Source organism: Coptis chinensis, chromosome 7 (genome assembly GCF_015680905.1).
Source record: "Coptis chinensis isolate HL-2020 chromosome 7, ASM1568090v1, whole genome shotgun sequence".
NCBI lineage: Eukaryota > Viridiplantae > Streptophyta > Magnoliopsida > Ranunculales > Ranunculaceae > Coptis > Coptis chinensis.
Window position 1 is genome coordinate 25,865,756 of NC_141462.1, and position 72,089 is coordinate 25,937,844.

At 38.1% G+C, this 72,089-nt stretch overlaps 4 protein-coding genes and 2 long non-coding RNA genes across 8 annotated transcripts in view; 2 read left to right on the top strand and 4 right to left on the bottom strand.

The window, feature by feature from the left end:
- Nucleotides 1-13,648: 13,648 nt before the first annotated feature.
- LOC147486820 (antimicrobial ginkbilobin-2-like protein) lies at nucleotides 13,649-14,743 on the bottom strand. Its single transcript, XM_086571315.1, has one exon. The coding sequence runs from the start codon at nucleotides 14,532-14,534 to the stop codon at nucleotides 13,785-13,787; it is 750 nt and encodes a 249-aa protein (XP_086427441.1). The 5' UTR covers nucleotides 14,535-14,743; the 3' UTR covers nucleotides 13,649-13,784.
- Nucleotides 14,744-23,748: 9,005 nt separating this feature from the next.
- On the bottom strand, nucleotides 23,749-24,312 carry LOC147486821 (uncharacterized). The gene is made up of 2 exons (XR_015202428.1): nucleotides 24,099-24,312; nucleotides 23,749-23,990 (listed from the first exon to the last, which is right to left on the bottom strand). It is a non-coding gene; the product is annotated as an uncharacterized LOC147486821 (long non-coding RNA).
- Nucleotides 24,313-25,789: 1,477 nt separating this feature from the next.
- Nucleotides 25,790-26,605, bottom strand: LOC147486822 (uncharacterized). The gene is made up of 4 exons (XR_015203282.1): nucleotides 26,480-26,605; nucleotides 26,341-26,410; nucleotides 26,175-26,254; nucleotides 25,790-25,850 (listed from the first exon to the last, which is right to left on the bottom strand). It is a non-coding gene; the product is annotated as an uncharacterized LOC147486822 (long non-coding RNA).
- Nucleotides 26,606-31,017: 4,412 nt separating this feature from the next.
- On the top strand, nucleotides 31,018-35,041 carry LOC147486823 (amino acid transporter AVT1G-like). Its single transcript, XM_086571121.1, has 11 exons — nucleotides 31,018-31,436; nucleotides 32,049-32,335; nucleotides 32,567-32,781; nucleotides 32,993-33,016; nucleotides 33,119-33,299; nucleotides 33,374-33,593; nucleotides 33,816-33,951; nucleotides 34,119-34,284; nucleotides 34,473-34,516; nucleotides 34,598-34,660; nucleotides 34,771-35,041. The coding sequence occupies exons 1-11, from the start codon at nucleotides 31,264-31,266 to the stop codon at nucleotides 34,864-34,866; spliced, it is 1,605 nt and encodes a 534-aa protein (XP_086427247.1). The 5' UTR covers nucleotides 31,018-31,263; the 3' UTR covers nucleotides 34,867-35,041.
- A 14,061-nt stretch (nucleotides 35,042-49,102) lies between these two features.
- LOC147486824 (uncharacterized) lies at nucleotides 49,103-49,585 on the bottom strand. Its single transcript, XM_086573860.1, has one exon. The coding sequence runs from the start codon at nucleotides 49,583-49,585 to the stop codon at nucleotides 49,103-49,105; it is 483 nt and encodes a 160-aa protein (XP_086429986.1).
- Nucleotides 49,586-69,254: 19,669 nt separating this feature from the next.
- Nucleotides 69,255-72,089, top strand: part of SDIR1 (RING/U-box superfamily protein) — a 5,050-nt gene continuing 2,215 nt past the window's right edge. The window contains exons 1-7 of one of the 3 annotated variants that reach the window (XM_086569962.1): nucleotides 69,255-69,515; nucleotides 70,326-70,499; nucleotides 70,614-70,668; nucleotides 70,755-70,807; nucleotides 70,922-71,150; nucleotides 71,252-71,366; nucleotides 71,506-71,554. In XM_086569962.1, coding sequence (XP_086426088.1) covers nucleotides 70,422-70,499; nucleotides 70,614-70,668; nucleotides 70,755-70,807; nucleotides 70,922-71,150; nucleotides 71,252-71,366; nucleotides 71,506-71,554 — 579 coding nt within the window. In that variant the 5' untranslated portion in view covers nucleotides 69,255-69,515; nucleotides 70,326-70,421. The remainder of the gene's footprint in view (nucleotides 69,516-70,325; nucleotides 70,500-70,613; nucleotides 70,669-70,754; nucleotides 70,808-70,921; nucleotides 71,151-71,251; nucleotides 71,367-71,505; nucleotides 71,555-72,089) is intronic. The other 2 variants (XM_086569963.1, XM_086569964.1) reach the window with 2 other exon arrangements.

Below are 72,089 nucleotides of genomic sequence, written 5' to 3' on the forward strand. Positions count from 1 at the left end.
CTTAACTCGGCAAAAACTTCTTCACGTTCATTTCTTGACCAATTATAAGGCATAACATCAGCTGCTAGATAATTTACAATGTCGGCATACCATGGTGCCGAAAAAATGGCATACTGAGATGCTCATCGGAAAAAAGTCCGGTATGGACTCAAAATCGATCGATCGTCGTTTGTAAGTCTAGATAAGTGGTCGGCAACTACGTTTTCGACCCCTCTTTTTGTCCTTTGTTTCTAATGTGAACTCTTGCGGAGAAGGATCCATCGGATTAATCTGCGCTTAGCATCCTTCTTTGCAAGAAGGTACTTAAAGAACTGCATGGTCCGTGTAAACTAAGGTTTTAGAACCAACCAAATAAGGACGAAACTTATCTAAAGCATAAATGGCGGCTAAGAATTCTTTTTCGGGTAGTTGAATAATTCCGTTGAGCATCGTTTAATGTTTTACTAGCATAATAAATAACAATGGACTTATTATCTAGTTTTTGTCTCAAAGATCGCACCAACCTGCATAGTCACTAGCATCACACATGAGTTCGAAAGGTTTAGACCAATCGGGAGGCTGTATAATTGGTGCGAGAGGTTAGGGCAGCTTTTAAAGTTTCAAAAGCCTGCTTCACGGTTAAAATTAAAATCAAAGATTGCATCTTTCAAAAGCAGATTAGTTAAAGGCCTAGCTATTTTTTTAGAAGTCTTTAATAAATCGCCTATAAAAACCCTCATAGCCTAGAAAGGCTCTAATATCACCGGACGGTCCGTGGTTTTAGGTAGAGTCGCTATCTTATCTAGTTTGGCCTTATCTACTTCGATGCCATCACTAGATACAATGTGACCTAATACTATGCCCTTTTTCACCATGAAATGACACTTTTCCCAGTTTAAAACGAGGCTCTTTTCTTCACACCGTGTCAAAACCTTAGACAAGTTAGACAAACAGTCTGTGAAGGAGTCTCCATAGATAGAAAAATCATCCATGAAAACTTCCATAAAGCGCTCTACCATGTCACTAAATATATGAAGCATACACCGCTGGAAGGTACCAAGAGCATTACAAAGGCCAAAAGGCATTCGTTTATAGGCATACGTTCCAAAGGGACATGTGAATGTAGTCTTTTCTTGGTCATCAATATCAATAATAATCTGAAAATAGCCTGAGTAGCCATCCAGAAAACAATAAAAAGCATGACCAGCTAGGCGTTCGAGCATTTAATCTATAAAAGGTAAAGGAAAGTGATCCTTTCGTGTCATAGCATTTAAACGTCTGTAATCAATACAGATCCTCCATTTCATAGGGCATTGTGTGACAACATAGTCACCCTTCCCATTTCGTACCATGGTAACTCCCGATTTCTTAGGGACTACATGAATGGGGCTTACCCATTCGCTATCAGAGATGGGGTATATGATATCCGCATCGAGTAATCGTAAGACTTCTTCCCTAACCACCTCTTTCATGGCTGGGTTCAAGCGACGTTGAGGTTCGCGAGAAGTCTTCGCGTTATCCTCCAAATGGATACGATGAGTGCAAATATTAGGGTCAATTCCCTTAATGTCGGCTAGGGACCAACCAATCGCAGACCGATGTTCCTTAATCACCCGGATTAAACTTGTCTTTTCATTCTTAGATAACAGAGAAGATATAATTACCGGATGACTACCATCCGGATCGAGTTGAATATATTTTAACTCTGGGGGAAGGGGTTTAAGCACTGGGGTGGAAGGAAAATCAATAGATGTTTCATCGGGGTCCTCATTTTGCATAATGAATACTTGCTTAGGTAGCAAGTCTTCATACTCAATATGTGGAGCAACCGAAGTGTCTACAATTGGGGTGGACTCAAGGATGGTGTTGACTTCCTCTAAGTAGGAGTCATTTACAAAATCTGACTTTCCAAAAGAAAGGAATTTGTACATATTATTTTCAGGAAACGTGTTGTTAAAATAATCTTGAGCTAAGCTCTCGATCATGCTAACCTCCCCATCTATAGACGAATTCGGTAACTTTTTCATCATTTAAAAACATTAACCTCAACTGTAAGATGGCCAAAAGATAAGGACATCTTACCATCGCGGCAATTTATAAGTGCGTTGGCAGTTGCTAAGAAGGGGTGTCCTAAGATGATCGGTACAGAGTCATTAGCGACTTCTGTATCGAGGATAACAAAATCAGCAGGATAGTAGAAATCCTGAACCTTAACAAGCACGTTTTCCACTACACCCTTAGGATACTTAATTGACCTGTCCGCTAATTGCAACGTTATTTTTGTAGGTTGCATTTCCTGTAGACCTATTTGTTTATACAAGTAATCACGGGGAGTAAGTTAACACTTCGCCCCGTGTCTAATAAAGCGGTCGTCGTGTAGGAATCTCCTAAGGTGCATTTTACAGTTGGACGACCAGGGTCCTTGTACTTAACAATTCTATTATTTTCGGATAAAGTTGGGAATTGTTCAGTTAAAAAGGCGTCTTTAGGTATGTTAGTCTTACGCCTAGTAGTGCACAACTCTTTAAGAAACTTAGCGTGGTTAGGGAGCTTTTAATAGCTTCGAGAAAAGGAAGGTTTATCGTTAGATTCTTGAAAACGTTCCTAATCTCCTCAAAGTTTGTATCCCTAGTTAGCATGGCTAACTTCTGAGGGAATGGTGGTTTTGTTCTATATTTAGCGTATGGCTCGACTTGATGTGTTACCTTGGCTTTACGTTTCTTAGGTTGTGGTTTAACCGGGTACCTCTACCGTGGTAGGCTCTTCAGTTTCTATTTCGGGTATCTAGTTCGATATCCGGTGTAGAGTATCTTGATGGGGTAACTATAGGCATAGTTACTTTGTTATCAACCACTCTTCCGTAACGGAGAGGTGGTGATGGCATTCAGTCACCTACTATTGTCGTTTCGCATACTAGTATTACCGTTTACCTCAAAGGTCGTGTTTGTTGTTTTAGGGTTTGGTATAGCTTGTCCCGAAACACGCTTTTGGTTGGGCTTTCTCTTGACTAACCTGTTGTATGCCCCGATTTATGGATTGTAAGATCTGTTGGTTTGATTGAGTCATTGATTGAAAAAGTTGTTGGGTAACCTGTATAAAGGCGTCTATACGATCCGGTTGTGTAGGTGTAGTAGTCACAAGTGGTGTGACTGGAACTATCTCACGTTGATTATTTATGGGTGGGTTTTGATAGTTACCATTGTTAACCTGAACGATACCTCTATTGGTATTATAACTATTATAATTACTCTGACCTTGTGCTACACCTTGTCGTGGTTGCGCTTGGTTGTTATAATTATTATAATTTCCTTGACCTTGTCCCTGTCCCTGTCCTTGCCTAGGTGGAGCTTGATTATAGTTGTTTGCTTGCCTAACATTTTGGTTATTAAACCCTGGAGGTGTAACTTGTTGATTGTTTCGCCAACTAAAGTTGGGATGTTTTCTCCATGGGGCATTAGGAATATGAAAGTTATTAATGGAGCAAACATTATCTTGCTTTACTTGTTGTTGTTCATAGGTGAGAGGACAATAGGAGTCAGGGTGCTCAGGACTCAAACAGAAATTACATGGGTTGGAGTTGACATTCATGACGGGAATAGGCTTTTGTTGAATAGAAATAGCCTCTACCTTTTTAGTTAAAGATTCGATTAAATTTTTAAGTTCTGGATCGGGTTTCATCTCAAACATACCGGCGGCCTTAACTGTTGAAGAAGAACTAGCGGGGGGATATCATTACTCCCCAATTGTTATTGCGTTTAGTTTGTTCTTCTAAAATTTGTAAGCCTCAGAGGCTCCTTTACTTAGAAACTACCCCTATTCATTATGTCAAGGACTTCTTTATGGTGATGTTGAAGTCCTTTGAAAAGGCACGAACTAACGTGTCTTTTGCTAGATTATGGTGTGGACACTCTATAAGCGGATCGGTGAAGCGATTCCAAGCCTCGAAAATGATTCATGAGGGTTCTCGGGAAGAAATGAATCTTGGAAAGCATCTCATCCGTCTTTAGGGGTGGGTAAAATGTTCCATAAATAGGCTGAACAAGTTTAGCCCACGAGTCCACGAGTTAGTTAGGCACTTGGGCGCTTAACCAAGACACTTGCCTTTATCGGCTAAGGTGAAGGGAAATACCCTCGTTTAATTTGTTCCGCACCAACCGTAGGGATGATGGAATGTTGTAAGGACTTGTTCAATCCCACTACATGTGTTGGTAAGGTTTTTCATGGCCTAAACCATGGAAAACGGGTAACAAATTAAATATGTTTGGGGATTCAAAATCCCCACCGGTCTGCTAGAACGATGCAAGATTTAGGGCTATCGCCAAAGCTTTGTAGAAGTCGGAGAGAGGAGTCTCTCTTTCTTCACCATTATGTCGGGTATGGTTGGTGGGATAGTAGTTAGAGGTGTAGTGATTGGTATACTCGATATGTTTGTTTGTTGACGGTTAATTACGTTCGGTGTTTTTCTCCCACCCGGACCTTAATCTCATGCAAGTCTAAGTCTAAACACGAAAACAATCCAAACAATCTTGATATATTAGTATGAACCTCTTACTTTGGAGATCACGAGGTATGGAAGAAAGGAATACCTGATAAGCGTCCTTGCTTCGCTTATGAATAAGCGTCTTGTTTACTGGCGTGTTCGTTAAAAATAACAAGTTAGAACACCGAAAAGTTAAAAAATCGAAGTTCAAACAAACTGTAGAAATCCGCAAAATTTTTGCTTAGGCGCAGCGCTTCGCATAGATAGCGGTGGTCGCTTTCGTGGTCCAATGAGTTAGAGGCGGTCGGCGCGGTTAGGGGCGGTCGCTACGTTGGTCCCAGTCCAGTGAGTTAGGGCGGTCGCGACTTCAAGGGGATGCGGCGCCATTGGTCCGATGAGTTAGAGCGCGAGTGCTCTCACTACGCCGATGATCAGCTCGGTGTAATTTCGACCGTGAATTTTTTCAACTTTGAAATGGACAACCACAGTATGAATCAAACAAGGGTGGGTGGGTTTAATGGGACTTAAAAATGACTAATTCTACTATGAAAACAATGCTAAAGTGCAACTAAGATGGCAGCGGCGCCATTTGATAAAACATAAAATCGACAGTCTTACCTACGAAATAAAGCGATGAAACTCTAAACGCAAGTAAAACTAAAACTATTTATGCGTCTATATTTATCAAAGTTCCTACTTTCAATTCTATCGAGATAGAGTGGAGTAACAAATTCGTTCCACTCCTAGTGCTCTAGCATGGAATTGTTTTCTAATCTAATTAATCGAGTCTTAAAGTCAATGAGAGCTTTTACTGAAGGTGTGTTATACTTCGATACCTATATGAAATTGATTGTGTGAATTTAACTACTGAATGCTATGGAAATATGATTGTTTTGAATCTAGATAAAGGATTAGAGGGAATTGAATCCACCTCGAATCCAACTTAATAACCTAACATAGACTCTTGTATCTCGATTCTCACGCTTCTTACGGCAAGAATTTCGAGTTCTAATCCCTAGTGTTCATGGCATTTCTACCAAATACTAACTAGCATGTGAGGTCGTCCACCCCCATTCTCATGGCTTAATCATGACCTTCTAGATTGGAATAGACTTTACAATGCTTCTACACTATACCACTAAGTTTTCATCAAGGCTTCATCAACCCCTCTAATGGAGGTTTTAGCCTTGAATCATTCCGCAATCATTCCCATATGAATCTAAACTAAACATATTATCAAGATTCGAAATTTACTAATATAAACTAAACAATGATTAAATTCTAATTAACAACTAAGAAATGGTAACCAACAATAATTAAAACTAGATCTAATAGATTGAAATAACACAATTCAAAATTGATAAAATAACTATTTTTATTTATCTAATTAATCAAGAACAATGATTCAAAGACTTAATCTATAACAAGAATTGAAAATAGAACTAAACTTAATTTAATTAATAAAACTAGATCTAGAATTTATCTATATTGTTTTAGGTCTAACTAGCTACCATTAACAAAGAGCTAAGCTTTGGTTTTTATATGTCCAGATCCAAAAATCGTGCATAGGCTTGGAGCCACGTTTTGGGCCAGAGAATCAGGCCCAAAACCCAATATTTTCAGTCCAAAAAGGCCTCTTCAGCTGCAGTTGGCTTCAACAGACTTTTTGTCCACTTCTGCTCCTCTGATTGGGTCAAGGCTTGGACCATTAGAAAGCTCTTTCCGAGCCGGTCGTTTTGACATAAGGTAGGCCCCATTCCGAGGTCTGAGTCCAAAGATACGGCCTTCGGAAGTTCTGCTGACTTGTGTGCTGTTTCTGCCCGTGTTGACTTTTCAGCTTTTGACCGGGCTTTAGGAAGGCTTTGTCTTCTTGAATCTAGGCCTTTAATCACGGAACTCCTTAGTAACCGACCTTTGCTCTTTTATCTCGCTAAAGTGGCACATTTCTGTACATAATGGACTTTGAAACCTGAAATACATAAAAACATGTAATCAGTGTTAACTCTTAATTATTACTCACATAATTGGTCTAAAAGTATGACTGTTACAGGGTTAAAACTACAATTTTGGGCTCTTATCAGTCGGCTAGATCGAGATGCAACACGTTCAGCCAAGACCAAACTTTTGTTGCCTCCTGTGAGAGCTCTTGAGAGAGATCGCGTGCTAGAGAGGGGTTGGTCAACATATCCAGCCACCGACCATCAAAGTTGATGCCGGTGGCTGGTCAGTAGGGACACTAGTGGCTGGTCAGGGGATCTTTTTGATCTGAAGTCAAATGCGCTAATCTACTCCTAGCCAAAGAATACTTGGGGGTTCCATTGCAGGCTTGCCAAAATTTTAGATGAAAGTAAAGTGCACTTGCGATATTGATACAAGACTTGCAATCTGCCCTAGCTTGATTTCTCGCCTAGACATAAAGCAAGCCCATTTACACTATATTGACTATAGCCAACTGAACTTAGTCCAAAACTAGTACGAGGAACTTTGATATTGAGTTTATTCAATAACATATTCAAGTTGCTACTATAAGAACAGTCTGAGGTGAAGTTGTGCGAGTTGGCACAAATATTAAGAATCGGGTCACCACCAATGATTCCATGCAAAAGAAGAGTGAAAGAGAGTAGATATATAGAGAGGAACTTAGTTCATTGAAAACATTGCTGAAAATAAGAGAGAAAGAGCTTTTGGTTTGCTTAGATTTATTTCTAAAGAAATGTTAATTAATTTGCTTATATAGAAGAGAAGATCGATAAATTGAATAGTTCTTAATTACTATGTCCTAGTACCCCTTCTATTGGCGTTGTTGAGCAAAACAAATAGCTAAATTATAATTGCATAGGTTTATTGGTCTGAACTTGGCAATATGATCTGGGTTGGCTATTTTTCGAATCAAAGTAATAAAGGTTTCATTTAGGAAAGGGTTTATGACACTAGTGAGGAAGAAATTCTTGATTGTGTTTGCAAGTTTCACCAATAAAGTCCCAACGGTGGTGATAAAAAATCCCCTGGAAGCCATTTGGCCCAGGGTCTTTTAATAGGTGTATTATATTTTCTTCTTGACATTCCATATTTCAACATCATTTGGGACACAAAGAGATGAAGTATACCATCATTATGTTGGGGTTTATACCAATACCAATCGATTCTCCCACTACATAGATAACTTGTATTTGAACACAATTCAACTCCAGACAAATTCTAAATATCAACTACAACCTAGAATAACATGCCCAACTCGCTAAACAACTATTAACAACAGAAAATAATGTAAAGCAGGATTAAACGCATACCACAACACAAAGATATACTGTGGTTCGGCCAATGGTGCCTACTTCCACAAGAGTTAGTTCTTTATAAAGTGGGAAGGAAGATTACAATCTCTCCTTTCAGTCTCTTACATTACTAGATCACTCTTATCTCTTTACAGGGTTATATCTCTGTAAAGGTTATCTCTCAATCTTGATAGCTTTCAAGATTGGGTTTTCTCTGACTTTTGTGCTGCCTCTCGTGTGTTTTCTGGGTGTTAGGTTTTGCCAAAAACTCTAACTCTTATTGCAAACTCGCGGTCTACAATTTCTTCTCAAAATAGACTTGGGCGAAGGTCGCGCCTCGGGCAAGACCAAGTCGAGTGCGGGTCGCGCTGAAGGTATTGGAAGTCTTCCACGGCATGGGTGCGGATCACGCCTTGGTCAAGGCCAATCTGAGCGCGGGTCGCGCTCAAACAGTTCCATGCAGAATAAACTCCTTTTCTCTCTCCTCATGTGAGGGATAAAGCCAACAATCTCCCCCTCCCGAACAGTGAGGGGGGCTACCTCCATGCAATTTCTAAATTAACAGGAGGAGTGTGCTGCCATTCCGGCAATAGCATAACAAACATCAAACTTACCTTTCGGTAAGACTTTGGTCATCATATCTGACCCGTTCTTGTCGGTATGGATATACTCGATACATAAATGCTTATCTTTGAGTACTTCTCTAATCCAATGATAACGCACGTGTATGTGCTTGGATCTAGAATGAAAACTCAGATTCTTGCTCAAATGGATGGCGCTCTTACTGTCACATAGAACTACAAATTATTTCTGCTTTAGCCCTAGTTCGTCGAAGAACCTCTTCATCCATAACAACTCTTTGTAACACTCAGTGGCTGCAATATACTCAGCTTCTGTAGTGGAGAGGGCAACACACTTTTGTAACTTTGATTGCAAAGAAACTGCTCCCCCTGCAAAAGTAACCAGATAACCGGAGGTGGACTTCATCGAGTCAACATCACCTGCCATGGCTACATTAGTGTAGCCTTCAAGTAAGGGCTTACTTCCACCAAAGCACAAACATGATTTGGAAGTGCCCTTGAGATATCTCAATATCTATTTAACACCTTTCCAATGCTCTTTCTCCGGATTTGATAGAAAATGGCTTACAACGCCCACGGCGAAAGCTATATCCGGTCTTGTACACACCATTGCGTATATCAAGCTGCCCACTACGAATGCATAAGGAATCTTTTCTATCTGACTCTGCTCATGCTCACCCTTTGGACACATCTCTTTGGTCATGCGGAACTGGCCACCAAGCGGACAACCGACCGCCCGGCTTGATCCATGTTGAATCTCTTCAACACCTTCTCAATGTAGCTTTCTTAAGAAAGCCACAACTTCCCACTCTTTCTGTCACGAGTGATCCGCATCCCAAGTATCTGCTTTGCTTGACCCAAATCCTTCATCTCGAAGGACTTACTCAAGTCTTTCTTCAGCTTGGATATCTTGTTGATGTTTGGGTCAACGATCAACATATCATCCACATACAGCAATAGCACTATGAAATCTCCATCTGGAAATCTCTGAACAAACATACAATGATCGGAAGCAGACTTCTTGTATCCTTGCTTCGCCATAAAGGAATCAAACTTTATATACCACTGTCTAGGTGCTTGCTTCAACCCATACAAGCTCTTTATCAGCTTGCATACTAGGTGCTCTCTGCCTTTGACCTCAAACCCTTCTTGCTGGTCCATGTAGACATCTTCTTCAAGGTCTCCATGAAGAAAAACTGTCTTAACATCTAGTTGCTCAACCTCTAGGTTCATACTTGCAGTCATACCCAATACCATCCGGATAGAAGTCATTTTTACTACAGGAGAGAAAATCTCATCAAAGTCAATCCCTTTCCTTTGACCGAATCCCTTCACAACAAGGCGAGTTTTGTGCTTTGGGTGAGGATTGTTCTCCTCATGCTTGACTTTGTATATCCACTTATTCTTGAGAATTTTTCGTCCTTGCGGTTTTTCAACTAACTCATAAGTGTGATTCTTATGCAAAGAATCCATCTCGTCATGCATGGCCTTCAACCACTTCTCCTTGTCTGTACCCTCAAGTGTCTTTTGATAGTACATATGTTCTCCACCATCCGATAGTAGCACGTACATATGTGGTGGATACCTGGTTGAAGCTAGTCTCTCTCTATCTGACCTCCTTGCCCCATCTGCTGGTGCCTCAGGAGGATGCACTTCTGCTTGCTCTGGTGGTGGTTCATGCATCTCATCTGCATCTTCTATACCAATAGGTTTTATCCCATCATGAGCAATAGGATTCTCATCATGAGCTTCAGGCTCATGGTTCTCTGCATTCTCAATGCCTTCTGCACGTTCCACTGTAAGAACTTCTGGTTCTGAATCAACAAGATCATTGGTGAACGCCTGTAGCTTCTCACCCTCCTCAAAGTCTGATATGGTTTGGTCTTCCAGGAACACAACATCTCAACTTCGGATTACCTTCTTGTTAATCGGATCATAGAGTTTGTAACCAAACTTTTCATCTCCATAATCCAAAAAAATGCACTGCTTGGCTTTATCATCAAGCTTGGATCTCTCATCCTTTGGAATATGCACAAATGTCCTGCACCCAAATACCATCAAGTATCTATAATCAACATCTCTGCCTGACCATACTCTCTCTGGATAGTCACTCTTCAGAGACTTTGACGGCGATAGGTTGATCACATGCACGGTTGTACGTATTACTTCTACCCAGTAGGTTTTAGGTAGCTTAGAGTGAGACAACATGCATCTCATCCTCTCTACAATGGTACGGTTCATTCTCTCTGCTATTCCATTTTGTTGCGATGTCTTGGGAACGGTCTGCTCATAATGAATCTCATGACTCTGGCAATACTCTTCAAACGGCCCTATGTACTCACCCCCATTATCTAAGCGAATACACTTCAACAACTTCCCAGTCTCTCTTTCCACCATGTTGTGGAATTTCATAGACACACCAAGTAGTTCATCTTTGGTCTTCAGACTATAGGCCCATATCTTTCTTGACGTATCATCAATGAATGTCAAGAAGTACAAAGCTCCTTGGTGGGACTTTACTCTCATAGGACCACATAAATCAGTGTGCACTAGTTCAAGGACATTGTCCTTTCTGTGAGACAGGAATCTTTGGAAAGACACCCTGTGTTGCTTTCCTATCAAATAGTGAGTACATGTATTTAAATGTGTACCTTTAATGTCTGGCAAGGCCTTTTGCTTAGCAAGAACTTCCATCCCTTTTCTGCCCATATGACACAGTCTCTTGTGCCACAGTTCGGAGGAAGCTTCTTCTTCTGCCGCATTCACTTCTGCTTTACACAAACTAGCCTGTGTTTTATAAAGAGAGCAAGTTTTCTTCCCTCTGGCTGCTACAATGGAACCTCTGCTCAGTTTCCATACCCCGTTACCAAACGAGTTTACAAAGCCATCGTCATCTAATTTCCCAGCCGAAATTAGGCTTAACTATATGTCAGAGACATGTCTTACATCCTTGAGTGTCAAGGTATAACCGACATTGGTTTCTACATGAACATCTCCAATGCCTATAATCTTCAAGACTCCACTATTGCCCATCTTTACCTCACCAAAATCACTAGATTTGTAGGTAGTGAAGAAACTCTTATGGGGTGTGACGAGGTAAGAAACACTTGTATCTACCACCCACTCTGTACCCTGGCCTGAAGTGCTCAAGCATAACTCGTCACCGTCTAACACAATTCCCACTTCACCTTCTGAAGCGATATATGTGGCGTCTCTACCGGTGGTGCTTTATTTTAACTCTAACTTGTCTTCATGTACGGTACTAGTCTTCTCATCCCTCTTCAATTATATGTATTCATACTTGAAGTGGCCATGGATACCACAATGATTGTATGGCAAGTCTTTCTTAGGAGGTCTGCTTGTGCTCCTAGATTTTCTTTTGTCATCACCTCTAGAATGAGGTGGTTTTCTACTTTTGCCTCTCTCTTGCTTTTCTGTAACAAGGATCTCTGAGTGACAGGAGCTATTTTGTGCGTCCTTTCTTGTCTTCTCATAAAGGTCTTCTAAAGTCTTCCACAGGCTGAAAGCTGTGGTCTCTTGGGATACAAGGTGGATTACATTGTTGTCAATCCGTTGTCTAATGCACCCAATCGCTTTTTCATCAAGCATATTCCAATCGGCATTGGATACTGTATCCGGTTTTACTCCCCTATTCTCAATGGGTTATGTCAGGTCCTCGTAATAGAGCAAGTCTTCCATCCTAGTTTTCCATATGGTGTAGTTACCTCTATTTAGATTTGTCATGCGAGTGTTCACGGAATGGTCCATTTCTACAAGTTATTTAAACTCAAATCTTCTCTCAGGCGTTTTGTCAAACACCTTCCGACCAAGATTTGGATAACACCCTAGGCTAATCTAACCAAGACTTTGATACCACTTGTTGGGGTTTATACCAATACCAATCAATTCCCCCACTACACAGATAACTTGTATTTGAACACAATTCAACTCCAAACAAATTCTAAATATCAACTACAGCCTATACTAACATGCCCAACTTACTAAACAACTATTAACAACAGAAAATAATGTAAAGCAAGATTAAACGCATACCACAACATAAAGATATATGGTTCGGCCAATGGTGCCTACTTCCACAAGAGCTAGTTTTTTATAAAGTGGGAAGGAAGATTACAATCTCTCCTTTCAGTCTCTCACCTTACTAGATCACTCTTATCTCTTTACAGGGTTGTATCTCTGTAAATGTTATCTCTCAATCTTGATAGCTTTCAAAATTGGGGTTTTTCTGACTTTTGTATTGCCTCTTGTGTGTTTTCTGGGTGTTAGGTTTTGCCAAAAACTCTAACTCTTATTGCAAACTCGCGGTCTACAATTTCTTCTCAAAATAGACTTGGGTGCGGGTTGCCTCGGGCAAGACCAAGTCGAGTGCGGGTCGCACTGAAGGTACTTGAAGTCTTCCACGACATGGGCGCGGGTCACGCCTTGGTCAAACCCAATCTGAGCGTGGGTTGCGCTTAAACATTTCCACGCAGAATGAACTCCTTTTCTCTCTCCTCATGTGAGGGATAAAACCAACACATCAAGCTGAAGCTCTTGCGAGTTAAAGAGATTGGAGAAAAAATTATTAATAATCTCTCCAATTTCTTTTCTGCCTTCTTTCCAATCCCCATTCCCAGGCTCCGACCCAAAATGATTTGGACTCATATTATTAATATTGTCATAGAGATAGTGGGCATTTCTAGACTTTCCCAAGCATCTTTTTAAGCACATGTCCATTTTCCCATAATCCCGGGATATAGCCCATGTTTTTGCTTGACTTATAGATTGTGGACTTTTAATACAGTGGTTATAGCATCTACAACGCTAACACGTGGATTTCATTATGATTTACAACAAATGAGTTACCAAATACTAGCCTCTTTGTATGTGTCTCCGCCACGTTAACAATCTCTGATTTTATTTTATTTTTCATTAATTTTTAGATGTGAAACTATCATTTTATCTTTGTAAAAGACAAAATAAAAAAATAGCATGAGCTGTAATATTTGTGTTTGGAAAGGGGCAAAATTGGAAAAAAAAAATAATAGCGTGATGAATTCACTGTTGAAGCCCTCGTTTTCTTTAAATGAGTTACCAAATATTTGATGAATGGTGTGGTATATATCTATAAATCTATATATCATATTCTTATTTGACTGCGGGTATTTTCGGTTTTGCAGCGGTCAGTAACTCGGTATCTAGATTGGTCATTTGGTACATGCTGAGATTTCCGTGTGATCTGACACATTTAAGTCGGCATCGAAACTTTGAACTAGGATTTTGAGAGATGTGGAATTTTAAGCAACGGTACGAATCATCACAACTTTCTAGAAGTAAAGAAAACATCATAACTTAGATTAACAAAATGTAAATAATGTGTATAAATATGTAGTCATCAGACATCATCAATTGATTGATGTACATTATTCATTTATTAATCTATAACAAAACAATCCAATGCAAACCCAAGTACTAAGACTTCACAAAGGGATACAACTCATATCTAAAGTTACAACTTCCACCAACAACCCTTCCTCCTCTTTTCCCATCACAGCAGCTTGGAAGTTCACTTATCACATCATCCAAACACTTCTTACACTGACTGTTGGACAGATCCCTGGTACACTGAACAAGACCATACAGTTTCTGAGAAGTGACATTCGTAGTTTTCTCTAGCTTTCCAAGACTTGTCTTACCGGTTGCAAACAACTTGGAACTTCCAGAAGCTTTATCGGATAGTTTGCTTAAGAACTTCTTTGTCTTTTGATTAAATGATTCAGTGTCGTTCACAGTTTGTACATTGAACAAGAAGAACTTATTCTGATAATCGATTGTTCCAAAGAAGTTAACATTTGAATATTTCAATAAACAATGATCATACCATATGATAGCTCCTTTGTCATTTGGACAACGTTGTTGAATCTCTGCACTTGCCGTATTGACACAAGACTTGCAATCTGCTCTAGATGTCTCGCCTCGACATAATGCAAGCCCGTTTACAGTATCTTGGCTATAGCCAACTGAACTTAGTCCAAAACCAGTAGGAGGAACTTTGATGTTGAGTTGATTCAACACAGTATTCAAGTTGCTGCTATAAGGACTACCTGAGGTGAAGTTGAGAGAGTTAAAACAAATACTTAAAAGCGGGTCGACACCAATGACACCATGCAGAAGAAGAGTGAAGGAGAGCAGATAGAGAGGACCTAAGTTCATTGAAGACATTGCTAAAGATCAGAGAGAAAGAGCTTTTCGTTTGCTTGGATTTACTTCAAATGAATGTGATCTGCTTATATAGAAGATAAAATTGAATATTTCCTACATAGCTTGTCCTAGTCCCCATTCTACTGGCGTGTGTTGAGCAAATCAACAAATAGTAGAGTTTGTTGCAGAAATCTTCAGGAACAAATTATTTGTTTGATTTGTTCGGTTAGTTGTGACGATATAGTAATCTAATAATTTGTTGATCCATTCAGTTATTATTTTAACACTGGAATCTAGTTTAGTTATTAATTAAAACTTTTAAAACAGGAAATTAAAAACGAGTCACATGCGTAGAACGTTGAATTATGCAATTGTCATGGAAGAGCTAATTCGTTGGTATAAACGTGGCCTCCCCCTCTGACTAACTCAGTCCTAAATCTAGAATGTCACCTGTATCAAGTTAATAGTTGGAGCCAAACTGCTGTCAGCTTAGCTTGAACAAAATGTACATGAGGTTGTGCGCGTAGACCATATGTAATACCTCTTTGCACGAATGCTCGCAACGGACACAAATGGTGATGATCAAATTTTATGGCAGGCTCGTCAAGTCAATCATGTTATTTTCACTCGAGAAAACTAATTTGAAATTGATTATTCTTCTGGAAGATCATATACTCATTAAACTCATAAATTTGGAAATGTCAGGTAACTCTGGTTACTATTAGAAAAGGAATATCCCTTGCGATGGGAAATGACCGTAACAACTAGCAACTAAGAAGTTGCAAAGGGATCGGAATTGGTGTTCAAGAAAACTATATTTAGAAAAGCTCGATCTTGAATATATGGACAAAATCTGTAATCCATAAAACCACAGAAGACAACAAAATATTTAGAAACAAAATTAGTACTTTTATGCTTTGTAGGCACTGGGCAATCTAAATCTTCCAATTGAAGGCCTGGCTTCATAGGTAAACCGGGAATAACAAAGTTACGTGAAAGTCCAAATAGCACTACTTTCAGATGTAAGAAAGGAAAAACAGGGACACATTTAGTCACGCAGATATGAGTTATAGACTTATAGCCACCTTTGCTTACTAGTTTACACAATTTCACCATAAAATAAAAATAAAAACTAGTTTACACAAAGATAACATCATCCCAAAGCACAAAATTAAGAGCATCAAAGTAAAAGGATATTCAACTTGATATGGCAAGATAGAGAAAAATTACATAACTACAAATATTAATTGTACACCTCTGTTACTATCAAAAAGAAAAACTAACCCACAGGATTTCATGTATGTCGGTCACCACCAGGAGATCCTAACCCAACAAGCTCGTCTGAGATCTTGTTTATATTTATATTTAGACAAAATCTCTTGTTTATATTTCATTTACTTATTATCTTTATAGCTTGTACTCAGAGTTTATTTTTTTATAATTCTCAACATATAGGTATTACTGAAATTCCTATCACCACCAAAAATTCGATATAATCGATATCTAAAAGTTGTCACTAAAAGGCTTTCATGATAATTATGGCTGTCAGAAAAGTCGTTGGCGAAGGTGGTGTCACAAATGCATCATTGAGGGGTTAAAATTATCACTACAGCCGTAGGCAATGCTTCCACATCCGCGACCCCTATGCGGCTGTTTGCAGCCATGACCCAGAATGACAACTAAGGTTTGTCAAAAATTCCAAAAGTTAGCGTGATGATCCAAAATTGTCGACTTAAACAAGATATTTCAATGGTTTAAAGTCATTAGAGTTGCCAACAACTAATTTCTCTTGCAAATACTGACAACTATCTCGACGACTCAAAATGGTCAATATAGCCAATTTTTTCCCAACGGCTTTAAATTCTTAGAATGGCCTACACTTATAAATTGTTGCAGAATGTGTCATTAATTCTCAACAATGACAAGCTTTTGCTATTGAAAACGGCATAAACCAATACTAAATCATAGTCGCCAAAGATTATAATATAAAAACAATTCGTACACCACAAAACCACCTCAAACAAAGTTCCATAACCAATACCCTTTTCTATTAAAAATCAATGTACATGACATAGAAGTACAAAACATTTACAATCTCTTATACTACACTACATAATGTTTAGCTCCCGAAATCAATGGATAACTGAAGAAATACAACAACACATTTACAACTAGACACCTGAGATATAGCAAAGCTTCAGCCTAGTAGATAGATTCATCACTGCATTATTTACTTGCAGCAGCTTCCGCTTTGCTCCTTCTCATCCTTTGACCTTTTTTAGCCCAATATCATTTGTTGCAACCAACTTGAACAGTATAATAAGTCAATTAAAGTTATTTCCAATCTGAGTTCACAATACACAAATATAAACACTTGAATACAAAAGAGTACATTTATAAAGCAAATATTGATATTTATTAGGATACCTTGCACCGAATTTTTACATGATACAAGTGAGAACAATATTGTATCCCTGGACACTTTTTAAATGTGAGGGATTCAGCCAATGAAATCCCACTAATAGTTGGGACAAAATCGATTAGCATTTCCCTGAAGCAAACTACAAGTGATTTCCCCAAAGCAAACGTCATATGCAAAAGCTGTTCTTTGATCCAAGTTGGTATTTAAGACAAGAAACAAAGGCACTGCACATTACAACATCTTAAGTAAAACAGAATAAATAAAGAAGATAGTAAAATCTCAACCTTAAGGTTTCTCAAATTGGGGCCGAGTAAGTGATCTGCTCATTTTACCTATAATGTAAAAAATAGTTATGAAAAGCTAAATGCGTCAAGCGAAACTATGTACATGTCATTATAAGGCGTATGAGAAACACACGTTTAGGGAAGAGGAATGACACCGGTAATTGTATGCCTGCTTATCTTCAGAATGCTCTTGCTCCTAATCAATGACAAGTGCAATGAAATCTATGACCCAATAAAAGATTCAGTGTTCTCTGTCATAGAATCAATGACATCAAACAAAAACCTGAATCTCCGAAAACAACACCAAGAGGAGATGAGGGACCTAGTTTTATAGTTTGACATATATGTAAACACTTGAAAGCACACATAAGGATAGATGATGATGAAAAGCATAACATTCAATTGAATAAGATCTACTTCACACATAAGAATATACATAAGAATATATATATATATATATATGGGCCTAACAAATCAAGTTGATGTGACATCCACTGTGGGATTTAGATATTTAATCATAATTAAGGGTTTCAAAAACCATAATTTCGGCTACAATAATTACGACATATTCCAATTAAATTTATGAATTTTATAATTTCCAATTTTAGCAGAATAACGAGACCAGTTAAAGCGGATGTTGGCTTAAATAAATTATATAACTATTGATTTAGTTAAAGTGGACGTTGTGCTTAAATAAATTATATACCAAACCAAAACAAAACAAATTACGTATGGAAAATTAAATTATACAATAAATAACATCACACAATATATAATATAAAATAAAACAAAAATGGCAAACCAATAATGACAAATATTTTTAAAATATATATAATACTGCATGAAACTAACGTCAAAGAATAATTAACGAGAAACAGAAAACTATATGCAAATGCATCGAACTAACCTCATATAATATTTAACGGGAAATCGAAAATTGGATGCATATGCAAGCATTAAACTAATCTTAAAAAGTAATTAGTAGACATTTGGAATATGGATACAATTGCATTAAACTAACCTCAAAGAATAATTAGTGGGAAATCAAAACTAGAACACACATACATCGAACTAACATAAAAAAAATAATTGTTGGGAAATCTGAAACTGGATGCAAATGCATTGAACTAACCCTCAGAGATTAAATTAACGGAAAATCGGAAACTGGATGCAACTGTATTGAACTAACTTAAAAAAAATTAACTATAAATTGGAAACAGGATGCAAATGCGTGATACTAATCTTAAAAAATAATTAACAGGAAATCGAAAATCGGATGCAACTACATTGAACTAATTTCAAAAAATAAATTAGATGCAAATGCATTGAATTAACCTCAAGAAATAATTAATGAAAAATTGGAAACTAGATGTAAATTCATTGAACTAACCTCAAATAATAATTAACGAAAAATCAGAAACTAGATGCAAATGCAACCTCATCGAATAATAAACAAGAAATTAGAAATTGGATGCAAATGCATTTAACTGACCTCGAAGAACAATTAACAGGAAATTAGAAATTGGATGCAAATGCATTGAACTAACTATAAAGAATAATTAACAAGAAATCAGAAGCTGGATGCAACTGCATTAAACTAACCTCAAAAAATAAATAATAGAAAATTAAAAACTGGATGCAAATGCATTGACTAACCTCAAAATATAGTTGTGTACGTTATATGTTGTGGGAATGTCTCAATAAGTATAAGTTTTGTATTTAAAACGGTGTTTATCTTATCTTTTTTCGTATGATTGGGAACGTACATCTTGCTATTTAAGGAGCTTCAATATGAATTTCATCTTATTAGACAATCTCACAAAACTTCAATCAAACTTTTATTATTAAACAACAAAATGAAGTTAAAGAGTTTTATTAAAGGTGAGTTCTTTTTCTTTCTCTTTTTTAAATAGAGAGTACGTGGGGTTTTCATGTTATAAGAAATTTGGATGAGTGATCAATATAATATTTGTATATAATAGTTCTGCATATATAGTTGCATATATTTTTCAGAATAATTAATATGACAGGACCCATTCGTAGATAATCTTTGAAGATCCCACATAGTAAGTCAGATATAGTTTAAAGAATAATTAACGGGAAATCAGAAACTGAATAATCTTTGATGATCCCATATAATAAATCAAGCATAATTTATTTATGTCATGTTTGCAATTAAGGATACTACAGATGGATCAATAGAAAGTTGGCATTACACACCACATTGAATAATTAAAAGGAAAGCGAAAACTAGATTCAAATACATTGAACTGAGCTCAAAGAGTAATTAATAAGAAATCAAAAACTTTATGCAAACGTAATAAACTAAACTCAAAAAGTAATTAACTAGAAATCGAAAACTCGATGCAACTGCATTAAACTAATGTCAGAGAATAACTAATGGGAAATTAGAAATTGGATGCAAATCCTTGAAAAATATTTAACAAGAAATTGGAAATGGTATGCAAAAATGCATCAAACAAACCTCAAATAATAATTAATGGAGAATCAGAAACTAGATGCAAATGCATTGAAATAACCTCAAAGAATAGTTAACGGGAAATCAGAAACCAGATGAAATTGCATTGAACTAACCTCAAAGCATAAATAATTAGAAATCATAAACTAGATGTAGATGTATTGAACTAACCTCAAAGAGTTGTTATTAATGAGAAATCGGAAACTATATGCAAATGCAATGAACTAATCTAAAGACTAATTAACGAAACATCGAAAAATGGATGCAACTGTACTAAACTAACCTCAATGAATAATTAACGGGAAATCATAAATTTGATGTAACTGCAATGAACAAATCTCAAAAAATAATTAATGGGAAATCGAAAACTTGCTGCAAATGCATTGAACTTACCTCAAAGAACAATTAACGGGAAATCAGAAATTAGATGCAACTACATTGAACTAACCTCAAAGAATAATTAACGGAAAATCGGAAACTAGATGCAACTGCATTAAACTAAAATCATAGATTTAATAACAGGCGGGGAAATCAGAAATTAGATGCAATATCCTTGATGAATATTTAACAAAAAATCGAAATTGGATGCAAATGCATTGAAATAACATCAAAGAATAGTTAACTGGAAATCGGAAACTAGATGTAACAACATCAAACTACCCTCAAAGCATAAATAACCGAAAATTGGAAGCTAGATGCGAACTAACTTCGAAAAATAATTAATGGGAAATCAGAAACTGGATGCAGATGTATTGAACTAACCTTAAAGAGTAATTAACGGGAACTTGGAATTAATCTTGATGCAAATGCAATGAACTAATCTCAAAGAGTAATTAACAAAATATTGAAAACTAGATGCAACTGCACTGAATTAACCTTAATAAATAACTAACGGGAAATCGTAAACTTGGTGCAACTACACTGAACTAACCTCAAAGAATAATTAATGGGTAATCAAAAACTTGATACAACTATATTGAATTAACCTCAAAGAATAATTAATGAGAAATCGGAAACTAGCTAGATGCAACTACATTGAATTTGCCTCAAAGAATAATTAACGTAAAATCGGAAACTTGATGCAAATGCATTGAACTAACCCCGAAACATAGTTGTATTATATGTAGGGAGAATATAATGTCTCGACAAGTATAGTTTTGCATTTTAAGTAGTGTTTGTTATAATTCTTTTATCATGGTTGAAAATGTCTTGCTATTCAAGTAGCTTCAATATCATCTTCGCCACATTGGGCATTCTCACAAAATTTCAATCAAACTTCTATTATTAAACCTAACAACAAAAATAAGTCGATGGGTTTTATCAAGGTTTGGTGCTTTCTTTTTATCGAGAGTGGTGTAAGAAATTTGAATGAGCGATTAATATAATTTCCATATCTCATAGCTATGCATAGTTACTAATATTTTTTAGAATAATTTAATATAATGATACCCATTCGTAGGACAAGTTCGTAAGCTAGGAACACCCTAAAAACCAAATAACCATTCCATTAGGGCTACTAAAAGGGTCCTAAATTTGACTGGTGTCATATATCCAACTAAATTTGTGGTCTTGTTTAGCAGCTGCCAAAATTATGTTTCGGGAGACGGACGACACAATTTCTATCGTCCGTGCATTAAATTTCGACAGACGGCACAAATTGTGTCATCTGTCCAATAAAATTCGACCTAAACTTGCAACTAATGGATGGACTTCTGCCATATGTATGACTTTACCACTTCAAAATAAGAAACCACCATTGGAAAGGTTTTTGTGTTTTGCGGCTCCCAAATTTGACACTCCTACCAAAAGGCAAAAAAACACTGACGTGGCATCCTTTAGCACAACTCATTTTGGCAGCTGTCGATTGGACTTGCTCTAAGCAAACTTAACATTTTCTTCTTGCAGTCAACAAAGCGCTAAGCTAAACCGAACTTCTAAATCCATAATATGCCTACAGGGCTATATGTCGTCGTCAGTTTTGCTTCAATTTGTCTTCGTTCACAATCAAGTAGGTCAATTTCTATGCCTAATTCCAAAGATGAGCAATCCTTCTAAGGTGGAAGATTATCGGCCTACTGCACTTTGCAATACTCTTTACAAGTGTGTTTCCAAAGTGATTACATCCCGATTGAAATTGGTTATTTTAGAGATAGTACATGAGAATCAATCTACCTTTATCCCTGAGAGATCAATACAAGACAACATCCTTCTAGCTCATGAAGTGTTGAGAGGCTATGAAAGAAGACATGGTACCCCAAGATGTTCAGTTAAAGTGGATATTAGAAAGGCATATGATATGGTAAGCTGGGAATCAATCCTAGTCATGTTGGATAAATTTCTTTTCCCACCAAAGATGAAGAGATGGATACAAATGTGTATAAGCTCACCAACCTATTCTATTCTTATAAATGGCTCACCGGAAGGGTTTTTTGTTGGAGGAAGAGGTCTAAGACAAGACGATCCCATGTCCCCATATCTTTTTGTTTTAATCATGGAGATTTTGGGATGTGTGATCAGAGAAAGTATTGATAACAAGCTGACCCAATATCATTCTAAATGCAAGAGGAGTCTACTCACCCACTTGACCTTTGCGGATGATGCTTTGATCTTTTGCAAAAGGGAAGTTACATCTGTTGCAGCCCTTAAAGATTGCTTGCATGCTTTACATGACTTCAAATCAATTCCCAGAAGACTACCATTATGACTGGGGCTATGGGGCATCAAGATTCTATAGACTTGGCTCAAATTCTAGGAATTGAGCTTGTCAAACCTCTAGTGAAATACCTAGGTCTCCCACTCTTTTCTGCTTAATTAGGTATCAAAGATTGCCAACCTCTGGTTGAAAAAGTAACTGGGAAAATCAAGGATTGGAAAGCACGTTTACTCTCTCATGCATGCAGACTCTAGTTGATTGTATCAATTCTTAGCTCTCTACACATCTATTGGGCAAGAACTTTCATTTTACCAATAACTGTTCTAGAACAAGTGGAAAATATATGTGCTATTTTCCTATGGAGTGGGACTGATATCAAAAGGTGTGTGCATCAAGCAAGTATTGGTACTATTAGCAAAGCAAAGGAAAAGGGAGGACTAGGCATTATGAATATGGAAACATGGAACACAGGTGTGCAATGTGGGTTATTGTTCAAGATAGCAAGTAAAGAAAATACTATGTGGGTTGATTGGATATGGAAGAATCAGCCCAAGAATAAATTCTTGTGGACCATGGCAGTACCGAAAGACTGCTCCTGGTCATTGAGAAACATTCTAAAGTGTAGAAAATATGCAAAAGACCTTATCCTTTACTCGATATCAAATGGAGAGGACACTCTATTATGGCATGATATATGGTGTAATAGCAGCCCTCTTCTGGCAAATGCATAAGCTGTCATGAATATTCAGCTTCCTCTCAATGTAAAGGCTAGTGAGCTAATATTAGGTGGAGATTGGAACGTAATAGTTGAGAATATCCAGTGCAATCGTCTAAGGGAAGACATCAGGTCTACTATAATTGAGAGACATTTAGAGAAAGATAGACACTACACCATAACAGGCTATTTGCAACGGCAAAAAGCCGTTGCGAATAATTTTCGCAACGCTTTTTAAGCGTTGCAAATAGGGCGTCGGTAAAGTGTTGGAAATATTTGCAACGGTTTTTTGCCGTTGCAAACCAAATTTTTCAACGGTTATTAACCGTTGCAGAGTGACAATTACTAACGGTTAAAAAGCGTTGCAAACTAAATTTTTCAACGGTTATTAACCGTTGCAGAGTGACAATTACTAACGGTTAAAAAGTGTTGCGTAGTTTGATTTGTAATGATTATTGATGATGCTTTAATATTTATTTTTTGCTTTGCAACGGTTTACAACCGTTACTAATGTGTTGATATTGTAAAAAAAATTATTTTTATTTTTTTCTTGCCCTAAATTTGAACCTCCTGGTTTCATATAGAAACAAAGAAAATTACCAATGCTTTTGCAAATAGGACGAAAGAAATTAATCAAAACAAGAGCATTTGTATCATGGTTTGATGACTAAATCTTACAAGATAGTGAAAGAGGTAAAAGAAACTACCTCATCTATACAGCAACCAAATAAAAAATACAATTTTATGAAATCAAGTAAAATACAATTCTATACTCCCAAGCAAAGTTTTGTACATCCTGATAACTTCAGCTCCCTATCAAAGATGACAACAATAATCCACAATCCTTACATTGCCAAATGAAGTCATAGTGCAACATGAAGATGAACAAGAGCTGCGAGAAGAAAAACGAACCTTCTCATATACCTGTAGTCAGAAAATAAGAAACCTTTTAGGCCTTGTATAACTTTTTTAGTAAGGAAATAGACAATGGAACTATATGTATAAATAGGAGGGATAAACAGTAAGACTCACAGTCACTGTATGGTCCATAATAGACCCATATGAGGAGTCATAGCCAATCATGGAGTTGCACAACATCAGCCAACACATTTCAATACACCAGAATCGACAGCACACAATCACTTCAGATCAATAGTAAAATCACGAAAGAGAACAAAAGCTAACTAGTATAAAAGTTGTCCATCTGTGAAAAGAAACACAACAGTTATCAATTAAAATCTGATGGGTACTGAGGTATCATTAGGAGAACACTAAGATTATGAGGTTGTTCCATAAGATTTTGTTCCAGGACACATCAATTAGAGCATTTGCAATGGGGGATGTAAATCTACACCTCCAGATGGGAGCCACAAGGATTTACACACCCCACCACGCATCTACTTGTGGGTATTTGTTTTACACCCCATCTCAATTAAGTTACAAACTTGTAAAACAAAACACAGACATCACTGAGAACACCATTAGAAATTTCCTAGTCGCAATAATTTTCAAGTAACTGGCATGTCACTCCTAATGGCGTGCGAGTTGCAGGACTTGGAAATCAAAATCTCCTAGTTGGGACTTGCACGTCATTCCAAATCCTCTACGAGTTTTACTTGCATCACACACCAATCCAAACCTCATCCATATTTTTAATCCAGTCCGTAAACTGCTCATCCCACTTTACAACTGGTGTATGACACCCTCTAAACCCAGTTTACAACACTAGTGTAAAACAGATACAATGGACACCTCAAACACTCAGTGGAAGAAGGTTCTTAAAATGGCGGTTGTAAGCTTACAACGCATCCACTTTACACCACCCATTCGATGCCCTTAGAAAGCTAAGGAATAAAAGAGAATTATAGGGCTTGATAATTGGTTTGGCATGAGTAGAGAAGGTAACGGTGTTGTCTAAATGAAGCAGCAAGAGTATTTCGAAATAAAATAGTGATAAAGAAATAAAAAGGCTAAAAACAGAAGTTTGTTCCATTCCACATTCACTCCTGCTCTTCGTTCAATTTTTTTCCGGGAAAGGTACCTAATGAGGAAAAAGTTTGATCCCTTCTAAGATGGCATGTTTTGTACGGTTGCTTCTTTAAGTAAAAAACCGCATGATAAATCTAACACCATAACTGAGGCATTATTCTGTCACAAACACGGAGAAAATAGATGCAAATGTCTAGTACTACACTACAAGTTCTCATTCAGAAATGATGCAAAAGGTTTTTAAACCCGTTGCACTAAATGGTTTGTGCTTTCCCAGCCAGAGTCCAGGAGTCCAGGAGTTCAATCGAACTCCTAAAAACAAGATCTATGAAGCCTTTCATACACAAATACTGGTTGGTGCCCATCCCTCCAACCCACAGCAGTAACAATCAAGCTCAAGTTACGTGTTAATTATCAATATTGTTCAAAACAGTCATTGCCTCATTGGTGACAGCCCCACCCTACCCTCATCTTATGACATGGACAAAGATATGGGGACCACAACCCACTTTCTTCTATGTAATAAATGGATATGTAATTGCTATTTTGTGATACGCGGCAAGACAATCATATTTTTTTCTTGTCTTTGTGAGTCAAAATATTAATTCAAGATTAAGTTGTGGATGCCATCTTGATAAGAAGTTTCCCTTTTATAAGAATTCGTAAATCATTATTTACCCGCAAAACACAAGTATAATTTGAGATTACCTTCTTACGGTACTTGGTCTCCAAATTTTGAGATAAAGCAATAAATTCTAGCTGCTCTATGCCGGAATCTGCCAGGATACTTTCACCCTAAAGCAAAATGAAAAAAAAAAAAAAAAATCTTTGTAAGACAGAAAGAAACATGCCATTGTTCTGGATGTAAACTATTGTGTGACAGAGAGAGGGATGAAATCAATCAAGGCCGTATTCTCTTTTCTCGCTTCTTCTCTATCCAACTACGTTTCTATTTCTCTCTCTACTGAATAATAAACATATCATATAAGTATACAACTACATCAAAGCCTCCAAAACATGATAATAATTAACAGAAATAAAGACCCATATATATCGAGAAGAATTACCAACACAAGTCATTTGACAAAGATATAAGAAATAACATGAAGAAGAACTCACAATTTTTATCAGTCCTCACTCGACAATTCATTATACTTCATCAGCCAACTCCTCTGAATTAGAATCACTTGCAACATACCCTATAACCAAAATAAAACTTAAATTAGTGAAAACATTTTTTTTCAACAAAACACCAAGTAGCCCAAGTAAAAGGAATCTAACTCACCAGGACGCTTATCGCCCACTTTCAAAGCCGCTGATCGAACTTTAGAAGCTTTATTTATCCAAAATTTCCCCTGTTCTTCCAAACAAAACAAATAATGAAACAATTCAAAATATATATATAAAAAAGTATATATATTTACCATTTTGGGATCTTTGGGGATACCATAACCACTGAAATACATCTGAGAAAGTAAAACCTGCATAGCAGTATCACCAGCTTCATAGAATTTATAGAATGGGAACACATTCATAAGCAACAAAATTTCTAGAAAAAAAATTATATGTAGTACCTGAAGTACAGTTGATGTCATGGTATCCTTCTCTGAGTGCTAGCCACCAGGGACTTCAAAATCCCCTGAGCTGTGTCAGATGGCTGCTGAATTGGTGAGATGAATTATAGACCATCTACACCCTTCTATTAGGGTGTGTTTGATAACCATTTTTTCAGTAGTGAATGGCTACAGTGGCTTATCACCCATTACAATCATAAATGCCAGTGTTATCAGACCCTCAACTACACACCCTTGCAACAAAACAAACTCCAAGTAAAACAAAATGCTCAAGGTAAATACTCAACTCCTTCCAAAACCTCAGATTCGATATTTGCTCCTTAAATAAAAAAACGAAATAATTCAACCTTAGAAATACAATCCTATCATATCAACAATCAAGTGAAGTCTCATTAATCAATTAATTATAGGCATTTGAAATGATTGAACACTCTAGCGGGAATTCAAATACAAGCTCAATTACTCTGGTGTAGTCAAAGCCTACAACTAATGCATGTGGGGCAAAAAGATAGCAATGACACTTACCACGATAAGTATAAGAGGTTCCAATAATAATGACAACTTATATGACTTTTCCTTTATGTATCATTCAACAATATTTCACAACAAATTGGATTACACAATGTCCTAAGTTAACATTAAACATAACGTAATATTATAGTACCTTCAGTGGTGTCCCACGAAACGCCTCCGACGAAGATTACCAATAGAATGCTAATATTACCCCTTTAACAGTTTTTCTTCACTTCACTCATCGATGATGTCTAGCAAAGCAACTTCAAAAGCCCCCTGCTCCCTAGACAATAAAAGAAATATTTTTTTTCATGGTTTAGTAATAGTAGATAACAAGAACAGAAACAAGAACTAAAAATTGAGGTAATCTACAAGTAGAAAGAGTAAAAACAGAGTTATGGATCATCACTGACAAATAATACACACAAAAACAGCAGAGAAGGAAATATATAGAAGAACGAAACAAGATAAATGCTTACAGGGAACAGGTCAAAAGGGAATTAAATTATCCCAGTACAAGAAGCTTGTTAAAATAAATAAAAGCTAATCAAAATGAAAAAGATTTATTTATTATTTAAAAAATGAATCCGCTCAAGTGTTTTTCAATGCAAAAAAAACAGCACGAAGAAAATGTAGAAGAACAAAACATGCTTATTGCTTCCAGGGAACAAGTAAAGAAAGCTTGTTAAAGAAATAAATAAATAAAAAGTAACCAAAACTAAAAAGATTTACTTTTTCATTTCAATAAATGTGTTTGCAGAAGAATAAAATGTGTTATTCAGTGCGAAAAAACAGTAAAGAATAAAATGTGCAGAAGAATAAAACATGATCATTGCTTCCAGGGAACGAGTCAGATTTAATAAAACAGAGCATCCAAATCTCAAGTCAGAAACTAATCTTCAGGACGAGCATACTCAAAGGTGACAACTATGTTGTGAGGAATACAACCATACAGGACCATTGCCAATTAGATACTTGTTCCTGAATATGTTGTGAGGAATACAACCATACAGGACCATTGCCAATTAGATACTTGTTCCTGAATATTCGATACGCCAACAGATGAGCACATGCATGAATACAAGTGCATAGCCACGCAATTTCAAAGTTCACAATTTCTAAACTTCACGTCACAATTGGGATTTAATTTTTTTTCTCATATTCTTAATAGATCACATACAGAGAGAAAATCAAATTAAACAAACACAAAAACAATAACCAACACAAAAACCAGGTAAATGAAGTTTTGTTAATTAATAATAACCAACACAAAAACAAACATTTTTATGTGCAATTCTGCGCAATTCAGCGGTGAAATAGAAAAATAAAAAATAAAAAAATTAGATTATACCTAGGCATGATACCATCGGGTTGGATTCCATGTTCGAGACAATAAAGTTACCAACTTGAATCCCTACCGATTCGGATATCGTTCTTTTTGCAAAGAAAGAAACTAGATCCGGAAAAGAAAAACTAGATTTGAAGGCAAAGGATTTGTATGGATTCAAGGATTTGGAGAGAGAGAAGTAAAAATTTGAGGAGTCGCGAGATCGGATCTTGAAATCTTGGCGAGTGAGAGAGAGAGAAAAAAAACTTATGTTTTATACTTAGACCGAAATAATAGAGCGGCGATTTTTTTTTGTTTCACTATTTCACGAAATTTTAATTTGTAACACTTAGCTAACGATTTTTAAGCGTTAGCAATTAATTTCTGAAATTCACCCAAATAAACCAACGCTTTATAACATTGCCAACGCTTATTTAACGTTAGTAAATTGCTAACGGTAAATAACCGTTGCAAAGCAAAAAAGGTGTGTGTTGCAAATATCCTATTATGGTGTAGTGAGAGTAATTTGGAAGCCACATCAGAGTGGGAATTTCACGTCAAGCAGCGCATATGAGGCCTTGAGAAGATATGGAGGGAAAAGCAGATGGAAGAGGTTAGTTTGGGGTTCCACAACACTCCTTTTCTTACTGACAATTGTTCTCCAATAGCTTGTCAACTCAGGATCGGATAGTGTATAAAAAAATCCTTACTCATTCTTCTTGCTGTCTTTGTAACCAAAGTAGAGAGTTCTCCAACCATCTCTATTTTGAATGTGAATATTCTCGGTAATCATTGAGGGAATCGACCATGTCGGTGCTTGGCATCATTTCAGATCGCCGTAATTCAAATCGAGAATGGTCTTCCATACTGAGAATCTGCCGGGGAGTCAGCCAAGTAACTAAAATTGTCAAGGCCTATATTTGTGCTGTTGTAGATGGGATTTGGAAAGAAAGAAATACCCGAAGGTTCAAGAACAATGCGCAACCAACAACAGTGGTTTTAAAAAAAAATCTCAGAAAAATGAAGGCGTATGTACAACTCAAGATCTCTTCAATGGAAGATTTGACAGAAGTGAGAAGATTATGCCAATTAATTAAGCTCTCGGGCTGCAGGTAAAGTTTGAAATAGTTAAACAACAAAATGTAAATTGGAATTGCCAAGAACAAGATAGTGTGAAATTGAATGCTGATGGGTCTTTGTCAGACAAGGGAACGGGTCACGGTGGTGTAATTCGGGACAGTAAGGGAGTCTTGTTGGCAGCGTATACAGGAAGTGGAAGTGAGCAATCAGTTATCTACCAAGAGATGAAAGCCATATAGGTTGGACTTTGCATTTGTCTGGAAATGGGATTACAAAAAGTGGAAGTGGAATCTGATTCTCTCTCAGCAATACAGATAATAACAAAAATAGCCAAACCGCCATGGCTATGTCAAAATGTGTTGGCACATATATTAGACATTGCTTTGAAATTCCTGAGTTGTAAATTTTCACATGTTTTTAGAGAGGCCAATAGGCCTGCAGATCATCTTGCAGGACTAGAGCCTTCACATTGTAATGGACTAATGCATTATGGACCTCCCATAGGTAGAGAACTTAATAATCTCATAGAGGAGGATGCATTAGGAACCAACTATGTACGATTTGGTTAATCTATGCAGGTGGGGGTCGGCCTAACCCTAGCTTATTGTTTTCAAAAAAAAAGTAGGTCAGCATTGTTGTGATTTTGAATTGCTCGTCACTGAATTGCACCAGCATAGTTCACACCAAAATGGTGTGCACCATACTACCATGCGAGATGTGTTTCCTGCGCAAGACAAATTAAGTCCAATTTTTTTCTTTTTCAAGTCACCATTTCCAACTATTAAGGCCAACTGATAACAATATGGTTGCATCAAGAGCAACCATAATCACTGCCGGATTTTGCCTTCATTTACGTACGCTTATGGACGCAGTATTAAAGATCGGATCAATGTGATAGTTAAGAGTTAAGACAATTTAATTAGCTGTGCAGTTATATTGTGGATTAACATTGAACGCATTGGCGTACAATATTCTGTCGAAGGTAACACGCTATATAAGCATTCACGCAATATAATTAGGTTGGCGATGTGCAAGCTGCAACAGTTTTTCAGCTAAAAAAAAAACAAAAAAAGTTGTATGACTACACAGAAATACAAATCGTAAAATTTAATTCCCTGACCTCATATTGCGATTTGCACGGCATTATCTTGGCACACAATGGTTGATTAATTAATGCATTTTATTATTTTATGTCCAACACGCTAAGTCATGACCCTAAATGCTCTATAGGAAGAAGAGTATTGTTTTGAATCGAAATTTAGTTGGTTTGGTTCTCTAATCTTGAAGCTACCTAATCAACCTTAACAACGAGGTGAATATTGACCACAGATTGGAAACTGGTCCTAAAATGTCAATCAAGTTTCCATCCAAAAGCAACTAAATTAGCTTAATTAGCCAAGTAAAGGGGATGTTGATCATGACAAATGTACATTCAGACGAAACCACTGCCGCTTATATTGCATGAGAACTTTGAAAGTGAAACTAAACGAATTAATTGTGAATGAAAAAAATCTTGTGATTTGAGATATCAATATGAAGGGCAATAAGATACCTTAACAACCTGTATATGTCTTCATAGAGAGATGTCTTAGAGCCTTTTATTTTTTTTTCTGTTCTTTCTTGTCAAGGGCGCGCTTGTTTTATAAGATAGAGATATATAAAGAGGTTTATCCCCCCTTCTCTGATTTGTTAGTGTTTAGAACAAGAGGGGAAAATGAAGGATGAAGAGCAAATGGGACATGATCGTGGGATCCAATTTGAGACGGACGACGAAGGTAACCAGGCCGAAGACGATTTTGACATCGATGATTACGCGTCTTCCTCCATTGATTCCTCCTACAATGCACTTCCCAGTTCTCAAAGTATACTCTGGCCTCAGAGCTATAGGTCTCTTTCTCTCTTTCTCGTTTTGTAATAAAGATTTCTGTAATTAGAACATAGTTCGTTTAGAATGAACTTTTGATATGGTTCATTTAATTTGTTAGGACAGTTTCTATCGAAGCAAGGGCTTATATCTATCATGTTAGCTAGCTATCTAATAAGTACTCTTACAAACATTGAACATTTCTAAAATATTTTTAATCATTGCAACTTTTAACCAAGATTGCAACATTCTACTTGTTATGTTCATGTATTGATTTCAAATGCAAATCCATATTTAAGCACGAATGTATATGCATTGTTGTATTATTGACATGCAATGACGAACAACCAGCGTGCCGTGCATGACCTGGTTGAATATCTATTATGTAACCCTTCATACAGTATGCTATATGGCATAGTAATTTGAAGTTCGTAAAGAAACCAATTAATTGCACTAAAATATCATGTACTGATGGTCTGATGTACTTCATAGTTTATGATATATGTAAATGGCCGCGTACAGTCCGAAAAAAAACATCAAAGATAACTGATGCCTCATGGAAATTGAAGTTCTTTTAAAACTTTGTCTTGGGTCTATCGCACACTAACTTTACATTAGTGTATCGATGTATTCAGGCAATCAATCGACATGTATTCGAACTTTACCCCTCCCACAGTTAGCTTCTTAGCTGGATCGAGTTTGGGAATAAGCAGTTCGTTCTTGTCAATATCATCACCTCATAGAAGACATCAGATATCGGAATCTGATTCTGCCCTAAACAAACCATTCCTCCCAAGTACTGCAACCTTAGACAAAGAAGAGCCGCCTCTTCCACCATCAAAGCATGCGTCGTGTCAGGCGTTCTCTTATCCCGAACTACCACCAACTCAGCAATGCTCTTACACTCAAGCAGTCCTCAATGGTAACACCATGCGTACTCCAGATGCTAACTTATTTCCCCTTAATTATCTCCAGATGAATTTTGTGGTATTGTGCTTGGATCTCTCCATTAGCTGCTTGGAAACTACATAGAAAGTCTGTAGTTTTCTTGTTAATTATTCCGTCTTAAGCATGAGCTCTGGAAGTTGTTTAAAAATGTACCATTGTATTTGCTTCAGCCAAAAGGTTTGCATTAAATTTCCTTTTGGTGCAGGTGTTAATGTTCTATGTGGAATGGGACTACTTTCAACGCCCTACGCAGTCAAAGAAGGAGGGTGGATGAGCCTATGGATACTACTTATGTATGCAGCCATGTCTTGCTATACTGGAATTTTGTTGAAGCGATGTTTAGAGAGTTGTCCTGGACTTCAAACATATCCTGATATTGGACAGGCTGCTTTTGGTTTAGCTGCTCGCTTTGCCATAGCTGTAAGTCCATTAAATTAAATAGGCCGAAATCTAAATGCTTACATGTGTCCATCCACTAGATTTGCTTCAACGCCTATGTGCCTATGTGTCTAATTGTATGTCCATGTAAGCAAATTAAGTTGAGACAATGTCCGCGGTGGTTATATTTTCTTCATTAAGATGTGTATTACAACTTAATCGTACGTCTGACTCTTGAAGTTGGTTCATGCAGATAATCTTATATGCCGAGCTATATGTAAGTCTACCGCTTGCATTTCTTTGTTTCCATGGGTGTTCTCTGTTTGCCCTGTTATGGTCGTGTTCTTGCAGATTTAACATCACTTCTTTCTTTCTGCAGGCTTGTTGTGTAGAGTTTATAATTCTGATGAGTGATAACTTATCGGCACTATACCCCAATGTCCACATGAATTTTTCTGGGGTACATCTGAATTCTCACTACATCTTTGCTATAGCAACAACTCTTCTTGTTCTTCCAACAGTTTGGCTACGAAATCTTAGTTTGCTTTCGTACCTTTCAGGTAGTTCATTCTTCAGATGCTCTTCTTCATATCTCCTGTTTAAACTGCTGATTCTTGAAGCAATTTTATTACAGTTGGAGGAGTGGTAGCATCAATATTGGTGATGATCTGCTTGTTATGGGTTGGGGTGGTTGATGGAGTTGGATTTCACCCAAGTGGAACTGCTGTAGACCTTGTTAACTTACCTGTTGCACTTGGTATATACGGTTTCTGCTTTTCTGGGCACTCGGTTTTCCCAAATATATATTCTTCCATGAAAGAACCATCGCAGTTCCCAAAAGTTCTCATATTCAGGTACCGTCTGGCCATACTGGGCTTTATCACTTACAATCTAAGAACCATAACTTCTTCAACTCCAAATATATGTCGTTAGTTAGTCAGAGGAGAAACTGATTTTATGAAAACAAAAAGTTTTAACATGCAGCACAATCCAAAACATTCCATTTCACGCTTTATTCATTTTTTAACCATCTCCTGATTATGTTTTTGTACTTTTTCTTTTTTTGTTTTCTGCAGTTTCATAATATGTTTTCTCCTGTACACTGGGGTTGCAGTATGCGGCGTTTGGATGTTTGGTGATGCCATACAGTCTCAATTTACTTTGAACATGCCTAAAAGTTTTGTGGCTTCTAAAATTGCAGTTTGGACAACAGTATGAAAAGAAAACGATTTACATTTCTGAGTATATTTTGCGTCTAGAGTATATTTAGGTCCATATTATAAGCTCCTCGTGGCTAACTCTGCAACAAGTACTGAATTAGTCACCAACTAAATACTTCTGAAGAGGGGAAACTAATTTATGTTTTTTTGTATATGTAGATTGTGAATCCTATCTCCAAGTATGCATTAACGTTGACTCCAGTTGCTTTGAGCTTAGAAGAACTTTGGCCATATCCTCAGCTTAAATCTCACATGGTCTCGGTATTTATCAGAACAGTATTAGTTCTCTCGACTCTAGTTGTGGCACTAACAGTTCCATTCTTCAGTGAGAACATTTCCTACTTGTAGATTATAGTATCAATGCTGCAACAATTTTACTGATAATTATAATTAGATGAATCTGTACGTATTCCTGTTATTGATGTTGGATTTCCCTACATCTGCAGCACCATTCTGTGCTCTCTTATACACCCACACATTAAAACTAATTGTGGCCTTTAAACTGTAATGCAGGTTATGTAATGGCATTGATTGGATCTTTTCTTATGATGATCGTAGTAAGTTACTCTAACAGGCATCCTTCAGATCTTAAGAAGTATAATTCATTAATGTTTCTAATAAAACATCGCTGTTATCAGGCTCTCATTTTGCCATGTGCTTGCTATCTCAAAATCTACCATGGCAGACTGGATCGACTGCAGGTGAAAGAAATAATGACAAGCTGGCCCGTGTCCCTTACAGAATATCTTGCTCATGCTTTTCATCTGTAGACCCTCGTACTAATAATCTTTATCTATGTTTGGAGTTTCAGATTGCAGCGTGCATTTTCATTATTATCGTTGGAGTCATAAGTTCATTTGTTGGCACATATTCAGCAATTAAAAAAATAGTAGACGAAATGAGCTGATTGACTTGATGAAATATTATCTATATGAACAGTGCTATTGGATAAGTACTCATAAAGAATGGAGATAAATTTCAGCAATTGAGGCACTGTAGCCAAGAGCAATCAGGGAAGTGTGATTGTGATGTAATCTACTAATCTCATTTGTTAAGAAAGATCAGCCCTTTCATATATTGCTTAATTCACTGAGTTCATACAGAGTATACCATTATTAAGTTATGGCAGTGTAGGACTTCTACTCAGTAGCCATTTCTGTCAATCTTCTAATATGGTTTATGTTGGGAGATTTCACTAGAAAGTCACATCGCAATCTAGCTACTTTCTATCCCAAATGATTTCAACTTGGAGCTCACACCAAGGAAATAACCCACTTAAGACTTTGGTAGTTATCACAACAAACTCAAACAAGCAAAACCACTAATTTATCATCACCTATAACAAGCAAACAATAAATAAGAAAGTAAATAATGCAAAGAGACACAAAGATTTAAGTGGTTTGGTAAATGTTACCTACATCCACACAAGAACTGAGTTTCCTTTATCGCAAAGATTGGAGAGTTTACAAGAAATATCAAGAATCAAGAACAAGAGGCCTCACTCAAAGCCTAACTCAATAGAGCTCTCACAATACCCAAGAAATGAATATCTTAAAAGTTATCTCAAAACCCTAATAATTTTCCTTTATATAGGTACACATAGAAAAATGTGAGAAATATGGGCTTTGGGCCGAAATATCGACAAATCGTCGAAATTCCGAAAAGTTTCAGAACTCTAACTTCAAACGACACCATCAGGTCGTTGGGAGGTAAAACCAGCAACATTACTTCCAAACGGTGCGCGTAGACCGCTCAACGCTTTTCTCAAACGACTTCGCCAAGTCGTTTGGCTCTCTTCCCACATGATGCCCACATGTCGTTCAAGCTTGGGGTGAGATACCGATTAGCTTCATTAAAACCGACGGTTCCACGTTCCCAACAATCTCCCACTTGGAACCTTCGAGATTCTACATGCACATCACATCTCAATTGTAACAACTCCATCCAATTCCAATTTACTAAAGAAACACTCGGCTCATCCATCATGGTCTTCAATCAAAAAGACCCACCGAAGTTGAACACAACTTCAACTTCTCAGTAGGCACGGTCTTGGTCAATATATCCGCCGGATTCTCATTCCCTTAGATCTTCTCAAGTGCCAAAACCTCATCCTCCAATAGAGATCGGATAAAATGATGCCGGAGACCAATGTGCTTGGTCCTAGAATGAAAAGCGGAATTCTTAGCAGGATGTATAGCACTCTGACTGTCACTGTGATAACACACTCCTCTCTTGCTTCATCCCAAACTCTTCCATCAATCCCTGTAACCAGATTATCTCCTTGCTTGCCTCTGTAACGGCCACATACTCTGCTTCTGTGGTAGACAAAGCAACAATCTTCAGAATGGCGAAATCCAACTCATCGCAGTAGCACTTTGCAGTAAACATAACCCGGTAGTGCTTCTTCTCGATCTACCCTCACACCAAAAATCGGCATCCACATACCCTTGCAGGTTCACAACACCCCTTCCATAACATAGGCATTTCTCTGTGGTACCTCTTAGATATCTCAATATCCACTTCACGGCTTTCCAATGTTGTTTGCCAGGATTAGACATAAATCGACTGACAGCTCCCACTGCTTGGGCTATATCCAGACGCGTGCAAACCATGTCATACATAAGACTTCCAATGGCAGAGGCGTATGGTACCTTAGCCATGAAGTTTCTTTCCTCAATAGTCTTGGGAGAGTGTTCTTTGGACAACTTAAAGTGGACTGCCAAAGGTGTACAAACTGGTTTCGCACTACCCATGTTGAACCTCTTCAATACCTTCTCAACATACTCAACCTGAGACAACTCCAGAATACCTTTCTGCCTATCTCTTATGATCCTCATCCCTAGATCTGTTTCGCTGCACCCCAGTCCTTCATAGAGAACTCACTTGCCAACTTCTCTTTCAATCTCCCAATTTCTGACATATCAGAACTCGCTACTAACATATCATCAACATATAGTAATATGATGATGTAGCTGGAGTCGAACCTCTTGAAGTAGCAACAATGGTCAGCGTTGCACTTATAGTAGCCATTTTCTTGCATGAAGTTATCAAACTTCCTGTACCACTGCCTAGGGGCTTGTTTCAAACCATACAAACTCTTTCTGAGCCTGCATACCATATTCTCTTTACCCTTCTTGATGAAACCCTCTGGTTGCTGCATGTAAATTTCCTCAACTAGGTCACCATGGAGGAAGGCAGTTTTAACATCCAACTGCTCAAGATACAAATCTTTCGCTGCAATAATACTCAACACTGACCGAATAGTATTCAGTTTCACCACTGGGGAGAATATCTCTGTGAAGTCAACACCTGCTTTCTGCTAAAAACCCTTGACTACTAGCCTCGCTTTGTATCTCTGGGAACCATCATGTTCCTCTTTGACTCTAAACACCCATTTGTTCTATAGAGCCTTCTTGCCTATGGGTGGTTTGGCTAACTCCCACGTGCCATTAGAGATGAGGGACTTCATCTCATCTTGCATAGCAAGCTCCCACTTGCTTGCATCACTCGCCTCCAATGCTTCATCATAGCATTGAGGCTCGCCACCATCAGTAAGTAGCAAGTAATTCACATAGGTGAAGGGCGGATATCTCGTACTCGGTACATGTGGCTTGGATGTCTTCCTTGGGGCATGAGGTGGAGATGGACTCGGTGGTGTAGTATCCTCATTATTCTCTGAGTCACTACTACTGTCATCCTCTGACTGTGGGGCTCCCACTATACCAGGACTTACATCAAAGTCTTCCAACTCAATATACTTTGTGCCGCTCTCTGTACCCGATTCCTTGGTTTGTGCTTCATCTCTGTCCTTGTACATCACCTTCTCATTAAACACAACATCTCTACTACGAATGATTTTCCGATTTTGATCATCCCAAAAGCGATACCCAAAATCATCACTGCCATAGCCGATGAAGGTATACTTTAGTGACTTAGCATCAAGCTTGCTTCTAGCTTGGTCACTAATGTGGACATAGGACACACAACCAAACACTTTCAAATGGGAAAGGTTCACATCCTTCCCGCTCCACACTTCCTCTGGAATCTTAAAATCCAAAGGTACTGATGGTCCTCTATTGATCAGGTAAGCTGCTGTGCTAACACTTTCTGCCCAGAACTGCTTGGGCAAGCCTGCTAGTGTACGCATACACCTAGCTCTCTCTGTCAGTGTTCTATTCATCCACTCTGCAACCCCATTCTGCTGAGGTGTCCCTAGCAAAGTCTTTTCCATCTTGATGACATTGTCAGCACAGTACTTCTTAAAACCTGAATCCTCATACTCTCCACCGTTGTCGGATCTCAGCTTCTTTATTTTCAAGCTTGTCTCATTCTTAACCATGACCTTCCAAGTCTTGAACACTTCAAATACTTTTGACTTGTGTCTTAAGAAATAGACCCACACCTTCCTAGTATGGTCATCAATGAAAGTCACAAAATATGACTTTTCACCAAGTGAAGAGACATTAGCTGGCCCCCAGACATCTGTATGAATCAACTCAAGCCTTCTAGCTTTCGGAGTCTGACCCATTCTCTGAAAACTCACCCGCTTCTGCTTTCCAAATACACAGTTCTCACAGAAGTCAATTTCAGTCGACTGTAACTTTGGGAGTTTACCAGAAGAGTGAACGATTTTCATTCCTTTCTCACTCATGTGACCAAGTCTGCGGTGCCAAACATTCGGATCCTCTTTTCCATGTGCCACGACAATCGACTCACAACCATGTGCAGTCATGTAGAGAGTACCATCTTTCTTACCATTTGCAATAACCATTGAACCCTTCGAGACCTTCCAAGTATCACCGGTGAAGACTGTAACAAATCCTTCACTTGCCAATTGCCCCACAGAAATCAAATTCTTCCTCAAATCCGGAACGTGTATGACGTCCCTCAATAACTATGACGAGCCATTCATCTTGACATGCACGTCACCCTTGCCGACAAGTCACAAGTTTGGTCATCACCAAGAAAGACCGTTCCAAGGTCACCTTCGGTGTAGTTCTAAGGAACTCTCGATGTGAGGTAGCATGGAAAGATGCGTCGGAATCAAGTACCCAAGACTCCTTCTTGTGCTCCATCGAACATATCAAAGCATCATCTACCATCTCAACAACATTAGCTTCTTGATTTTTTTTCTTGTTCTTATTAATGTTGTTGTTGTTTCTTGGTGCCGGGCAATTGTTACTATAATGGCCATGCTTACCACAATTGTAACATACAACTTCACTTATGTCTCGAGGATTGTGTTCAACGCTTTGCAATCGGGGGGCTTGAGATTTTGATCTCCCCCTCCACTTTTTCTTACTACGACTCCTATTTGAATTTCTTCCCCTACTTTCAGTGCTCAATGCCGGCCCTGAAGTTGACCCCGAAGATGAAGGACAATCCTGTCTCCGGATTTCTTCGGTTAGTACCATACTAACAACGTGCTCAAACTTCAACTTGGTCATTTTTGCAGAGCCACTAATAGCTGCCATAGTCGCCTTCCAACTTGGAGGCAATTGTCCAAGTATTGCCAAAGCTAGCACCTCATCACTAAATGTAATCTCAACCGACTCCAATTGGTCCTTAGTTTGGTTGAATTCATTTAGGTGATCCTTGAAGGAGGTCCCCTCCGACATTCTCATACTAAATAGCTTGGTGATCAAATAGACTTTGTTCGCGGTCGAGGGTTGTTCATACATCGTAGTAAGTGCCTCCATGAGAGACTTCGCCGTCTTCTCGGTTTTAATATTGAAGGCTACCGACTTTGAGAGACTCAATCGGATTGTGGCCAATGCCTTTCTATCTTGCAAATCCCATTTGTCTTGCGGAATCTCATCGGGCTTCTCACTTATCAATGTTTCCATCAAATCCTTTTGATAGAGTACGTCCTCGATTTGCATCTTCCAATAGCCGAAGTTTGTTCTGTCAAACTTCTCTATCTTGTAGCTTTCCTTTTCGGTTGTCATGACTTCTACTTGAACCAACACAACGGTGGAGACTCTCTCAGAGGAATTTCTTCAAACACCTAGCTCTCAATGCTAAAAGTGGAGTCTTTCCTCACACACCTTGTTCCAATTATTCAAACCAAACTCTGATACCACTTGTTGGGAGATTTCACTAGAAAGTCACATCTCAATCTAGCTACTTTCTATCCCAAATGATTTCAACTTGGAGCTCACACCAAGAAAATCACCCACCCAAGACTTTGGTAGTTATCACAACAAACTCAAACAAGCAAAACCACTAATTTATCATCACCCATAACAAGCAAACAATAAATAAGGAAGTAAATAATGCAAAGAGACACAAAGATTTAGGTGGTTCGGTAAATGTTACCTACATCCACACAAGAGCCGAGTTTCCTTTATAGCAAAGATTGGAGAGTTTATAAGAGATATCAAGAATCAAGAACAAGAGGCCTCACTCAAACCCTAGCTCAATAGAGCTCCCACAATACCCAAGAAATGAATCTCTCAAAAGTTATCTCAAAACCCTAATCTATTTCCTTTATATAGGTACACATAGAAAAAGGTGAGAAATATGGGCTTTGGGCTGAAATATCGACAAACTGTCGAAATTCCAAAAAGTTTCAGAACTCTAACTTCAAACGACACCATCAGGTCGTTGGGAGGTAAAACCAGGAACATTACTTCCAAACGGTGCACGTCAACGCTTTTCTCAAACAACTTCGCCAAGTCGTTTGCCTATCTTCCCACACGATGCCCACATGTCATTCAAGCTTGCTGGTGAGATACCAGAGCTTCATTCGCTCGACGGTTCCACAGCCCAACAATTTAAACTTTAAAATTTAAACTCTAGATTTCTGTCTTCAGATGAACAAGAGTAATGAGTATCACATTTTTGTCTGGAAAATTCTCTTCACTCAGACCCAGGAGAATGAAAAGCTATATTGCTCTCGTACACATACAGGCTCCAGAGGAATGTAGTCTGGCGCATTTCTTGTCTGCATATAAACAAGTTCAATTAATCAAGACAATTCAGTTTCTCCCTCGCACTTGTGTTTTTCTAAAACTGATAGAAGATATTTGCATTTTACCTCGACACAATGAACATAGAGGGATCAGATTCCCTTTTAATACATCTATGAACATCCAGTTATAAATGATTAAACTTGTTGCAAGATGTTAGTTTATTACTTTATTTTGATAAAAATGATTTTACATGATGGGGTGGCTTCGTTGTGGTTTGATATATATAGGCCCGGCTCTGACCAGTGCAAGGTGGGCGACCGAACAGGGCCCCAGATAAGCAAGTCCCCAAAATTTGGTGTTAGCAACAAAAGACTTTTAGATGTTTTTTTTAGTAAATCCAAAGCCCATAGTCACCCGAAAATACTAATAACAGCTCAAATATTGTCTTCTCTACAGTCAACACTATATGATAGCCGATTTTCAGGAACCTTCCCCCAACTCTCGAGAAGGCAAATCAAAATCTCATTTTTTTTCATTATTTAGTCATTTCTCCTTTATGAGTTTGAAATTATCAAACAACTTAAAAAATATTTACAAAATAGCCCCCCTACTCTTGACCTACGTTTCTTCCACTTCTACAATCAAAATTAGAATTATAATGACCTTCTTTTCTTCCAACCGGTGCGTAGCACGGTCAGCATACTTGTTGCTAATTAATGACTTTTCGTGAAAACAGAAACAATTGATTAGGAGATTTATTCTTTGAGGCTTCTTAACTCTCAACGACTAGAATATCTCTCATTTGCTAATTAATAAGTTTTTTTTTTTGGAAACATATATACTCTAATTAATTTGCTTGAATTGCTCAATTGCTAAAAAAAAAAAAAAGTCCCTCATTCACCTTCTCACCTCAATTCATTTTCAAATCTTAATAATTTCTTTATACTCAATTGTGTATTTGTATAAGTTTTTACTTGGATCAATCTCAATTGTTCATTCTCCTAATTTTTATTATTTTTTTTAAGTAAGTTAAATATTTCCCTTTCTTAAAATTATTTCAATAACTCAATTCAATACCAATGTAATCTAATCCAAATTAGTTTTGAATGTTTTTGTTTTATTGTTTAATTGCATGCATTACTAATTGTCATGTGAAGTGTGACTTCATCAAGCATACCACTGTTTCTTCATTTAAGCATTAAACATATCCAGTTCTATTGTTCTAACTCAATCCCTTCATAATTTCATTGTAAAAAAGAAATGCTTCCTAGAAAACAACCATCTGGACATGAAAAATGACAAAAAAGAAAAAGACTTGTAGAACTAATTCAATCTCAGAAAGGAGCCCTTGATAAATTCATTATTAAAGAACAACAAGGCTTAGGAGAAAATTCAATGAAAATGAAGGTGTTGACGATCTAGGTAACAACATAAACGAAAATGTTGGTGATTTTGACCCTAATGAAAATGATAACAATGACAATGTTGGTATTCTGGGTAATATAATGTTGATTGAAGAGGCCACATTTCCCCGTTTGCACAGGGCCACTGAAAACTCAGAGACAGCCCTGGTTTGATACATTGACCTCTTTGTAGGATAGTTGTTCTAGTAAAAAACTTTGGTCCCACATTGGAGAGGAAACACTAATGGGTAGTGTTTATAAGTTTTAGCCTCACCTTAAGGCTGTGCCCTTAGGGTACAAATGCTTTTGTGTTAGGAGGGGGAACACAGTCAACACCACACACCACATACACGCACTCCTCCACCCCGAACCGAGCAAGGCTTCTGCTTGGGATCTTGTAATAAAAGAGATTTTTCGAAATTGGAAACTAAAACGTAGTGGGATAGTGGACTCCAATCCAAGCGGGAAACTAAATCTTTGATGGGGACGCATTATGGGTTAACCTTCATTAAACCTTTTGTATCGATTTGCTGCACTCAAACCATGTCTTAGGTCGTGTTCCAATTCGTGCATGTGGTCATAGCCTTGTCGTCCAACATTTAAATCTTGTCTTAGGTCATGTTGCAATTCGTTCTTGAGGTCATAACCTTGCCGTCCAAAATCACTCCTTATGCTAGATGTTGTCCTCTGATCTAACCTTCTTGATGTGTTGCGTTCACTATCCGATGATCTTGGCATGTCACGGGAATTACAATGACTACTTAACAACATGTATTGTTGTCTTTCAAGCCTTGTACTATGACCATTGCTTCGTCGATTGACATTGTTATATAGAGATTTGAATTGCCTCTTTGAGCGGGACGAATGATTGCTTGACCTTGATTGATTTGGATGAGTCTCAGGGATAGGTTCCAGTGGATGAAATCTGTCGTTGTTATTCTGTCTTTGGTTGAATACGCTCCAGTTTTTACCAAATTTTGGAGTTCTTGCCGGTGTGGAAGAGGCAGCATCCGCGTCATCTGTTTGTATTTTCTTCCCTTTGTCTAGTTGCTTTTGCAAGTTTTTGTTGCGTTCCTTTTCTCTTATGAACTTTTGACGCATCATTTCTAACGTAATGTAATCATCGTCCGTCACCATATTTTCTGTGTCTCCTTCATTTGCATTTGTAGCATCTAGATCTTGAAGATGAGTTAATAGAGCTTAAGGTGGTGGATGTCTAGAACGATGTTTTAATTACCGCGAGAAGTAGGTATCTTGAAGCCAGTGGAGCAGGTATCTATGTAATAGGGCAATTATCACTCACACATGTTAGTATATCATTTGCTGTCCTAGACTATTTGATAAATGATATACCTCTTCTACAAATAATGATACTGATAGATTAGATTTTGACAGTGCTACTCATACATGGAAACATGTTTTGGTTGTCTTGATTTCTATATATTTGAATAGGCCATTGATTGTATTGTGGGCTCTTATTTGGAGGAACCATTTTTGTACTTAATTAAAGAAGGTTCATTTGATTTCTGGTTTTATTATTATTTTTTTGTTTCCAGTTAAAGATGCGCCTTTGCAGAGTTATTCAAATATGAAGGATCAATGTCATCCACTATTGTTTAGGTATTTTCTCACTTATTACATACATAACTATATCGTTTTTCTTTTTTCGTAGTCAAGAAGAAAACTGAAAAACAAAACAAAAAAAAAAAACTCAACTCACGATTATTGCTTCTTTCTCCTATTTATTCCAGGTACCAGCCATTTTTATTTATTTTTTTATTTATTTTTTTTTCCTGTCTTATGTTTAATATTACTAAAACTCTTAATGGTACTAGCTAAGGTTAAACTTTTTGAAAATAAGAAAAGGCACTAATAGCCACTTATATCAATTTTAATAGCCACATACTAAACTATTATCTATGAATTTATTGTCGCCCTGAGTGAGATACTGAGATTTGAACAACTTTCAGAAAAGTAGAACTTCATTGTAATTTTTTTATCTCTGCAAAATCAAGTATAATTGAAATCAGGTTGTTAAATTTGTTTTTCCTTCTTTTTTGTAAATCAATAATGCCTGGTTTGGAAATTTTGAGAAGTTTATCATATTTAGTCAAAGAAAACACCTATGCAGGAGTCCTTCGCTGATTAACAAAATTTGAATTGTATGCCGGGGGTAAATAGGTAATTAAAAACCCAAAGAAGAAACAAAACCTCAACCATGGCGGCAATATCATATCTATCAAATCTATCTGAAGAAGAAGGATTTCCAATAACCGAAACACCTCGCTCACTGCTCTAAACATTTTATTTTGATCGAATGTTTTTTGGGTTTAGGAGCATTACAAAAATCAGTTTTTGAGCTAATACTGAATGCAAAGGATTTAACAATAGCTCATGAAGAGTCACTGATAAGTGAGTTCTTAACTTCGAAGAAACCTTCTTATGAGCAAGTTATTTGTTATGTTGTGTCCTCTTATATGACATTATTGAGTTGATGTTGACACCTACTGATTAAATGCCACAAAGACAATTGATTTTATAAGGTCTTCGAAGTGAGGATAAGGTAGTTAGGTGCCTGATTGTTGTATGGCATGCTGCAAAAAGAGGTCATTGCTTTGAGAAAATCCGAGCACAAAAAAGACCAAAGCCTTAAAGACAATATTATCATTCAACCTACTCATTTTAAGTTATAACTTCATTGTAAGTCCTAACTATACCTTGCAACTCATGGTGTTATAGATGTTAGCCAAGAAGGTAGAGAGTATAGTAACAAAAGCAATGGACGTTGAAACTAAGAAGATGAGAATGGAAGTAGCTACTATGGAGAAGAAGGTAGCTTCCATACGTGTGGAGAAAGACGATGAAAAGAGAGCTAAGTGACTAGGTAGTTTGAAGCGGCCTACAAACAGTTCTCACTTGCTTCCAGTAAGAGATGTAGGATATATAATATATATGCATTATTTCTTTTTGGTTAGTCTTCCTTTAGTTGTCTATTTCTAGCATTAATTAGTTTCTTTAGTTGTCTCTACCTTTAACATCAATTAGTTGAAGGATATTGTGATTATTGTCATATGTCTGAATTCTGATAATATGCGTGGAACTCGAATTATGATCCAATAAACATATTGTGATCCAATGATCCATAATATATATGTAGTTATCCTGTATTCATTTCCCAAGATTTTAGAAATCAATTGAAGTGGAAATATTTGAATATAGATGTCCATTATAGACGGTATAGTTTAAAAAAATCCAGTGTAAACTACATATACATTTCCTAGGCTTTCGAATGATATTGAGTTGTAAATTCGGATTGTTAAGGCAAAGTCGGATTAGGTTGAGATTTTGTTAGAGGGGAGACAAGTGTACATTGAGTATTGAAACACCTTTGCGGAGTCGAGCGCATTAAAACCAAAATAATGGCGGTGTTCCATTTTTCATTTTGTGACTCTTGGTCTACTAAACACCTTATATATATATATATATATATATATATATATATATATATATATATATATATATATATATATATATATATATATATATATATATATATATATAATTTTTTTTTTTTTTTTTTTTTTGAACTAGATTAAGGGTTATGGCTGACCCTGACCTGTATTAAAACCTCACATAAATCTTTGCATCTTCTATCCTCTTTTACATATACGTTGAGCTTCTCATCAAGAGGCTGTATGAAAAAGTTACAAGATTGCTGACTAGATATGCTAGCTAAATAGTCAGCAACCCTGTTCGATTCTCTGTAAACATAAACCACAGACACATTGTAGGGGCCGTTCATGATGCTCTTAACAACAAGTACCAAGTTTAGGCAGTACCACGGTGGTGGTTCCTTATCTGTGAGTATTCTTACAGCTCTGAGAGAGTCAGTAGCTACTATAATCTCAGACTTGTTTATCTTTTGGCACCCTTGCAGCCCAAGCAGAATGCCCTTTAGTTCTTGGTAAAGTACCGACCTCAACCCTCCTTCACTGGTGTAGGCAAGTAGAGCCTCCCCTTCGCTATCTCTTATAACCCCTGCTGCACTACATCTCTCGTCTGTCATTGAACCATCAGCGTTCAATTTCACTACATTTTCTGGAGGCTTGATCCATAGACATGGGATCAGCTCTTTTCTCTTGTACTTTGCTTGAAGCCTAAGTCTTTCAATTAGAATCCTCCTTCTCATTGTGTCTTCAATCTCTGAAATCTGGCTTTACAGGTATGTTTTCATTTATGAAATCAGGTTGCTCAGCACCACCATACAAGATAAGTTAATATTTCTCAATCTCCATGCATTTCTCTCCTTCCAAATATGGTCCACGGTGGCACAAACGAAGGTTTTCAGTATCTCTGCCTCGATATCATTCCTCGTGCACAACTTCATAAGGATCCTCCATTCTCTCTTTGAATCTCCTTGAATTCTCAACCCCAACAGTTTTTTGATACCTTTCCAAACTACATTTGTCAACGAACACTCAAAAAAGAGATGTTTTGAGTTTTCTCTAGCGTTGTGACAGAAGCAACACTTCGATTCCTTTAACACATTTTTCTTGATCAGTCTATCTTGGGTAGGTAGACTGCCTGACATGAGTTGCCAGGAGGAGAAAGAATGTTTTGGAACCACCAGTTTTCCCCACACCATATTATACCACATGACTTTCTCTCTAAGGATCCTTAGAGCATTATAGGCTGTCTTTGAACTGTACATCCCATCTAGTTCTAAAGTCCACACTATTCTATCCTCCTGTACATGATTGCATATCTCTGTACTTAGAATCTTTCTTTTCAACTCTCCCTCCGGTAAACTATGGACATTAGAGTTTCATACTCCATCTGTGATCAAGTCACTAACTTTGGCTTCCAAAGGTAAATGCAATTGGTTCTTTGCAACTGGATCATTAATAAGAATGTTGTCACTGCACCATGGTTCATACCATACTTCTATATTTCTCCCATAACCAACGATATATCAGATGAACTTTGAAGCCACTTTTCTTATTTGTAATATGTTCCTCCATACCCAAGAGCAATCTTGTTGTTCCTTCATATGCCAGGACTTCTTTCCTTTAATGTATTGGTTCCACACCCACTTAGTCCATAGATTCTCACCTTTAGTTACGATCTTGTACACTAACCCACAATAGGAACCTTTATTCCAGATTCTAAGATCTATGATATTAAGCCCACCCTCATTCTTTGGTAATGCAGTTTTGAGACAACTTGGGTGGTGCATGCTACTATTCTTCGAAGAGCCACTCCATAGGAAGTCATTACAAATCTTAGATACTTGATCAAGCACTATGACTGGCAGTACAAATGTTCTTGCCTAGTATACATGGAAAGTTGTAAGCACTGAGTGTATAAGTTCAAGTCTTCCAGCATAGGATAGGCATCGGTTCTTCCAGTTTTGAATTCTGCAAGTGATCTTTTCTACTAGAGGGTAGCAGTCTTTAATGCCCAGCCTAGTGGAGGTGAGTGGCAGACCAAGGTATGTGACAGGTAGCTCAGTGAGAGTCACTCCCATATAATCTGCCAGATGCTTGCTCTCTCCTTCATTCATGCCACCAGTGAGGAGAGTGGTTTTCAAGGAGTTTGCTTTTAGTCCAGTGGCTTCTACAAAACTCTCAAGAACATGTTTAACAGCTGACATAGATTGAATATCACCTTTGAGGAAGAGAAGTAAATCATTAGCAAAACATAAGTTGATGACTTTAGTTTTTTTGCATTTGGGGTGTGGTTTAATCAATCCCTCATTGAACTTTGTCATAAGAAGACAAGTGAGTATCTCCATGACGAGAACAAAGAGATAAGGAGAAAGGGGATCTCCTTGCCTGAGTCCCCTCTTTCCTTTAAAGAAGCCTTCTGGTGTGCCATTGACAAGAATAGAGAAATGAGCAGTGGAATAGCATAGACTGATCCAGCAAATAAGCTTGAGAGGGAATCTGAGTTTCAGCAACATCTCTTCTATAGCTTTCCAGCACACAGAGTCGTAAGCTTTACTTATATCCACTTTGAGAGAGCACCTAGTGGATATGCTTTTCCTGTTATAACTTCTGAGAAGTTCATGAGATAGTAATAAGTTGTCTTGGATGGTTCTCTCTGCTATGAAAGTAGATTGATTTGGGCTGACCAGTAGAGGCATGATAGGTTTAAGCCTATTTGAGATAACCTTCGCAAAACATTTATAAGATATGTTGCAACAAGCTATAGGTCTGTAGTCAGTGATTTTTGAAGGGTTTGGGATCTTTGGAATCAAACAGATGAATGTAGAATTCATACCTTTTGGCATAGTGTTTGAGTGAAAGGCAAACTTGAGGGCAGCAATGAAATCACCACCAACTATACTCCAACATGTTTTATAGAAGAAAGCATTATAACCGTCAGGTCTTGGTGCCTTGTAGTTGTCCATATCAAACAGGGCCCTACGAATTTCTTCTTCATGTATGTCCTTTTCCAGAGTGCAGATCAGGTTAGGCTCCACTACATTAGAAACATGGAGCTGTGGAATGATTGATTCATTTCTAACTGTTTTATCCTCTCCCAGTAGATTTGTATAGTGTTCAACTATTTTTGGCTTGACATGATCACCTGTTACCTTCAGACCATCTTCATCTATCAGAGTCCAGATCTTGTTTCTTGCTTTCTTTTCTTTCAAAATGTTATGAAAGAACTCAGTGCATCTATCCCCCTTGACCATCCATGTACAACTAGATCGCTGCCTGATATCTTCGTACTCCATTTCCAACAGATCCCTGTAAGCCAATCTGCTTGCTTTCTCATTTAACATCAGTAGACTATTTATGGGATCACCCTATAACAATAATTAGATTTGAAAAAGTTGTTGTCTGGCTTCTTCAGTCCTTTTAGACAACCTTGAAAAGTGTTTCTTTAACCACCCCTTCATAATGAGCTTCAAGTTCTTCAGCTTTGAGTAAAGAGTAGTGATGGGGTTACCAACAGATTGTAAGCCCCATGCCTCTCTGACAATATCATGGAAACCAGGATGTAAAGCCCATGAATTACTGAACCTAAAAGGGTATGCTTTGTGACTTATATTGAACCAAGATAAAATCATTGGTGTATGATCTGAAACACCTTGAGGAAGGAATTCATCTTCAGACAGCGGGAAGCTGGTGCTCCAATTAAAATTTACTAGGCATCTGTCAATTTTGGAGCATTTCCTACCATCTTCGTCAGAGTTATTGGTCCATGTAAAAAAACTTCCAGAAAATTGAAGGTCCACTAACTCACTGGTATTCACACAGTTAGAGAAATCTTCAATGTCTCTTGGGTGCACATGTCCCATGCCTAGTCTTTCATTAGTGTATAACACACTGTTAAAGTCTCCGCACACACACCATGGCGATTGATGTTGTTCTTCTTCGATTCATAATCTCATTCCATAATTGAACCCTTTCATTTCTTCCATTACTTGCATATATCAAAGATAGATTAAAAACTTTATTGGTGGGCAGCAACAACACTTCACAATGTAACATTTGCGAAGTTTCCTTGAGTAAGTTTACAGATACAAAGCTCGGGTCCCAAAAGAACCAAATCCTGCCACTAGGATTAGAATCATAATTATGTAAGTGAGACCAAAATGGGCAGCATAAATTACTAATACTATTAAAATTCTCCCTCTTAACTTTTGTTTCCAACAAACTAAACAAGCATAGGTTATTCTCTACTCTAACCTTATTGATCTTAGTTGCTTTTGCAAGCTTGTTAATACCTCTCACATTCCACACTCCTAATTTAATCATAAAAAGTATGAGGGTTTGTTACCTCTTTGTAGACCCCCTGGGCCTACCTCTTGTTTTCCCTTTGCCTCGGTTGTTACTAGAAGAGCTGTTTTGAGGTGAATGGCTATGTGAAGTGTTGTTTCTGCTTGTGCTTGTTGTAGCACCCCCTTTTGCAGCGGTGGTTTTCCCTTTCTTCCCTTGCAAGTGATCAGTAAACACTTCTGTATCGGCTCTTGGGTCTTTAAGTATTTGTTGTATGTGTTCTTCTTCTCGGCTTCAACAAATAAATCCCTTTCGACTTCACACACCTACTTCTTCCACCTCTAAAGTGATATCCCCAATCTCGGTGTTACGATGCTCGTGGACCTCATCGGTTAATCTAGTAGATCCTCCGGCCTCGGCTCGGGGGAGTTATTGCTCTTGCTTGACTTTCCAATCTGCTAGCCATAGGGGATGGACCTTCTGCATTGCCCACATATCGTCAACTGCTTTCGAGAATCGGGTTCATAAGCAACCGAGTTTGGTACTTGTGCACTATTACTCACAACATGGTTGTCAACAACTCCATTGTTATGTTGGTTTTTACACTTTCCCTAAAAGATGCGGGGTTATCTTGATTGGTTTGAGTTCCATCATTCGAGTCTCGCTTCATCGGATTTGAGCATCCATAGGTATTGTGTTTATACGTGTATAGTTCTCCATACTTCCCCTATAGTGTTTGCAGCAGTCCTTGCACCACTTGTATTTCCGGCATTATTGGCATTACTAGCAGAATTTGCATTACTAGGGCAGTTGTCATCCTTGTGCCCAATCTTTTCGCAGATAGTGCATGTGGCTGGGAGCCAAAGATACTCTACTCCCACCTCTGCTATGTTACCATTGCAGAGGTTAAACCTGAGGCAGTCTGGGTATTTTGCATTAACGGGCACCTCAATGCAGACTTTTGCAAAGTCCAACCGGTTGTTTTTCTTCTTTGGCAAAGATCCCAAAGATGAGGTTTGCCAATTCTGCTTGCTACCAAGCTTATACCCTTCTTGGTCCAAAGCTGTTTAGGGATACTCCATAGTTTTACCCATATTGGTAGAGTATTCATGTTTTTGCGTTGTACTTCTATGTCCTCTGTCCATGGTCAAATCACGAATACCCGACCTGCTATGAGTAAAGGACCACCTTCCAAGGCCATTTTCCTGTCATCCTCCTCCAAGAACTTGAAGTAGAATATATCTTTATCAGTAGAAATTTCGTAGCTTGCTTTTGTCTTCCATGTTCTTTCTAATGTCCTTTTAACCAATGGAAATGGTAACCTTTTAGCAACGAAGAAGCCCACTAAATGGTCTTTCCACACCTCTCACAGCCTTCATCCAGTATATCATCTGGAACTTCCACTACATCTTGTTCTAGGTCAGTCTCAATCCATTCAAGGTTACCATTGTCATAAAGGTTCGAGCTTGAGTTCCCAAACAGAGAACTCCAGTTCATAGGGGAAGGGTTAGAGCACTCCCCCGTTTGTTGTGTTCTGCCAGCCATCGTTAGCACGAAAAGAAGTTACAGGGAAAATGACATAGGGAGGGAGAAAGCTTTTTAGTCAGAGGTGGTGAGGAAGGAAGCTATGTGTGTAGGACGAGGAAGTTCTAAAAGATACTATAAAAGGAAAAGAACAAGATAATGTTAGGGGAGGATAGGGAGAAAGGTGATAGAGTTTACCTTTTTAGGAAATAAACAGCAAGGCTTTAGTCTCCCTCGAAAGAAATCGCCAATCGCCTCACACGTGACCCCATTGTATTAATATTTAGTTGCTCTTTGATATTGAATTTTGTCCAAAAGCTCTTATCTTGCTAGGAAATATAAAGACTCCACCTTCCGTTGAAGATCCCCTTTTACGCAAAAGCTTATCTTTAGTCAGTCTTGCATGCATGCTTTTGTTGTTTTGCCAAATCAAAAGTTCGTTTATAAAGTGTTCCCTTTCTCTTCGTTTTTTTTCCTTTTTCTTTCTTTCTTTCTTTCTTTCTTTAGTTTTCCCCCAGGACCAAGGATTATATATTAAACAAATAGATTTAGTATGTGCATTAAAACTGCATTATATGTGGGCGTCAGAGTTCAAACACAATTTAAAAAACCGAAACTTTCTAGATTAGGCTTTAGTTCTTTAAGATTTAGAATTTATGACCTAATAGTTGTCTACCCTTTTTGCAGAGAGAATGATGAGTACTTGATGCTAGCATTATCAAACTCCAAGACGCGATCTCCTCACTTCTTTTAGAGGCTTTAGGTATTAGTCTTGATTATCTTTGATCACATTGAACGGATGAAAAGTGGGTTGTAAGTATCCTCTGTTCTATACTACAGAGCACGTGTCCACAAGGCAAGACGCCTTACCTCAGCTCGACCCACAACATCAGAAAGTACCAACGACCCAACACCCAGGTCGTCACCATCAGCAGTTACAACCATACATGGAAAGATATCAACTAGCGCAATCCTGGAGCTCAGTCAACACAACAATCAAGGAGTCATTTACTTTGTAACATCAGAGTAATGGCAAATCATTAAGATAGCATACAAGGTGGATCTGCAATCCATAACGGTTCAGACACACATCTATAAATAGAGAGAGATGAACTACGTAAGGCTTGATTCAAGTTTACCCAGAGAAACTTGATATGTAGGCAACTCTTATCCCAAGAAAAGTGCAGCCATTTCCTATCCAACAGATCATCAGGTCATAGTCCCAAAATAACCAACATTTACATTAGCGCCGTCTGCCGGTTCATTTCCTTAAGAAAAGAGCAACCACTCTTTTCTCAAGCCCACGAAGCTGGTCAGCAAAACCACAATGGAGCCCAACCTACAAGCATTGGCAGACCAGATGAAGACACTCCAAGAAGCCTTCATCACTTTGCAATAGGAAAACCAGACAATGCGAGAGAATGCCAACTCCAACACCAACAATGGCACCACAGAAGCAAGGGAGCACAACAATGTTGCAGCCCTAGCCAACACCACCAATCAGCGTTTAGACGACTTCGCGTAAAAACTAGAGAAGTCAAGCGAAAGAGCCAGCGCAATCCAGATAGCTTAGAAGATGCTGGAGACATACAAAGCATCACCATTCATCCAAGATATTAGAGACAAACAACCTCCTTCAGAGTTCATTCAACCAAAGTTCATGTTGTATGATGGTACCTCCTACCCAGGCGAGCACGCAGCCCTCTTCAGTCAAATCCTAGCACTATACAGCCATCCTGACTACGACTACCTGAAGTGCAAACTTTTTCCAGCCAGTTTAAAGGACGGAGCAATAGACTGGTTTTACACACTCCCTCTAGATTCAATCAACAACTTTGACAGCCTTGCTAAAACATTCGTAGCAGAGTTTGTCCACAACAAAAAGAAACACGCCGACCTGGACTCCTTATTCCAGCTCAAGCAAGCTCATGGTGAAACGATCCGAGCCTTTCTAGGACATTTTAAGAAGAACCTACTCTCGCTAGAGTCAGGACTCAGTGATGGTTTTGCAATTTCTGTGTTCACAAACGCCCTCCTGGACGACTCCGACTGTCACAGCCCGATTTTCTAAACAATTAAAAATAATGAATATTTGAAATATAAATATCTCAAACATCATTATATTCAATTGTCTAAAAACCCAGGCTATGACGGGGTGATACAACACATGTCAAAACCTAAAACCCACATCACAACAAGATCAACTTAACAACAAAAATCTCCAAATTCCTCAACTATCACTTTATTCAGAACTTTCTTCCATCCCAATACAAACATAAACAAACTTTAAGAATAAAAATTTCCAACATCGTATTCTCATGTCATATAAAAATGTAACCTACGTTATTACATCATTCCAAAGATCAGACCTAATAAACTAAACTCCCAGACTGCTCCAGGCGAGAATCCAAATCACACGCCATGGTTCCACTGCCTTCCACCTATGTTCCCAAGAACACACCCACGTTGCCAAAACAAAGCAAACATGGGTCAGCAAAATGGAATTTGCTGGTATGAGTAGACTAACCACATATAACCATTATCATACTTTAATTATTAAAACAATCACTTTATTTTATCCCATAACTCAATCATTCACAGCTTGGAAGACAGGTAGTTCCGTCATTTTAACCGGCATAATTTCTTCCCAAGCAAGACTTCCATTATATAACTCATTATAATACCTCATTTTAATATCTAAACCATTGAATTAAAACTTACCGATATCCACTGCTTTATAAGGGTAGGACCGCGTCCCTGCACAAAATGTTATTAAGTCCTACCCTCCTGTAGCGTTCTCCGATTATCAACCAGCTACCAGGAAAAAACCTTCCTTTCCTTCCTTCAGTCAGACTCCCATTTTTTTTCTAAAACCCTCGCTGTGTTTTTTTCCCAAAACTCTACGTGCGAAGACTCCCCGAAAAACAAGGACAACCCTTATCCATTTATCTACGGGCTTTTATCCTTAACTGATAGTTATCCTATATTATTTTATATATTATTCATTATTATTATTATTATTAAAATAAGAGAACTAAAACACGGGGTGTTATACCGACCTAGTAGGGTCCCTCATGCGCAACAAGCCAGACGCCTCAGCCGACCTATATCACAGAGTTGACAAATACATCAAGTACGAAGAGTGGATGGCCAAGCGCAAAGGCAAAGAGGTCCTTGCAGTCAGCAACGAGCCAGATCCCAAGGAAAGCAAGCAATATTCAAACAACAACAACACTATGGGTTCAACGGAGATCGTACAGATTCCATTGGAGACATAATCCTACCAGTCTCCATTGGTGAAAAAGAGGACATAGTCAAAACATCAACACGCTTTAGTGTTATCGATGTCAGGTCGTCTTACACTGCCATTCTAGGACACCGTTGGATCCACAAAATCCAAGCTATTCCATCAACCCTACACCAGGTCCTACGATATCCTGGTCCGAGAGGCATCATGGAACTCAGAAGCAATCAACTAGAAGCTCACCGATGCAATCAGGTCAACACTACGACCTCACCCATGCCTCAGGTCGTCGAAACCAAGGACATTCCAAAGAGGTAGGATCCTCAAACATCCAGCCCTCTAACAGCGGCATCAGAAAAGCTCTAAGGAAAACAAGCTCAAACAGAACCAGGAGAAAAAGTCAATTTGGGCACAACTGATGGCCCAAAATTTGTATATGTAGGGGCTGACTTAGACCCCAAGATCAAGGAGCAGCTTGTCAAATTTCTATCTCTCAGTAAAGATGTTTTTGCTTGGTCGTATATTGATATGCCAGGAATCGACCCTCAGGTCGCTTGCCACAAGTTAAATGTAGATCCAACCATCAAGCCTATCAAACAACGACCTAGGAAGCTAGCACTCAAGTTTAAAAAAGCCATCAATGAAGAGATAGAAAAGCTTAAAAATGTGGGATTCATCAGAGAAGTCGAGTACCCGACCTGGCTTGCTAACATAGTAGCCATTCTAAATAAGAACGGTCAGGTACGACTCTGCATAGATTTCACCAACGTCAACAAGCACGGCCCAAAGGACAACTTCCCCCTACCAAGAATCGACATATTGGTAGATCAAACTTGCGGCCATGACCTTTTGTCATTCATGGACGCATACAGTGGGTACAACCAAATACCACTAACAGAGCAAGATCAGGAAAAGACGTCCTTTATAACGGAGCAAGGTACGTTTTGCTATAACGTCTTACCTTTCAGCTTGAAGAATGCAGGAGCAACTTACCAAAGACTTGTCACAAAAATGTTCAAAGACTTGTTAGGAGACACTATGGAAGTCTACATAGAAGTCATGGTGGTCAAAAGCGAAAAGGCAGGTGATCACATCTCCCACTTACAAGAAGCTTTTGAACGACTTTGCCAAAACAAGATGAAACTCAACCCAGCCAAATGCGTATTTGGAGTAGCCTCAGGGAAATTCTTAGGTTACCTCGTCTCACAAAGACGCATTGAAGCAAATCCAGAACAGATACGAACTCTCCTTGAAATGCCAGAACCAACCACAAAGCAACAAATCTACAAGTTATCTGGCATGGTTTCAGCCCTCAACAGGTTCATCTCAAGAGCATCTGACAAATGCAGACCATTCCTGCAAATACTCAAAAAGAGAGTAACTTTCACTTGGACAGACGAGTGCCATAAAGCCTTCACCGACCTGAAAGCCTATTTATCAACTCCACTCGTCCTGTCCAAACCAAAAGAAGGAGAAACACTAGAGTTGTACCTTGCAATGACCGACTTCGCAATCAGATCAGTTCTCTTTTGAGAGCATGTTGGAGTTGAGAAGCCGGTCTACTTCACCAGCAAGACGTTGGCAGATGCAGAAAAGTACTATTCCCTGATGGAGAAAGCAATGCTTTCTTTACTCTACTCTGCTCGGAAGTTCCGACCTTACTTCTAATCTCACAGCATCAAGGTCATCACTGACGTACCCATTAAACAGGTATTGAGTTCTAGCAACAAAACAACCTGCATGGCCAAATGGGCTGAAGAACTAGGAGAACATCACATCGAGTTTGTTCCCAGAACGTCTCGCAAAGCTAGGGTCATTGCTGATTTCTTGGCAGATTTCCCCGTCAAAGACATCAATTAGGAACCCGAGCCAATCACTTCACTCCATCAACAAGCCACCCCAGACACATGGCACCTCCACGTAGATGGCACATTCAATAGCAGTGGTAGTAGACTGGGGGCTGTATTAACTTCACCGAAGGGAGCCCAGCTACAGAAATCAATCAAAATTGATTTCGCAACGTCCAATAATGAAACATAATACGAAGCATTGATCACATGCCTCCAAATGGCACAACAAGTACAAGTCTCAAAACTTAAAGCTTACAGCGATTCCCAGCTAATTGTCAAGCAGATCACCAAAGAATATGTCACGAACGGAGCAAACATGGCAAAGTATGCTCAAGTCGTTTATGACATAATCAGCTCATTCAAGACATTCTCCTTAGATCATATTCCTCGAGAAGACAACAGACATGCAGACATCTTGGCTTTCCTAGCCTCCAAAACACAAGAGGCATGTCCGACCACAGTCTACATTGACATTCTGGAACGACCTGCGTACCATAAAGAAAGTATCAACAACCTCACAGATTTCCAACCCTCATCTGAAGAAGAAATCAACCAATCTTGGATGGGCCCATTCCTCAAATTCATTTTACATGGTGAGATCCCATCAGAAGCAAAGCATGCTCGTGCAATCCAACTCCGTGCCCCAAGATACACAGTGATCAATGGAAGACTGTTCCGTAAATATGTTGGAGGACCCCTCCTAAGGTGCATAACTCTAAGGGAGGGACAACTCATTTTCGACGAAATCCACAAAGGTGAATGTGGCAACCACGCAAGAGCAAGATCACTGGCACACAAAGCAATCTCCCAAGGATATTATTGGCCAGGCATGCATATCGAGGCAAAAATCCCATGGCTGTTCCACATGTGGGGGCTTGACATCATGGGACCATTCATCCCGCAAAAGAAATCAGGTCTCAAATACGTCCTAGCAGCCACAGATTACTTCACCAAGTGGGTTGAAGCAATCCCACTAGTCTAAGTCAAGGAAGTCAACATAATCAACTTCATCTGGACTAATATCATCACTAGATTTGGTCTACCCCACACCCTAGTCATGGACAATGGAACACAATTTGCTGGCACTCAAGTCAAGGATTTTCTACAAAAATGGCGCATCACTCAAGCATTTTCTACACCTAGATATGCACAAAGCAATGACCAAGCAGAGGCCACCAACAAGGCCATCAAAGAAAACCTCAAAAAGAAGCTGGAGAGCAAGAAAAACCAATAGCCAGAGCAACTAGAAAACATTCTATAGGCATACAGAACAACAGCTAGATCCAATACAAATGAATATCCCTACACACTTTGCTTCGGAACGGAAGCAGTGATACCATCAGAACTCACAATCACAACTACACGTTCTGACATTGTTGAATCAGGAGTCAATGACAACATATTGGCAAAAGAAGTGGATCTCTTAGAAGAACGTAGAGAAGCTGCCGCAATATCCCTAGCTCGGTACCACTAAACAATCCAGCGTTCTTACAACAAGAGGGTCATCCTGAGATCTTTCCAAGCTGGTGACCTAGTCCTCAAAAAGACTTTAGCACCAGCCAAGCTCGACCCAACTTGGGAGGGCCCCTACATTGTTGACAAAGTCGTTGGAAATGGCGCATACTGGATCAAAACCCAGCTCGGTGATAGGCTTCCCCGACCTTGGAATACAGCTCTCCTCAAGCACTTTTATCAATAAGTTTTTCTCCAAGTACATAAGTCAATATGAATGAAATCTCATCAACATTGTTGAGTGCAACTATCATTTTTGCATTACAGGAGCACCTTGCATTTCACACTACGCAGCTCGACCTTAGACATCACAATGTCAGGTCGGATATCAAAGATGGAGTTAAGAACGACTCAACAACAACAACAACCACGCAGTGGCTAAGTTCATTCAATTCAAATCAAGGTCCCCCAAAAGGACCCTAAACCAACCTAACACCAACGCCAGGGTTAGGTATGGTTCAATTGTAATTGCCACTCAAAGGCCAATTATCAGACAAATTCAATCTAGGAGACCCCCAAAAGGACCCCAAGTCAACTTACGACCTCACAAAAGGTTTAAGGCAGACTCAAATATAATGGCCACTTAAAGGTTAATTATATAAATTAGGAGTTCCCCCAAAAGGAACGAATCGGGGCGTATACCTGACACAAGACGAAGCCTAGGTTCCAACTACACAAATACATAAAGTCGTACTCAAACGCTCTACGACCTGTACCTTAACGACGACCTAGCAAAATCAAGCAGTACATCAGGACTAGCACTATGCAGCACAGGTCGTCAAACAACAAATCAGTAGAAACAAAAGCAATCACATGCATACTTCAAACCAACTTCAACAAGTAAATAATTTAAATATTTCTACTTCAATACAAAATCGGTTAGATACCAAGGCCCCCAGGTTATCACAGAAAAACGACCTGAGTATCCCCATCAAAAAATAATATTGTATCTGTATCAAGAACAAAAGCTGTTTAAGTATTACTCAAATACCCCCAACCCAAGAACAAGACAAGAACAAGACATTCAAAGACCTCCCAACCCAAAGACAAGCACAAGACGTTCAAAATTAATTCACACAAAGAGAGTATCCACATTCAAAGGGTCGGATCAACGCGCCCTCAGAACAACACCGGCGGTAGCGATCAACAACGACTTTCGAAACAATAGAAGGAACAGCTGGAGCAACTGGTGGCACAACGACTTGGTCAGATGGTAGATCGGATGGTCTATTAGCATATACACCAACATCTGTAGCAGACACTGTTGCAGCCCCACTTTCAATAGACATCTTAAGGCGATCATACTTATCCAATGCCTCAAGATAATCATCCAACAGCATGTACTCATCGCCACTCTCCACCTTATCCACCAAGTCGTTGTATCGATCTCATTTCTTTCAAAGAACGGAGCCTGACCTCTTACATTCATCAACCCATTGCTGAACCTCCAACTTTGCGGAATCCAGAGCAGGTTGCAACAAAGCCACTTTACCACCAAGCTATTGCACCTGATCCCTCAACCCTGCAACCTCCGTCCTCTCCACTTGTTGTTCAGCCACCAGCCTGTTACAAGCTTGCTTGCTGTCAACCAGCTCCTTCTTATAACGGTCGGAGATAGACACCATATCCTTCAGCTTTCGATACATCGCCAGAACCTAACAAACAAGACAACAAATGCAGACATTATAAGGGATCAAAATCAACAAGACCAAAAAGAAGCAAGCTCAAAATGGAAGAATACTCACAAAGCACAACGACCGTTCCATCTCCTTAAAGTTCACATCCAAACCCTTACCATCCAGCTTGTGACTATCCCCAGCAAGCACAATACTATCCAACATTGCCGCACCAACCGCAGGAGACTTGAAGCTACAATCACCATTCACAACAAACTTCGGCAGCAGACTGTAGGGGTCCTCATATGTAACTAGTTTATCAAGGACATCACTATCACTCTTCTTACGGGGGTCCGTACTTCCTGACCCCTTGCCCTGCTCAGTAACAGGCTCAGCATACCAACTTTCTCCTTATCTTGGGCCTCAACCGCCCCAACATCAGCAGCCACATTAATCAGGCTCATCTTCTGCAAAGGAGCCCGACTTGAAGACGAACGACCTACAACAGCACCAGGTCGGTCTTCAGACTCAATTCGGGCCTTCTTAGCCCCCTCCGACTCAACCACTTCGGAATGCCTTTTCAGATTAGGCTTTCGAAACGAAGTGGGAGCATCAACCTCCCCACCAGCACTACCACCCGCAGCACCACCAGCACTTCCAGCACCCACATCTCCATAGGAGAAGCAGTTGGATGCAGAACGATCTGCATCACCAGAGGAAAAGCGATTGGATGCATAGCGCCCTCCACCCCCAAGCTCAAAACGTTGGGGCGCCAAACGATTTGCATCACCCAACTCAGAACGTTGAGATAGCAAATGATTTGCGTCACCCAACTCAGGACGTCTGGATGGCGTCACCCCTCCAGCCACCCTCACCGCTCTAAAACGGTGTTCAGCGACCCCACTGGATGTCCTAGCTCCACCAGAACGGCTGTCACCAGCACCTCCACTCCGTTTCACTTAAGAAACAGGTGCTTTCTTGTGACTCTCCCTCTCCATGGCAGATTCCGAGCTAAAATCAGAAAGTTCAACCACCACCTTGCGAGCCCTAACCTTCTGCTCCAGCCTCTTATAGTTGATTTTCTTCCCTCCACGCCTCTTAAAGTAATGCACAACCTCCCCCAACAAAGCCTGCTTATCCTCTAAACTCAAAGAAACAAACCTTTCAATCACACCATTCTTCGTATGACTGCGGATTGTAATCTCTGCAAAAACAAACCAAATAAATCAGAATGTCCAGATTATAAATTATAAAATACACATTATGACCTACAACAAACGACCTACCATGAGGTTGTACAACACGTTTATCAATCTCCAAACCAGGAGGGCAATATCTACCTACAGCCAACATTAGCTTACGCCCCCAATCCTCCTTGCTCACCCCCATAATAACAGAAGATTTCCCCTTATAAACATGAAAACTAAAGCTCACAACACCCGACTTCCTCACAACAAAGTGCTCCATTACATCATTTTAACAGATGTTGTAGCCCCTGTCATTCAATAGGTCGAACACATGGAGAATCCTCCAACTGTTCCCCACGAGCTGACAAGGGGCTTTCCCCAAAACGTTCAAAACCTCCACAGTAAGATAGGAAAAGGGCAGCCTCATCCTAGCCTTCATCTGCCCATAACAAACAACTACTTCTCCACCCCAAGGAACGTAGTCGTTAGTATACAAATTATTTTCCCCAGCCAGATTGTACACAGACAGATCGGATTTCACCCAACCAAACTCCTTTCTCAAAGCGGCATAACAATTCATCGACTTAGGTTTCCTCTCATCCACCGTCTCCAACGAGGAAGACGACGAAGTCTCATCACCACTACGAACCCTCTCCTCACTTTCTTCACTTACAGTTCTCTCTCTCCATTTACCAACTTCAACCTCACCACTTACACTATCACTAGTCATAGACATGACACAATCAAAGAAAGAAAGAAAGCTCAAAATTTTTAAAGTGGAAAGACGAACCTGATTCAAGAAGGACGAGAAGGTTTTTCTTCTTTCTTTCTCTTTCACTCTAGACTATTTTTTTCCCTTTGGTTGAAAAGTGAACAAACAAAAATCTTCTACAAGTAAAAAACCCCTCAACTGCCAAACACCTCGAGATAATCAAAACGTTTTGTGTTCCCAAAACTTCAATCATTACTCGCCCACAAATCGCTGTAAATCTGGGCCCACGAATCTAGCCCAATAGTTCCCGCACATTCCCCAAAACCTAAATTTAAAACAAAACAGCTGTCAGACACATGCCTCCAAACTTTACTTTTTAAAAAGTTCCTATCCCACACAACCGCTGTCCACAGAACGGATAAAAAAGGGGGTTGTGTAAGTACCCTCCATTCTATACTACAGAGCACGAGTCCACAAGGTAGGATGCCTTACCTCAGCTCATCCCACAACATCATAACGTACCAACGACCCAACACCCAGGTCGTCACCAACAGCAGTTACAACCATATATGGAAAGATATCAACTAGCACAATCTTGGAGCTCAGTCAACGCAACAATCAAGGAGTCATTTACTTTGTAACATCAGAGTAATGACAAATCATCAAGATAACATACAAGGTGGATCTACAATCCATAACGGTTCAGACACACATCTACAAATAGAGAGAGATGAACTACGTAAGGCTTGATTCAAGTTTACCCAGAGAAACTTAATACGTAGGCAACTCTTATCCCAAGAAGAGTGCAACCATTTCCTATCCAACAGATCATCAGGTCGTAGTCCCAAAATAACCAACATCTACATGGGTCATTGCTTGGTAACTACTTTCCTGCACGCTTAGAGCCAGATCCTACTTTAATCACTATTCTTCCACAGTTCTACAAATTCATCATTAAAGTCAATCGGTGGATGTTCCTCCTAGGCAAGGAACTCTAATAGTGAATATTGAGGATCATCTACAAGTATATGATTATACATAGATTCTTGGAACCTTTACATTCCAAAACTTACCTGTTTGTTGTTTGTCAATTATGTACTTAATTAAAAGTGACGAGTTCAAAAGTGTGGAACATAGAGTAGTAGTTGGACACTTTGTTCAAGGTTTTCAGTGACATCCTTTTCTTTCCAATGACACTTGAATCACATTATAGTATATGGGCAGTGGGCCAATAAAGGAATCTCTTTCATAAGATAATCTATCAGAATCTATCACCTCCCATATTTTTATTGAATACCTATTGCCTATTGTTAAAGTGTGCTGTGTTTATGTTCCTTGCTTGATATGTTGCTTTGTTTATTTCCTTAATTAATACATTTTGTTTTTTGTTTTTTGTTGTTCATAGTGCTACCGAAAATGCAGAGAGCTTCCATTGGTCAAATAACTGGATTGAAGAGGTGATCAGGTAGGCTTTCTCCTTGGATATGTTACTGGAATGTTGTTGATCATGTTAGTATTTTTTTAGATGTTCTTTTGATCCATATTTAATTGGGTTTTAATGATTGGATCATTTTTTAAAGATAACACATTAGTTACCGTGCATTTTATTAATTATATAATTCATAATTATGATATGGATTGGCTAACTAAAGGACTGGCCAACATGGCCATATGCTTTTCATGTTGTAAATGTTTTTCTTTAAGTTGGAGAGTTCTTCAAGTTGTATGTACTGAATTTATGGAAAAGCCTATAGAAATTTTGGCGTGTGGGGACATGTTGGCTGCGCATTGGTATACTTAGTACACCCATAAAGAGTTGTATTCAGTGAACGTTACATAACCATAATGTGATGGCCTGGGGTGGGCAGTCCTTAGTTAAAATCAATTTAGGGTATCATTATTCTCCTTTGCACTTTTAAGTTTGAAAAAATGAACATTTTGTACCATGAACTTTGTTGTTTTTATTAATTTAGGCCAAGAACTTTTTTTTTTTAGCAAATTGGCCATGACCTTTCTCTTTTTTATCAAGTTAGGCCACTGTTACCATTCCGTTACTTCGCATGCTTATGTGGTGTGTCGGATGTATATGTGTCTCGCCAAATGCTCATGTGGCACTGTTGAAGTGCACATCTAATAAGCCAACTATTTTTACTATTTTTTTTTTGTTACTAGAAAAAAGTGACGAAAAAGCCCATGCCCTTTTATTTCTAAAATGCCACCAACTAATATGGCCCATGAACACTTCAGTTACTACCACATGTTGTTATCAGAAAGATAGATGACCTACGATCCGACCACTACAATTTAATCTAATCTGTCGGTCCTTGCTCATCTTCTTTATCTAATCAACAACTACTTACACCATTGCACCACCACCGTCCTTAATAACCAACTCCACCAACAAAGCTGGGCCTCTTTATAGACCTCCTTCTCTTATCTTTCTTCGTAATAGTGTTATTTGTTTATAACCAATATAGGGGGAATGGTTCACCTGTTCAACCAGCATATGCCGCATGAGTCTGGATGTTTGTGAAAGAGAAGAGACGATTCACACTTTGCTCGATCTCTCACTTTCACCGGCTGATCATTCTGGTCAAAATTACTAAAAGCCTTATCAACCGAACCACTCGTGAGAAACTTAAACTTTCCATATTGAACATCAAGTAGCTTCAAGGTGTTAGACATCCGGCTCTGATAAAGTTGTTCAACACTCTCCACATCTCCACAATGGTACAAAAACAAACAGTTCATTCTTTCGACAAGTGTTACAACCCACTTTGCAAGCAAAGAAACTGATGGAATTTCAAGAAACATACACCTATCATAATGTCGTTTCGCCTCTAAAAATTCAAAGTAAATTCGATTCCAAATGTCTTGCCTCATGCCGCTAATAGAAATCGCAAATTCTGACAACTTCTCCCAATAACTAGGCACGTCTTGAGAGAGTGAATGGATTGTCAGTTGTATGTGGAGAGACATCAAGCGACTTAAACACATTACCTCCGTTAAGTTAGTGTCGAATTGGAAAGGTGTTGATCTTGGCATAACTTCCCATCCTGTAAAATGCAGTTCTTCTAACTGAAACAAACTTGAAATAACATTTGACGGAATACCTTTAGATGACATTGGCTTGCAATAGGGTAGCATAGTAAGTAAGAGACATATTTTGTTTTTTATTATTTTTTTCATTATGCAAACTTCTCGTTTTACTGTTGGCACTGAACTTCTCATATTTGGGAAGGAGATAATATCACGTGCAACAAGCGTGATGTTACTTGTCACGTAAGCGCCACATCAGATTTTGTTAGTTGTCCATTTGAATACAAACACGTCATCTTCCGTTACCACACATAGGCAGCCGTTTGTACACATAGGCAAATCTTCTAACGGAACTACACTAGTGGGCCAAACTGATACAAAAAAGAAAGGTCATGGCCCAATTTGCTAAAAAAAAAAAGTTCTTTGCCCAAATTGATAAAAACAGCAAAGTTCATGGTACAAAACGTCCATTTTTTCTTTAAGTTTTGGTTGACATGACTTTTTAAGTTTTCCAATAGTATTAACTTTTCACTTTTCACATCTGGTTATTATAGTATATGACTTCTACGTGAATTTTAAATTGTAATTGGATTAAGCATGTTAATGGTTATAGCTAGTAGCCTAATAACCCATGTGAGTTTTTTCTACCACCTAATAACAATGTTTGTTAAAACACACACACACACACACACACACACACACACACACACACGCTTCAAGTTGAGTTTGTGAGCATGGTCCTACCTAAGAGACTTCTAAGTAGAGAGTGTTAACTTTTTATTCTTATGATTCCTTCATCTCTATTATTTATTTTATTTTATTAAAAAAAAATATTCAAGTGTTAAGTTGGAACTCGATGTCACTAAACGACTTCTTTTCAGATGTAGTTGTAAGAACTCATATGGAAAGTTATTATATTCTGATATGCGGGTAAACACTCTATCTTATTTACTTAAGTGTCATTTTACTTGATTAATTAAAAGTAATAAAGTGTTTCTTCTTATGTAGCGTCGCAACTACTCTGAGGAAGCTGAGGAGGAGGATTTCACTTCTTTGTAGTTGATAAATCTTGGTACCTAGATACTATTGATCCTCTTTTATTAATGTAACTAATTATTGTTGAATTGTTTTGGAGTTTAATGTCTAGTGTATTTATGCACAGAATGGCAGACTTGGCAAATATGGACGGAATCATTGCATCTGGACTTTATGTCAAGATCTATTGAACAAGCTTTTGATATCTTTTTTTGGAAGTTCCGCAATGTTTTCTAGGAAAGTACATACCTCCGCCTATGAAATTGTCAAAGGAAGCTATTGCCCTGTCACCCAAGCTAAGCTAAAAATAGAAATTGCTAAGCAGTAGACCCATATGAATTATAAATAAACAAATTCCTTTTTTATATTAGAGACACCACTTTGAGCTTTTGTTCCTTTATTGATACGACTTTATAGTAAAGATTTTAGTTACATAAGTGTAGTAGAAGTATATGAATAGTTTTTCATCCGCGCTTCCCAATATCACATCAGTAGAAATAACTCCAATAACACTGGAAACTGTTGGTGGATTTCAAAGGTTACCCATGGTGAAGCCTCCACTTGATATTCTTTATTAAGTGGTATATGTGGAACTAGAAAGTCAATTGCCTTAATTGCACAACTCTGCCTAATTAATAAGATGGTTAATAGATAAACCAATAGCTTTTCAAGTGGTGGTAGGAGTTACCAACACTTTGGCATGTCATGGTTGTCGATGTATGTGCAAATTGCATTGTGAAGGCCACTGCATAACTAAGAAGGCAAAGAGCTCTCCTACAAAGGACCTCATCAACATGTTATGGAAATACTAATAGCCAATTCTCCCATTTGTTGTTTGTGTGATTGTTTGGTTTGTATTACAAAGTGTGATCCCTGGGTGGCCCAAAAGTTTAACCAAGGGATCTCTGACAATCTACTGATAGTGATGAGTTGAAGGGATTGAAGCTTCACTAAAAGATATGTTGTTTTAACTATGAGTTGGTTTACACACCAACAAATTCTTTTTTTGATGCAGGAGGTTTTGAAGGGAACACATGGAAGCAACACGAGCGAGTAGGCTTAAGATGACACCAGGTACACTTAAAGGATTAAGAATCAACAGAGATGGTGATCATAGAGATAATAAAGCAGCTGATATGGTGCATATATATTTTTTTTTTAAATGAGGGGCTGGGCCGCTAATTAGAATTCAAGTTGGTAACTGTAAAATTAAATATTATAGTAGCGTAGTATATATTGTAGTCCATTATGTTCTATCGAAGGCAGCTGTAATGATATTGATTTTGTTGGAAGAGGTTAAATGTGGATACTTGAAGTCGTGAACTATAAGTCCGTATAATTTTTTCTTAATCTAATTTTTTTTCCTTCTTTATGCTAAGTGAGCCAACCAAGATATCAAGTAGTGCTTTATCACGTACGTATTTCATTGAAACTATATATATATATATATATATATATATATATATATATATATATATATATATATATATATATATATATAGCCTGGCTCCTAAAAGGACCTTAAATAAGTACCAAATCTAAAATACACCCACAACTTCACCTACAAAATGATTTAAACCCTAATCTTTTGTGCATATGATCTGCTAACTATAAAGAACATCTCTACAAAAATTCAACTCGTTTGATAATTTTTAACACTGACAAAAGATGAATGCAAAAACTAGACATTTCTGGACCTTTATATATATATTCAAAAGTGGAAAATAATTTTATATAAGTTAGAGGATATCAAACGAGTTGAATTTTTGTAGAGATGTTCTCTATGGTTAGTAGATCATATGCACAAAAGATTAGGGTTTAAATCATTTTGTAGGTGAAGTTGTGGGTGTTTTAGATTTGGTACTTATTTAAGGTCCTTATTTAAGGTCCTTTTAGGAGCTTATATATATATATATATATATATATATATATATATATATATATATATATATATATATATATATATGGCGTTGTGTTGAAGGCATGCTTCCTCTTGGTTGAATAATATGTGTTTCAGGAGTTCCAAATCTTTAATTATGGGAATAGAATAGGAATTGGATGAGAGAGGACCCCATAAATAAAAAGCTTAAGATGTGCATTTATTTTGAATTATGAATCGACGGTTTTTTGGATAGGAGGCTTCTTTTGTATTGCGAAATTTGTTACATAATGCAGCATCAGTTGTTGTACTGCTCAGGGATATGGTAAAAATACTTGGAATCTAGAAGGGGTGAAGATTTGTCTTAGCAATGAATATAGATTCACACTCTTAGAGAGCTATCCAAGCCATAAAGAGAAGAAAAAATATCGTTCTTAGAGCTGCTACAATTTAATTGACACAATAGCACATTACTTGGAACATGTATAAAGAATTGACACAACAATTTTCAGACATCTACAAGAACTAATGTTATTAATTTAATTACAAATAGTTGCAAGTCTTTTAACAAAAAAAGAAGTATTCATTTAACGGCATCCGTCCAAGTATGAGAACACATCATTAATGAATAATAGAAAAATAAACAACTACTCAAGAAACCCCTCAGAATACATCAATACTTTGACAGATTTAAATCTTTGAGTAGCCATTCCCAGCACAAATGCTTTAGAAATCAATCAAGAGATGAAAAACCTATAAATTTACTCACTAACAACCTATAAATTTCAGCATTGGATTTCCATTCCGTGACAGATGAAAAACCTTACTTTACACATTACATGTACATCAGTAAGCTTATCATGAACTTGGCAACGAACTAACGATAGAAAATTAGGAAATTAAACTATAAAAAACGAGAGCGAGTTCAAGGGATATTAGGAAAAATAAAAGTACCTTTAAGAATGACTGGATTTACTTCTTCGCTAAAGTCAACTGAAGATAGATACTCGAGAGATAGGTTAACCCATTTGCTTTCTTAAAAAAATGAGAGTGAGAATACACGTGTGAAAATTAGAGATACAAGTGGTGAAAGTGAGACCACGTGTTAAGGATACTGATGGGCTAAGAATTAAGCCAACATTTATCATAAAACCCATTAAAAAAAATGAAAATTAAAAGACAACCCAAAATTTGGATATCTTAATACACTATAAGGCCCATTGATATATAAAAAAAAAACTATTTAGTCTAACAAATTATTGGCGCTGGGAACTTTGATCAATTAATTTACTTTATGAGTTTCAATATAGTTTAGAAGTAAGATTTTTGATACATAATAATAAAATGAAAAAAATTTATATAAAAACGGTCCAGAATGGGTCCAAAATCTAGTTAGTATTAATAGAAAATAACTTGCTGATGTCAGCCCGAAAATGTCCTTATAGCCAAATTATTAATGATAGATGCTGATGCCAGCCCGTTTTTATCCTAAAACCGTAATTATTGGTCAAGGCCTAAAACCGAAATTATTGGCCAATTTATGTGTTTGGGCCTAAATTTATGCTTAAAAAAACCTATGGGGGACTAATTACACGGCTTGTATACTTGTAGTACCTTATACAGTTATGCGCATCTGTATTCTACACGAGTGTGGTATACTTTTAAAACAGTCTAATGTAACTTTCCGTATCGAGATACCAAAAACATATTTTTCAGATAACACAAAGCATTCTAACATCATACTCCCAGTAGTACCAAACCATAAACTCCACTACAAATTTAACCGAAACAAATTGTCAGTTAGGTTTTTCGGTTACGAAGAGGACATTGAAACATTAAACAAACAATCTTCCAAATGTTCTCTTCGTCTCTTCAATTCATTTCCCCGTTGACCGAATTTTGACTTTGTTGGTAAGTTTATTTCGTCACCACTTTGTAATTATTAAATAGTTTGGTGAATGTGTAATTACGGGGTCAATTGTTTTGTGTGTCGAAGATGATTTTGAATTAAATGTTGTGATTGCACAATGTTATATTTATATGATAAAGTGGCAAGACATAGATGGTTAAAAATTAGAATCTAGGCTGGTGTTTAAATCAAGTGGTTTACTGATTTACAGTATTGAAACATTTGAAAGTGACCATCATCTCACTTGGGCAAGCCATGGATTCCACCCGTTAAAATTAGAGAGGCCTTATATAGCAAGATCATATGCCTTACCGCTCTCTAATAAGACGAGGTGGATAGCGCACCTTTTTCTAAGAGCCATTATATGAACTTTGTGGAAGGAGAGAAATGAGAACTTATCAAGGTTGTGGAGGATGAAAGAGGAGCTATTGGATTGGGCTTGTGCAATTCCTATCTTCAAAGTGGTTACGTATCAATATTTCATGTGTAATTGGGGTGTCCTTATGTCCCTAGTAAGTTAGTTGGGATTGTAATTGGGGTCTGGGGAAACTTAGAAGCCTGTCATATGGTAGCTTCTTCCTACGAAAACTACATTGTAACTATGAATTGTGTTTCATTGTCCATATATATTTTGCAATATTATGATTTACCATTCCGAGTCATTTGTTTCCTTGGGCCATATGCATGTCAGGGTAGATTTTCCCCCCATAATATTCTTAAACACTAGTTTTATATTTTCTTTTTGAAATCCTATACGCAGAGTAGTCCAACTAGATTTAACCTATCCTTTTATTCTAAAATTTGTTCTATAGGGTATCTGAAGTTGAATTGACTCAATGAAGAATTGAAATGTTGCAGACGATACTTGATCAGTATTCTTTGTAGAGCCTTTTTACAAGTAAACAACCATGAGTTTTGTTTTTCGAGGGACCAGAGCAGATCTGGAAAGTGGATTTCCAGGATTTATTCCTGAACGGCGTGGAATGGTATGTCTTGAGTGTATTTAGATACTTCGAGCAATATGTATGCTGTAGCTCCTGAAGATTACCCAAGTAGTAAGATGTTTAGTTTCACAGTTTACTGATATTCTTCTCCTTCAGCGTGTCCATGCACCTCGTCCAGCTAATGCCAATTCAATGGTTTTTCTCGTTACAGGTGATTTAGTCTTTGTCTATGTGTGCGCTCTTTTTTTCGTTTTCTAACTTTTATGCTAAAACTTTACTCCATCTTTGTTTATGCAGTTCTTTTGCTCTTTATGGTACTAAACTCACACCAGATGTCACCCAACTTTTTGGTATTTTTACTACTCCACTGAATTTATTTGGGCAATACCCTTTATATTTATATTGTTTCAACATGTTTACGGTACTAGAAACTGAAGGAGTCTTCTTTGGATTTTGTCTTTTAGCTTTGGATAGTTGTTGGTGTCTTTTTAGTGGCCACAAGCCTAAGGATGTATGCAACTTGCCAGCAACTTCAAGCTCAGGCCCAAGCTCGTGTTATGGCAACTAGTGGATTGCTTGGTCATACTGAGTTGCGGTTACATATGCCACCGTCTATAGACTTTGCAACAAGAGGGAGATTGCAAGGTCTCAGGCTCCAGCTTGCACTTCTTGACCGGGAATTTGATGACTTAGGTTTGATTGTCTTGTGATAGATACTTGAATATTGAAGGCCTTCATTGTAGAGTATCATGACATATAGAACTTTGTATTCATGAAGCTGAAATGTCCTGCAGATTATGAAACTCTGAGAGCATTGGATTCGGATAATGCTTCCAACACTACTTCAATGAGCGAGGAAGAGATAAATGCTCTTCCTGTTCATAATTACAAGGTTGCTGGCCCACAAAGGCAAGTTTGTTTGTGCTCTTACTTTGTTGCATTCCATAATTGCTCCTCAGCTTTCATAAAGATTCCTCTTTCATTGAATATTATTTGGAATACGTGACTTTAATTATCTGAAGTTACAATCTCTCTTGATTGTTGACAGTGATGGTGCCTCACGACAACAGGTCTCATCTTCTTCATCCATAGTTGAGGTATTCCTTTCTTATGTTTTATCTATCACAAAATGACTTGACATGCTGATGAATGTTTAGCAAGGATGCTCATTGCCCCCACCCCCACCCTCACCCTCAGGCTCCTCAAAATGTCAAATATCAAGCCTAAAAAGAAGAAAATAACAATAAAGAGAAAAGTGGGTAGCTTTTGAAATTTGAACATATATAGGGAAACTTGAAATGAAAGTCTTTACTCTACGAAACAGGAGATATGACTCTTAAGTCAAGCCCTTTTTGTCCCATCCAAAAGTACTTAGTGAAATCATTTAATAACATGCTAATATCTTCTTCTTTCTTAGTATTTCACATTTATTAGTAATCTACCTCATATTGCATTGGAGTCAATTGTAACTTTGTGTCTTCAGTACTTCTGTTCAGTTCGTACCACCATTTCCACATTAATTTTTCCCGGATCAATTGCAATCCCTTTGCTACTGCCTTTGCTTCCACTTGTCTTTCAGAAGCTACTTTTATAAGATGTATATTTCTTTAGCTTCATACTTTATGTGAATTA

Coding starts and splice junctions, on each gene's coding strand:
- LOC147486820 (XM_086571315.1), bottom strand. CDS start 14,534: ATGTCTTCAATGAACTTAGGTCCTCTCTATCTGCTCTCCTTCACTCTT.
- LOC147486823 (XM_086571121.1), top strand. CDS start 31,264: ATGAAGGATGAAGAGCAAATGGGACATGATCGTGGGATCCAATTTGAG. Junction 32,782..32,992: donor CTGCTCGCTTTGCCATAGCT/GTAAGTCCATTA, acceptor TGGTTCATGCAG/ATAATCTTATATGCCGAGCT. Junction 33,300..33,373: donor TTTGCTTTCGTACCTTTCAG/GTAGTTCATTCT, acceptor ATTTTATTACAG/TTGGAGGAGTGGTAGCATCA.
- LOC147486824 (XM_086573860.1), bottom strand. CDS start 49,585: ATGGGACATGTGCACCCAAGAGACATTGAAGATTTCTCTAACTGTGTG.